The 71,339-nt window shown below is 45.4% G+C and overlaps 1 protein-coding gene across 1 annotated transcript; it reads left to right on the forward strand.

The window, feature by feature from the left end:
• Nucleotides 1-3,947: 3,947 nt before the first annotated feature.
• LOC130544270 (transport and Golgi organization protein 1 homolog) lies at nucleotides 3,948-49,220 on the forward strand. Its single transcript, XM_057315285.1, has 14 exons — nucleotides 3,948-4,273; nucleotides 36,061-36,192; nucleotides 40,508-40,529; nucleotides 42,253-42,341; nucleotides 42,575-42,652; nucleotides 42,993-43,103; nucleotides 43,693-43,756; nucleotides 43,925-44,063; nucleotides 46,084-46,185; nucleotides 46,857-46,917; nucleotides 47,022-47,057; nucleotides 47,137-47,204; nucleotides 47,328-47,422; nucleotides 48,361-49,220. Exons 1-14 carry the CDS (start codon nucleotides 4,226-4,228, stop codon nucleotides 48,489-48,491), a joined length of 1,176 nt encoding a protein of 391 aa, XP_057171268.1. The 5' UTR covers nucleotides 3,948-4,225; the 3' UTR covers nucleotides 48,492-49,220.
• Nucleotides 49,221-71,339: the final 22,119 nt, after the last annotated feature.

Raw genomic sequence — 71,339 nt, forward strand, 5'->3', positions numbered from 1 at the left:
TTGTTGTTCCTGGAGGGATGAAACACCTCTCACTTCATGTGCAGTGTGTTGAGTTTGAGCTGACATTTTATTAGTTACGTAAACCAGTGAAGCAGGGCTGTGGTCCCTTGATTCATCATTATGGTTGGGGTCTGCCCCATCCTCTGCAACCTGTGGATACTTGGGGGAAGCCCTCTTGTCGGCTCAGGGAGGTGAGAATGAGAGACAGTGGCAGATGCTGGAGGCAGGTGTGGAGGTTTTGTGGGAATGTGGCTCAGTCACTTCCTATGGGCTCGTCCTCTTTCTTTTCTGTGGCGTGGGTCAGAGATAGACGCTGGTGCGTCCCCCATGAGGAATAGCGGTCCTGCGTGCAGGCGTCTCATGTCGTGGGGGAGTGAATGTTGCTGAGGACGTGATCACTTTCTCCAAGTTGCTCAGGAGATCCATTTGATGGACTTCATCTTTCACTCCTACTCAGGTGGTTGGCAGGTCCCTTTGCGGTGAAGGAGAGCCTCTCTTCTCCGAGAGCTCGGCACAGCAGGTGTGCGCACGGATGTTGTACAGAGACCATATCCTGCGCTCTGGAAGGAATGAGGTCTATTCTTAACGTTAGGAATTTAGGGTGTCTGAGAGAAGGGAGGGACACGTTCATTAAACCACACAGACGTTGTGTTCCTTATAAGGGAAGCACCAGCGATGTATCTGAAGGACAGGAGAGGGAGCCGTGGGTCACACAGAAACAGGAGACTGTGGATGAGAAGCAGGATGGAGGTGCTCAGGGGAGTGGATGGTCTCTCTCAGGTAGAGCGGAGGCCATTCCTGGCAGGCCAGCAGCTTAAGCAGTGAGTGTGAAGGCAGAGTGAGGTCCACACCGAGTTGCTGCGTGTGTCTGTCACACAGTGTGAATAATGCAGTTATTTGGGTGAAAATGTCATTGTTGGCATAAAGCTGTTCATTCATAATCTATAAAGGTTATTGTTTCCCTAAATTTTTGAAAGTTCTGAACTGTGTGAAAGAATGCCGTGGAGATGTGGGAAATTTAACTTGGTTCTTTGGGGATTCTTGTCTGCCTCAGTTTGTGTGCCCCCGTGTGAGAAAGTGAAGACAGGACTGAGATCAGAGAGCTGCTGCCTTGGCTTCAGCCTGAGTGAGGCTCTTAGTGGGGAATTCGGGGTTGACCAGGAGCCGCCCTAGCTCGAGCCCTGTCACCACCCTCTGCATCTGAGTCCCCTCCCTGCCTGTAGCTTTGCATCTCCCAGAACTTCTGCCACAGTATCCTGCGGATTTGCCTGTGTTGCTGATGTCTCAGCCCGAATGCCAGCTCTCCGTGGGGCCTACTCAGAACCTCAGCTTTGTTTTCTTTGAAACCGGGAGCATATTGGTTTCTGAGGTCATTAGAGGCACAGGAGTTGAAGTACATAAAGAATCTGCAGGGGCCCCTGGGTGGCTCAGGCGGTTAAACATTGGACTCTTGATTTCCGCTGAGGCTGTGATCTCAAGGTTCTGAGATTGAGTCCCAGGTCGGGTTTGACGCTGAGTGTGGAGACCCTTAGGGTTTCTCTCTCTCCCTCTCCTTTTCCGCCTTCCCTGTTCGCTCACAAGTTTACCCTTTCTCTGTCTTTGTTTTTTTCTCTCTGTTTCAAAAAAAAAAAAAAAAAGAATGTGCCAAATATCTGGGATTTTGGCCACTCACCCTACTCACTGTTTAAAAAAATAGCTCCATGCAGATGATCATCAAAAGGTGTTCATTTAAGACCTTGAAATTTCACTTGGAGTAGAACATCTCAGCCCAGATAGCAGCGATCCTCATTTCAACAACAAAGAAATGACCTCCTTTTTTTCTATTAAATTTCAGGTCCTAGCCAAGAAGGAAATAAAAGATACTTTTGAGAATGGGTACATTCAGACATTGATGTCTGAGATGTGAAGACAATTATTTTCTATTACATATAGACTCACAGAGGCAGCCACACACTCAGGTGTTCATCCAAGGCCTCAGATATACTATAGGAGGCAAATTGCATATGGCAGAACATAAGATCCCATTGAAATAATCCAAAATCTGTTTGACTTACAGGACAGTCAGTTTGAAGTTTGAAGATCTCCCTGAGCGGTAACAACCAGGCTATGCAGAGTATATATGTTGTAAAGGTGTCAGATGAGCCTAATGGTCTGAATGCCTTCCCTGCCCATCCTGTCCCCTGTGCTCTGTCTCTCCTCGTATCCCCCCAATAAACCTTTCACGGTTCTGTCTGTGTGTCAGCGTCTGCCTTCACGAGGACCTACAGTCATTCCCTCCAAGAGCACAGTGTGAATCCTGTACACACAGAAACAAACTGGCAGCAGTGGTGGTGATGGAGGATAGTAGCAAGATTACCCTTTGTGGCATCTTTACTGCAAGGGGCCCAAGCAGTCCTTCTGGGCAGGTGGACACACCCTGTATTTAGATCTGTTGGTGGTTGTATTAACTCTGGTGATAGATACCCTTGAGTACATGGTGTCTGCTTGTTTTGGGGGTGTGTGGTGATCAGCAGGATAGGTGTCTGTCCCCAGGCAGTGGTCTGTTGTGATGGTGAGGAATGTATGAAGGGTCAGTAGTGGCCCCGGGAGACCGGTGAGGAGGCCCTGCATTAATCCAGGTTTTGTGCACTGGTTTCACCTCACCAGCTGCCTCGCAACAGCGGGTGGGCTCTGAGGGTCGCTGATGGTGGCAGTGTTCTTGGTAAGACCCCTGATGCCCCATAATCCTCCACAGTTTCCATGTTGAGGGATGGGCAGGGAAGAGGCCAGTGACAGGAGACCCATTCCTCTCTCACCACGCAGGAGTTGGGTGTATGTGTCTGTTGCTTCTTAGGTCCTTTACTCCAGTCCATTCTGCACCAGAGCTCCTGGATCGTGCAAAGCCCTCCTTCTCTCCAGGTTGTGGAAGCAGACATCCTCCAGCAGCCTTGGGGTCATGGCTGGGCCAAGGTGTCAAGGTCTGTCTGTCCACATTCTGCCCTGGAGAGGCGGGTAACTGCCCTGCTACAGCCAAGGTCAGCCTGAGCAGCCTTTGTAAATGGGATTGTCATGCCCTGTGCGCAGGGCCAGGGCCGAATGATGGCAGGAGAGAGGGGGAGACAGGAGAGGTGGTCCTCTGTGGTGGTCCTGGACAGGGCTGCACAGAGCAGAAGGCCTGAGGGCCTGGGGAGAGATAGAGAAAGAGACTGTCAGGGAGAGGGACACTGAGTGGGTGGTGGGGGGATTGGGCAAATCCTGGAAAGTGAGAGGAACCAAGAGAGGGAGAGGGGGTAGAGAAAAGCAGAGACAAAGAGGAGTTGGAAGGATGAAAAGCAGTTGCTGGTCTAGGTGTGTGGAGGTGGACCATGGACCAGGGGGGAGGAGGTCTAGGTAGCTACTCTGAGCGTTGGGACTGGAGAAGGCGGGAATCCAGGGCGTCAGATTTCCCTGAGCCCAAACCTCCGACCTCTCTGGGGCAGAGCTGTGCAGAGGACGTTTCCCTTGGGAAGATGGGGACCCCTCCTTTTGCATTGTGGGGCCGAACCCTAGGATCTATCATGGAGAGAGATGGCTTGGGTGGAACAGAGCACCCTCTGTCCCTCCATCTGAGGGGTCATGACTTTGAGCATTGCAGGGATTCCCAGGGAGGCCAGCAGAGGGCGCGCGCGCACCTCCAACAGGAAGGGGGCGGTTTCTCTGCGTGCGCAGCCACGGCCAGCAGAGGGCGCGCCGTTTCCTTTTCTGACCCAAGGCGCCTCAGAGCAGGAAGGGCTCTGGAAGGCCCCCAGGGATCCGGCCCCTCTCTGGCTGCAGGGAATAGAGCGCCAAAGCTGCCATTTCAGTAGGTTCGGCCCCCACCCTGGGAAGACCCTGGGGCCTTTGCAGCAACTTGTCGCCTCCCGAGGTAGAGGAAGAAGCTGCCTTGTTGGCTGAGTGCTGAGGGGGCGGCTCTGGGCGGCTTCCCAGGACATGCTGGTAAGTGAGTAGCACAGTCGCTTGCATTTTGAGGGCTGTTCCCCTGGTTCAGTCCTCATTTTCCCTGCGGGTATTTGAACAGACCTGTTTTACTCAGGGATCCGTGGCTTGAGGGGTCCTGCGACACCACATCAGAGATGCTGTGGTTGGCTTGTTACAGATGCAGGCTTGTTTCTGGGGAGAAATCCTGAGCCAAATTCAGAGGAACGGGAGCCGCTTTCAGTGGGGACTTGAATGCACTAACTGCTGACTCTCAGGACTTCCTAAAAGAATGAGCTGGGGTCCCACTTCCCTAATTCTGCTGGAACCTGAGACCCAGGTAGAAACACAAACTGCCCTCCATTTTGTAACCTTAAAGGTAGAAACTCTGAGGGATTTATCAGCCGAAGTTGGTTTTGTTTGGGAAGGAAGAAGAATAGAATGTAGGACAAAGAAGCAGTGACTAACCCTTAGGCACATTGGGGAGCATCAGAGAGGCTCACTGTTTTCAGGCGAAAAGGGGGCAGTTTAGAAGGCTGTTAGGAACCAAAAGTCCATTGGAGGCATCTGGTAGTTCAAATCATTGTGGCTTCTCATGGTTGAGTCCTGTTGGGAGGTGGGGGCTGGGGGGAGGGGATGGAGAGATGAGAATAGAGTTCCTGTAGCTGGAATAGTGGAGTATTCACGTGCGAGGTCAAGTCCATGTCTTCCTGTTGGGTCCCCAGTTTATTCAGAGTGATAGTGTGTCCGAGCTCCCCCTGCCAAAACCTCCTGACTGTTTTGTGGCATTTCCCGTTACGACTTTTCACATTTCCCCGTTCTGATCAAGATTTGCCTTGAGGAGCAAAATAAGTCCGTCAAAGACAGATACTATATGATTTTAGTCATTTGTGGAATTTATGAAATAAAACAAATGAGCAGCGAGAAGAAAAAAGAGGCAAACCAAGAAAACAGCCTTTTTACTATAGAGAACAACCTGTTGGTAATCAGAGGGGAGATGTTTGGGGGGATGGGTTCAATAGGTGATAGGGATTAAGTCATGCATTTGTGATGAGCACCAGGTGTTGCCTACAAGTGTTGAATCACTAGATTGCACACCTGAAATGAATATAACTGTGAGGTAATTGTAATTTAAAAAACTTTAAAAAAGTTTCCATGGAAGAATTTTTTTTAAAGATTTTATTTGTGCGTGTGTGTATGAGAGAGAGAGAGAGAGAGAGAATCAGGCAGAGGGAGAAAGAGGCTCCCCGCTGGGCAAGGAGCCCAGTGTGGGACTCAGTCCTAGGATACTGGGATCATGACTCACTGGATCATGAGCCAAAGGCAGATGCTTAACCGACTGAGCCACCCAGGTGTCCCTGGAAGAATTTCTGATCAGCAGTCAAGTTCTTTGTATTTAGTGGTTTTGTGTTTCAGTGCCAGCAAGGTCTTTTTCTGGTGGCGTGTCTCATGTTGGAGGAAATGTGCATCACAGTTGTAAACTACTCAAGTGACACTTGAAGAACTGGGAAGGTTAGAAGGGAGAAACTCTCATGTACTTCCTGTGTGAAGTCTGTATCTGCTCGAGATTGAGACCAGTGAGCCAGCATCACCTCACTGGGGACACTGTTTCTACAAAGGATTGACAGACAGCAAGTACAGAATCAAAAGCAAGATGACAATTCCAAACCATGTGTTGGTTCTAACCCAGGACCCTAGGTTTGAAAGGAGCCAACTGAAAATATTTATTGGCAGTTGTTTACCTGAAGGAAGACAGGTTTCTCCCTATGAAGGCAAACCCGGAGTCACGTGTGCCTCCTGGAAGTGTCTTCCTCAAGTGTCTGGGAGCAAAATAGTGAAATACTGCGAGAATGCACTAAATGAAATCACTGAGTACATCTGGGAATACAGATACACTGGGGAACATGAAGCATTAGAGAACTTGTTGCAAGAATAGGAATACTTCCGGGACATTTCAAAACAGTATTGTTATCTCAAAAGAGCTGTTTAAAACTCCATGTGTTATCAGTAATGGTCTGTTATGTTATAAATTCAGAAACCATGCATTTGGATTAGAATCCGGATGTTCAAACTATGTAATTATATAAGTATAGCACCATTTATTTATTCTGCTTTTGGTGAATAATTGTTTCCAGTTTTTTGTTATTCTGAACAATGCTGCAACGGACATTCTCACACGTTTCCTGGTGTGTAGGTTCAAGATTTTCAATAGGGCATATACATTTTCTAGTATTGGAATTTCTGGTTTGTAAGAATGAACGTGTAGAGTTTTGCAAGATAATGCAGAGTATCTTTCAAAATAGTTGTACCAATTGTTCTTGTCCCAGTACTGCATAGAATTCCTATCTTCACCAATAACTGGTCTTGCCAAGCTTAATTTTTTGGCAACCTGATGAATGTAAAAGGGTTACTCTTTGTGGCCTTAAGGTGAATTTTTATGATTATTATTGAGGTTGAACATTTTTCATGTTTTTATTCACCACTAGGATTTTTTTCTTCCATAAAATTCTAGTTTTGCCATTGGGCTATTTGCTTTTCTCTTTTTGTTATGTAGGAATTAGCTTTTCAAATATTCTGGATATTGATCTGTGGTTGGTTGTGCGTGTTATGAATAAAACATTCTTTGTTATCAGTTTTTGAATTCAGATAGCTGAGTTAAAATAATGAAGACTACCTAGATTTCAGAATCTGTTTGGTTCCTGATTTTCATATAAAAGTTAGCTGGAGTTTGAATGATAAAGTATAATTCAAAGATTTCATTCAAATATTCTTGTTTCCTGGGACGCCTGTATCTTTTTCTGGTTTCTAATTTAATTTTTCTCTAAGGTATCTTTTTGTTAGCAAAAGTTCTTTTCCTTTTTTTTTTAAGATTTTATTTATTTATTTGACAGAGAAAGAGAGAGCCCGTGAGAGAGGGAACACAAGCAGACGGAGTGGGAGAGGAAGAGGCAGGCTCCCAGCAGAGCAGGGAGCCTGATGCAGGGCTGGATGTGGGGCTGCATCCCAGGACTCTGGGATCACGCCCTGAGCTGAAGGCAGACGCTCAACGACTGAGACACCCAGGCATCCCAGCAAAAATTCTTAATTTTAACGTTGTCATGCTTACCAATTTTCTTTCTGAAGAATGTTTTTTGCCTTGGTGAAGAAGTATTTTCTTATCCTGGGATCATAAAGATATCTTTCTATATATTCTTCTGCAAGTTTAACCAGTTTTATCTTTCATTTTGAAGTCGGTAAATCCATTGGAAATTAGATTTTGTGTATGGCAGGAGATAGAGATCTACCATGTGGATGACCAGTTGTCCTGACATCATGTATTTCATACACCATTCCCCAGTGATCTGTAGTGCCCCCTGTGTCATGGATGAAGTTCTCATACATTTGTGATTCTGGTCTGGGTGCACTAGTGGTAGTCATTAGTCTCCCAGCATGAATAACACCCTATCCTAAATCTTATAGCTTCATAATAATTCTTGATATCTGGTGGGGCAGTTCTCCTTTCCTTATTCCTTTTTTTCCCCCCTAAAGATTTTATTTACTTATTTTTGTGCACATGGGAGGGGGTGCAGAGGGAGAAGCAGACTCCCGCCGAGCAGGGAACCCGATGTGGGACTGGATCCCAGGACCTGGGATCATGACCTGAGCCGAAGGCAGATGCTTAACCGAATGAGGCCACCCAGGCGCCCTCCCCTTTCCTTTTTCTTCAGAAGCATCTTGGCTGTCTATGGGTCTTTGCTCTTCCGTATCAAGTTTAGAATTAGCCTGTCATATTTCTTGCAAACTCATATTGGGATATTAATTGCTGCTGCATAAAATATACAAGGCAATTGGAAAAGTATTGACATTTTTTTATGATTTTGAATTTCTCTGTCTATAAACACGGCATGGTTTTTTTTTTTATTTGTCTTTAATGTTTTTAATAAATTAAAAATTCTGTTTCTTTAAAGAAACCAAACAAAAACAAAACAAAAACAAACAAAAGGAATCAGGGTGCAGTTAATAGTTTAGGTAAAAGAAAGACTTTTGAATTCTGAAACTTCTAAAACTCTAGAAATGCTCACAAGATAAAAATGAGGCTATTTCTGGAAAGGTCATACTCCAAAGAGGTTTCCTCCTTTTGCAAGAGACTGGGAAATGCAGAAAAAGGCATGTTCTTTGCACAAAAGAGGTAGGAGGAGCAACAGTGAGAAAAGGAATGCAGGCCTGGTCCGGACATGTGGGGGAAAGCTGTCTCCCCAGATGTTTTCTCTTTCAATTTGGGAAGTATTTATGTTCTCGTGACCAGATGGTGTCCAGGTCCAGTCAGGGTCTGGTGCCTTCTTTAAATGTGTCCCGTGGACCCAAGAGCCCATTCCCTGGGATTTGGCAGCACAAGGTTTGGTTAGCAGTATCCGATAAGGTCCTCTCAAGGGAGGTTGAAGAGAATCTCTGTGGAAGTGTCTTTCCCAAGAGAAAGAATCCCCAGCTTGCAGGGTGTGATGGTCAAGATAATTATCCCCTGGGAGTGGACACTGAAAAGATTGCTCTGCTACAACAGTGTTCATTTTGATAGAAGCAACTAGATCTTTGCATTATTGAAATATATCCCCTTTTCTCAACTCCAGGTCAAAAGGGGGCAGAGGTCAAATGCATGGATATCCAGTGACTATCTCCAAGGTTGGGAGTCAGAGCTCCAAAGGGGATGGCCTTGAGATTTAGAAGAAGTATTGGCAATGCCTTTGGCCCAGGTCATTGGAAAGTCTCTGCAGATTTTGCCAATTGGGTCCCCAGTGTTGCCATTATGGTGTTGGACCAGTTGTGAGGTTAGGGGATAGTAATGTACAATGAAAGTATTGTAAAACCGGCCAAAGATCACAAACTCAGTGAAATGCCTGCACGGTAGAATGGGTTTTCTGGTCATTGTGGTGTTCAAGAGAGCTTTTCCCGGAGAGAGAATTTTTTCTAACAGGATTTTAGCCACAGAAGAGTCATTGGCCTTTCTACAAGGGAAAGCTTTGGTCCAGTGAGATAACATAGGCACATTGACTAACACAAACTTATTTCCATGAGATGAGAAAGTTGCATGAAATCCAGTTGCCAAATCTCAAATGGTTCATTGAGCAGTCTAAAATGCCCAGGGGAGGTATGGATTTGTTTTCCAGGATCGTATTTTGGACAAGTGGGACAAGCAAGGTTGGCACTTTCTGCAGTCTTCTTAGCATTTCCCCACCAATACTGGTTCATCAACCCTATCAGTTTGTCAGTAGACCAATGGTTTAATATTTGTACAGTTGTCAGGAGTGGGAATTTTAGAATTTTGGAGATGGCCATATTGTTATTTGATCCAAACCAGAATTCTCTCTTTTTATCAACTAGTCATCAGATTCCCAACATTGTTTCTCCTTGTCTGGGCCCTGTTGTTGGCCATGTCTGCTCAATTTTTCCCAATTGTCAGTTGGTAGGACATCCCTTCAGAACATGACAGAGGTCTGGCTCTCGGTGTCCTTTTGAGCAGCTTTTTTTGGGCAGAACTATAAGCCAGGTGGTTTCCTTTGGCCTCCAGAAAGTCAAGTGCAGAATATCCCTGGGACCTTAATAATAGCTAGATCTGCAGGCAAAAGCATGGCATCTGATGAATTTTAGACCTAGCAGCCATTTTTAATCTCATCCCCATTGTAAGGAAGGAAACCTCGTTTCTTCCATAATATTCCAAAACCATGAGCTAGCTATCCAAAGCATATACCGAGTATCACCTTACATGTTTGCAGTGCTGCCCTCGGCTACAATAGAAGCTGCCTTAAGGACACAGAACTCATCCTGCTGGGCTGAAGTAGCCAGAGGGAAAGGTGCTGCCTCAGTGTCCTCAAAGGGAGTTGTGGTAGCTTAGCTGGCGAGATATTTATCATTTTCCTCCTCTAAGTAAGAACCATCAGGAAAGCATGAAAAGTGTGCTTTGGTTAGAGCAATTTGCTGAAAATTGTCACAGGGAGTCAACAGGTGACCTGTCGGTGTGAAGTGGCTGTGGGGGGGTTTCATCTGTGAAGGAGGGGAGAAGGGTGGCTGGGTTGAGGCTTTTGGAACCAGAAAGAGTTATGTGAGGAGTGGTACCAGGAGGATTTCATAGGAGGTGAGGTGACTGTCTGGAAAATGTTGAGTGTGAGGAGAGTTCAGAAGGGCTTCTACTACATGGGGTGCAGCGATGGTTAAAGGGGATGGTGTGATGAATTCTTCAGTGGCCTTATCCCAGAGGGCAGTGGCAGGAATGGCTCTGAGGCAGGCGGGTATCCCCCAGCCATAGCATCTACCTGTTGACTCTTATACCTTGTGGGATGATGGTGGTCCTTGTGTTTTGGGGTGAGCACTGCAAGGACATTCCCTTCCGTATCAGAGAGATGAAAAAGGGAAGTTGGTCATTAGGAGTTCCAAGGGCAGGGGCTAATGGTAGACTTTTGTTTAAAGTTTCAAAGCGGTGTCATCCCCCTCTTTCTGAATAATTGTGTTAGGTTTCTCATGTTTTAGTAAAATGTACAGCAGCTGAGCCTTAAAAGAGAAGTTTGGAATCCACTGTTGACAGTAGCTGGCCAGTCCAGGAAAGCCTGGTCATTGGTGCTTAGTTTTAGGTTGTGGGAAATTGAGGATGCCTTGAGTCTACCTGGATCCAGGTACTGTCCTTGTTCTGAGATCAGGTGACCTAAATACCTAAGCTGAGTTTGAGCAAACTGCAGTTTTTCTTTGGAGACTGCATGACCCTTTTAAGGCCAAAAGTTTTCCCAGGTGGATGCTGTCTTCCTGTGAAGAGGTGTGAGGAGGGGAGCAGAGATGCCAATCATCTACATATTGTAACAAAGGAGAGCCCACAGCACACTCACTATCATGTGGTGGGCAAAATGGGTGAAGGGGAGAGGGAGATATAGGCCTCCAGTAATGAAATGAGTAAGTCATGGGAATAAAAAGCAGAGCATAAGGAATACAGTCAATGATGGTTCGTAGTGATGTAATGGGATAGACGGTAGCTGTACTTGTGGTGAATATAGCCTAATGTATAAAGTTATAGAATCACTAAGTTGTACACCTGAAACTAATGTAATATTGTGTGTCAACTGTAGTCAAAAAAAAAAAAAAAAGTTGGGGGGCGCCTGGGTGGCACAGTGGTTAAGCAACTGCCTTTGGCTCAGGGCGTGATCCCGGTGTTATGGGATCGAGCCCCACATCAGGCTCCTCCGCTATGAGCCTGCTTCTTCCTCTCCCACTCCCCCTGCTTGTGTTCCCTCTCTCGCTGGCTGTCTCTATCTCTGTCAAATAAATAAATAAAACCTTTAAAAAAAAAAGTTGGAAATGTGGGATCTATTTAGATCCTCAGGAGATTTAACTTCAAAGGGGCAGGTTTCAAGAGGTTTAGGAGAGGAGGAAGCAGAGAGAGCTTCAGAGGAAAAGGAAGGTTTGGTAAAAGGAAAAGAGGGAGAGAGGCCTTAGCAAAGTATTAACATCAAGGCAGTTGAGTCCCTAGAGGAATGTCACTCTGCCTGTTTCAAGGACTTGGGCTCTAGGAAGTAAGGAAATTTAACAATTTTTCTTCTGTCTTTGTTTCCCACATCAGATAAGAGTGTGGGAGCAGAGGAGATGAGAGGGTGCAGAGATAACAGAGGGAGATGGTGCTGGAGGTGGGGCCTGAGGTGTGGCCTGAGCACAATGTGGTTGCCTCCCCTCCTTAGACAAAGAAAGTGGGGGAGGAGAAGAAGAGGACTCAGAAGCCCTGTTTTGTCTCTTTAATTGTATGCTTGCATCATTTATTTAATTTTTTAAAATTATTTATTTGACAGAGACAGAGCACAGGCAGGGAGAGTGGCAGGCAGAGGGAGAGGGAGAAGCAGGCTCCCCACTGAGCAGGGAGACTGATGGGGAACTCAGCTCAGGACCCTGGGATGAAGACCTGAGCAGAAGGCAGACTCTCACTTGACTGAGCCACCCCGTCGCCCCCTCATTTAGTTTACAAATTGTATTTGGAGAGATGCAATTTTCGATTCTTGTTAGCATTTGGCAGCTTCCAAATACCTATTGTAATCGGTATCCTGTTTTGTCAATTTTAGAACCATGGCAGTCCATTCAGGTGTGAGAAAATTAAGGTTGGGATGATCAAAAGTTCCTCATCATGGCCATTGAAGTTGTCAATTATTTCAGGTTAGGTCAGTCCATTTATTTAAAAATATGCCTCCAGAGGGACCATAATTTGTTTTTTTTTTTTCTCATATTGCCCCCTTATTTTATTTTATTTTGTTTTATTTATTTTTTATTTTTTTTAATGATTTTTTATTATATTATGTTAGTCACCATAAGTACATCCCCGGTTTCCGATGTAAAGTTCGATGATTCGTTAGTTGCTTATAACCCCCAGTGCAACATGCAATATGTGCCCTCCTTACTACCCATCACCGGTCTATCCCATTCCCCCACCACCCTCCCCTGTGAGGCCCTCAGTTTGTTTCTCATAGTCCATAGTCTCTCATGTTTCATTCCCCCTTGTGATTACCCCCCTTTCTTTATCCCTTTCTTCCCCTAGCGATCATCCTAGTTCTTATGTTCCACAGATGAGAGAAATCATATGATAATTGTCTTTCTCTGCTTGACTTATTTCACTTAGCATTATCTGCTCCAGTGCCGTCCATGTTGCAGCAAATGTTGAGAACTCGTTCTTTCTGATAGCGGAGTAATATTCCATTGTATATATGGACCACAACTTCTTAATCCAGTCATCTGTTGAAGGGCATCTCGGCTCCTTCCACGATTTAGCTATTGTGGACAATGCTGCTATGAACATTGGGGTGCATATGGCCCTTCTCTTCACTACATCTGTATCTTTGTGGTAAACACCCAGTAGTGCAATGGCTGGATCATAGGGTAGCTCAATTTTGAACTTTTTAAGGGACCTCCACACTGTTTTCGGGAGTGGCTGTACCAACTTGCATTCCCACCAACAATGTAGGAGGGATCCCCTTTCTCCACATCCTCTCCAACAATTGTTGTTTCTTGCCTTGTCTATTTTTGCCATTCTAACTGGCGTAAGGTGGTATCTCAGTGTGGTTTTGATTTGAATTTCCCTGATGGCTAAGGATTTTGAACATTTTTTCGTGTGTCTGTTAGCCATTTGTATGTCATCATTGGAAAAGTGTCTGTTCGTATCTTCTGCCCATTTTTTTATTTATTTGTTTCTCGTGTATTGAGTTTGAGAAGTTCTTTGTAGATCTTGGATACCAGTCTTTTATCTGTAGCATCATTTGCAGATATCTTCTCCCATTCCGTGGGCTGCCTCTTAGATTTTTTTGACTGTTTCCTTGGCTGTGCAGAAGCTTTTTATCTTGATGAAGTCCCATAAGTTCATTTTATCTTTTGTTTCTCCTGCCTTTGGAGATGTGTCATGAAAAAGTTTGCTTTGGCCGATGTCATAGAGGCTGCTGCCTATGTTCTCCTCTAGAATTCTGATGGATTCCTGTCTCACATCAAGGTCTTTTATCCACTTGGAGTTTATGTTTGTGTATGGTGTGAGAGATTGGTCAAGTTTCATTCTTTTGTATGTAGCTGTCCAATTTTCCCAGCACCATTTATTGAAGAGACTGTCTTTTTTCCACTGGATGTTTTTTCCTGCTATATCAAAGATTAGTTGCCCAAAGAGCCGAGGGTCCATTTCTGGGTTCTCTATTCTGTTCCATTGGTCTATGTGTCTGTTTTTGTGCCAGTACCATGCTGTCTTTGAATTCACAGCTTTGTAGTACCGCTCGAAATCCGGTATTGTGATGCCCCCAATTTGTTTTTCCTTTTCAGCAGTTCCTTGGAGATTTGGGGCCTTTTCTGGTTCCATACAAATTTAAAGACTATTTTTAAACATAAAACCATCCAGTGTCCCCATGGGTGAAATGCCCTAAAGCATTTTGATGACTGGGATCCCATTTCTTATAAAAGAATTTCAAGGCCATCCTGTTTCCAGAAGGAATCATACCAAAGGCCAGCCCAGTTTCAGAGAGAACAGTTCAGTCCCAAACAGACCAGAGACTGAAGGCTAGTGCAGTTCCAACAGGCACAGTCCCAAAGGGAAGAGTGCAGTTGCAAAGGGGAATAGGACCAAAGCCTACACAATTGCAACTGACAGAGTTCCCACTGGAAGGGTCTGCTTTTAAAAGGACTCAGATTGAGGGCTAGCCCAATTCCATTAGGAGCAGTCCCATTCCAGACAGGAATTAGACTAAAGACTGCACAGATCCTTCAGGAAGAATCTGAATCAGACCTGAAGGCCAAACAAGTACACTCAGGGGTGATTAAAAAAAAAAAAAAAAAAAAAAAGACCATCAATAGATCCCAGGTAAAGCTTGGAGAGCTCAGACACAGGGTATGAAGCTTGAAATCTAGGAGAAAACTTGGCCTCAAAACCCCAGGTCAGAGGCACCTGGGTGTCAGTGAGTTAAGTGTCTGACTTGATTTCAGCTCAGGTCTTGATCTTAGGGTCCTGGGATTGAGCCCTGGGTTGGGCTTCCCCACTCAGCATGGAATCTGCAGGTGCGCGCTCTCTCTCTCTCTCTCTGTCTCTCTCTCCTCCCCCTCCTTCTACCTGTCCACTGGCTTTTGCTTTCTGTCTCAAAGAAAATAAATCTTAAAAAAAAAAATTATCAGGAACACTTCTAAATATGGAGAAGATTGTACTAAGCAGAGTTTTTGAATCTGTTTTGGAAGAAAAAACATGTTATTTTTTTAATTTTTAATTTTTATTTTATTATTTTATTATACTATTTTTTTTAAAAGATTTTATTTATTCATTTGACAGAGAGAGAGACAGCCAGCGAGAGAGGGAACACAAGCAGGGCGAGTGGGAGAGGAAGAAGCAGGCTCATAGCGGAGGAGCCTGATGTGGGGCTCGATCCCATAACGCCGGGATCATGCCCTGAGCCGAAGGCAGATGCGCAATGACTGAGCCACCCTGGCGCCCCTATGATAATATTTTTTTATTATGTTAGTCACCATACAGTACATCCCTGGTTTTTAGATGTAAAGCTCGATGATTCATTAGTTGCATATAACACCCAAAAATGGTGCTTGCATCCACCAATTCATACATTTCCAATTTATTCACTTTTCTCTTTTGTTTATTTTCTAATTCACATATATTCATATATCTTCCTGTTTGTTTGTTTTTTTTTTTAAGATTTTGTTTATTCCTTAGGGAGAGAGAGTGTGAGCAGGAGGGAGAGGCAGAGGGAGAAACAGAGTCCCCATTGAGCTGGGAGCCCAATGCAGGACTCCATCCAGGACCCTGAGAGCATGAACGGAGCCAAAAGCAGATGCTTAACTGACTGAGCCACCCAGGCACCCCTGTATCTTCCTAAGTTGTACATTCATAACACATACTGTCATGCCTCCTTCCTGTGACTTGTAAGACAAGAAGATAGGCCTTCTAAGGAGAATGCAGCTTTGTATAACTTCAGGATTTGTTGTTGTAGGTTATTACTAACTTTTTCCACACAGGTGAAAATATCTTCCCACATTGACTAGTCATTTAAAAAAGGAATGTATCTGTATCAGTGTGATGTCATTTCATCATAGTGTATTTCATTTGATATTTTAACTATGTAGTAAATATAGGTATATTTTAGACATAAGACTCCCCCCCCCATTTCATTTAATTTGAAAAGAGGTATATATCCTATGTGTGCAATTTTAAGGTTTGCACATTTGAAATCATAAATGGAGACCTTTTGCGTATGAAATTAAGGTAATTTGCTGAATAAGATGCAAGGGGGCATAATCATTTGGGGGGAAGAAATAATGGCTTATACTGCACAGACCTGCTATAGTTACTCAATTATATATCTGGATAGGGGCAATAATAGGACAATACCCCCATTTTTTTTTTCCAATTTATGAATGATTTCAGAAACTAAATGTGTCACATTTTCATTCCAAGATAAAGAAATCAACAAATCTGTTGTGCCATTATTCTTTAAATTTTTTTTATTCATGTATAAGTAAGTGTTATATTAGTGTCAGGTGTGCAATATGATTCTACCACTGTATACATGACTCTGTGCTCATCACCATCAGTGTCCTCGTAATCCCCTTCATCTTTTTCACCCATCCCCCCACCCACCTCTCCTCTGTCAACCATCAGTTTGTTCTCTGTATTTAAGAGTCTGTTTGGATTCATCTTTTTTCTTTGTTTATTAAATTCCAGATATGAGTGAAATCACATGGTATTTGTCTCTCTCTGACTTCTTTCGCTTGGCATTATATCTTCTAGATCCATCCATGTTGTTGCAAATGGCAAGATCTCAACTTCTTTTTAATATCTGAGTAATGTTTTATTGAATATATACTACATCTTCTATATCCACTAATGTATGGACGGACACTTGGGTTGCCTCCGTATCTTGGCTGTGGTAATAATGCCTCAGTTAATGTAGGGGTGCATCTCTCTTCTCAAATTAGTGTTTTCATTTACCTTGGGTAAATGCCCACTGTGGAATTACTGGATTGTATGGTATTTAGAAATTTTGTGAGGAACCCACATCTTGTTTTCCGTAGTGGCTGTATCAGTTTGCATTCCCACCAGCAGTGCATGAGGGTACCTTTTCCTCCAATCCTCAACAACACTTGTTATTTCTTGTGTTTTTTCTTCTACCCCTTATGATGTGTGTGAGATGATATCTTATTCTGATTTGAATTTCCCCCATGATTAGTGAAAGTAAGCATCTTTTCAGGTGTCTGTTGACCATCTGTATTTCTTTAGAGAGAAATGTCTATTCATGTCCTCTGCTTATTTTTAATTGGATACTTTGGGGTTTTTTTGGTGTGGCATTGTATAAGTTCTATATGTATTTTGGATATTAACTTCTTATTAGACACATCATTTGCAAACATCTCGCATTCAGTATATTGCCTTTGTGTTTTGTTGGTAGCTTCCTTCACTGAGCAAAAGTTAATATTTTGTTGTAATCCCAGTTAATTAATTTTGCTTTTGTGTCCCTTGCCAGAGGAGACCTAGCTTAGAAAATTGTTCCCATAGCTGATGTCAAAAAAATTACTGCATGTATTCTTTTAGGAATTTTATGGTTTCAGGTCTCACATGTGGGTCTTTAATCTATTTTGAGTCTATTTTTGTGGGTGGTGTAAGGAAGTGGTTGGTTTCATTGTTTTGTGGGTGGGCGTCCAGTTTTTCCAGCACCATTTGTTGAAGAGACAAGTCTTTTCCCCATTGTGTATTCTGGTCTCCTTTGTCATGGATGAATTGACCATATAAAGATGGGGTTATTTCTGGACTGTCCTATTCCATTGATCTGTGTATTCATTTTTGTGCCAGGTCATATTGTTTTGATTATTACAGAGTTATAGTATGTCTTGAAATCTGGAATTGTGATACCTCCAGTTTTGTTCTTTTTCAAGATTGTTTTGGTCATTCAGGGTCTTTGTGTTCTGTACAAATTTTAAGATTCTTTATTCTGGTTGAGTGAAAAACTGCTGTTGGTATTTTGATAGGGATTGCATTAAATCTGTGGGTTCCCTCAGGTGGCAGGGACATTTTAATATTGGTTCTCCCAATTGATGAACATGGAATTTGCTCATGGATTTGCTTCTGTCATCTTCAGTTTCTTTCGCCAGTGTTGGATAGCTTTCAGAGTACAGGCATTTCACCTCCTTGGTTCAGTTGATTGCTAGGTATTTTAAACTTTATGGTGCAACTGTCAACAGGACTGTTTTCTTAATTTTGGTTTCTACAACTTCATTAGGAGCATATACAAATGCAACATATATAAATTTTGTATCCTGAAGCTTTACTGAATTTATTGATTGCTTCTAGGAGTTTTTTTGGTAGAGTCTTTAGGGTTTTCTCTGTATAGTCTCATGTCATAGTCTCATGTCATCTACAGATAGGGGAAAATTTTGTTTTTTTCATTACCAATATGAGTGCCTTTTATTTCTTCTTGTCTGATCGCTGTGTCTAGGACTCAGTAATATGTCGAGTAAATGTGGTGAGAGTGGACATGTTTGTCTTGCTCCTGAACCTAGAGTGAAAGCTCTCAGTTTTTCAGCACTGAGGGTGATGTTAGCCATGGGTTTTTCATAGCTGACCTTTATTCTGTTGAGGTATGTTTCCTCTATTCCTACTTCGTTGAGCATTTTAATAATGAATAGATGTTGTCCTCGTTAAATGATTTTTCTTCATCTATTGACATGATCATATAGTTGTTTTTCTGTCTCTTGTTACTATGATCTGTCGCCTTGATTTGTGCATATTGACCCACCCTCGCATCCCTGGAAGAAATCCCACTTGACCGGGGGGAATGGTTTTTGTTTTTTAATGCCCTGTTGGATTCAGTTTGCTAAAATTTTGTTGGGAATTTTTGCATCTAGTTTCATCAGAGATACTGGCCTTTAGTTTCCTTATTTTGTAGTGTGTTTATCTGGTTTGAGCATCAGGGTCATGCTGGCCTCATAGAATGAATTTGGAAGCTTATCCTTCTCTTCTGTATTTTAGAATAGTTTGAGAAGAATAGGTATTAAATGTTCCTTAATTATTTGGTGGAATTCAGTTGTGAAACCATCCAGTCCTCATCTTTTGGATCAGAGGTTTTTGATTACTGATTCAATTTCATTGCTAGTAATTGGTCTGTTCCAATTTTCTGTTCTTCATTCCATTTTAGAAGCTTATATGTTTCTAGCAATTGATCAATTTCTTGTAGGTTGTCTTATTTGTTGGCAGATAAGTGTTCATAATGTTCTCTTATGATCCTATGTGTTCTTGTGATGTTGGTTGTTAATTCACCTCTTACATTTTTGATTTTATTTATTTTTGTCCTCTCCTTTTTTTAAAAACATATATTTAAATTCATTTAATTAACATAGACGGTATCATTGGTTTCAGACTTACAGGTCTGTCATTCATCAGTCTTATATTAACATCCAGTGCTCATTACATCACATGCCCTACTCAATGTCCATGACCCAATTACCCCATCCCTCCACCCCCCCTCCCCTCCAGCAAACCTCAGTCAGCTTCCTATGATTAAGAGTCTCTTACGGTTTGTTGCCCTCTCTAGTTTTGTCTTCTTTTAACCTCTTTCCTCTCTCCCCCTATGATCCTCTCTTTTGTTTCTTAAATTCCAAATACTAGTGAGATCATATGATAATTGTCTTTCTCTGATTGACTTTTTTTGCTCAGCATAATACCCTCTTTCAATCCACATCACTGTAAATGGCAAGATTTCACTTTTGATGGCTGCATAATATTCCATCTTAGCTATCTATCTATCTATGTATCTATCCATCTATATATATCACGTCTTCTTTATCCATTCAATATGTGTCGATGGACATCTGGGCTCCTTTCATAGATAGTCTTTGTGGACATTGCTGGTATAAACACTGGTGCCCCTTCAGATCAGTACATTTGTATCTATGGGGTAAATACCCAGTAGTGCGATGGCTGAGTCATAGGGTAGCTCTATTTTCAATTTTTTGTGGAACCTCGGTACTGTTTTCCAGAGTGGCTGCACCAGCTTGCATTCCCACCAACAGTGGAAGAGAGCTCCCCTTTCTCCACATCCTTGCCAACATCTGTCGTGTCCTGACTTGTTAATTTTAACCATTCTGACTGGTGTAAGGTGGTATCACATTGTGGTTTTGATTTGTATTTCCCTGATGCCAAGTGATGTGGAGCATTTTTTCATGTGTCTGTTGGCCGTTTGGATGTCTTCTTTGGAGAAATGTCTGTTCATGTCTTCTGCCCGTTTCTTGAGTGGATTACTTGTTCTTTGGGTGTTGAGTTTGATAAGTTCTTTACAGATTGTGAATACTAGCCCTTTATCTGATATGTCATTTGCAAATATCTTCTCCTATTCTGTTGGTTGTCTTTTGGTTTTGTCAACTGTTTCATTTGCTGTGCAAAAGCTTTTTATCTTGATGCAGTCCCAATAGTTCATTTTTGCCTTTGCATCCCTTGCCTTTGGAAATGTGTCTAGCAAGAAGTTGCTGTGGCCGTGGTCACAGAGGTTACTGCCTGTGTCCTCCTCTAGGATTTTGATGGTTTCCTATCTCACATTTAGGTCTTTTATCCAGTTTTAGAATGGTATAAGGAAATGGTCCACTTTCTTTCTTTTCTGCCTGTGGCTGTCCAATTTTCTCAATACCATTTGCTGAAAAGACTATCTTTTTTCCATTGGATATTCTTTCCTGCTTTGTCAAAGTTTAGTTGACCATATTGCTGAGGGTCCATTTCTGGGCTCTCTATTCTGTTCCATTGATTTATGTGTCTGTTTTTCTGCCAGTACCATACTGTCTCGTTGACTACAGCTTTATAAGACAGCTTGAAGTCCGGAATTGTGATGCCACCAGCTTTGGTTTTCTTTTACAACATTCTTTTGGCTATTTGGGGTCTTTTCTGGTTCCATACAATTTTTAGGATTATTTCTTCTAGCTCTGTGAAAAAAGTTGATGGTATTTGATAGGGATTGCATTGAATGTAGAGATTGCTCTAGGTAGCATAAACATTTTAATAATATATGTTCTTCCAATCCATGATCATGGAACGTTTTCCCTTGTGTGTGTGTGTGTGTGTGTGTGTGTGTGTGTGTGTGTGTGTCTTTCTCAATTTCTTTCATGAGTGTTCTGTAGTTTTCGGAGGATAGATCCTTTGCCTCTTCGTTTAGGTTATTCCTAGGTATCTTATGGTTTGGGTTCAATTGTATATGGCTTTGACTCCTTAATTTCTCTTTCTTCTGTGTCATTGTTAGTGTATAGAAATGCAATTGATTTCTGTGCTTGATTTAAACGTGCCACTTTGCCGAGTTCCAGTATGAGTTCTGGCAATTTGGGGGTGGAGTCTTTTGGTTATCAGCATCATGTCGTTTGTGAAGAGTGAGTTTGACTTTTTCTTTGCCAATGCCTTTTATTTCCTTTTGCTGTATGATTGCTGAGGCTAGGGCTTCTAGCGCTATGTTGAACAGCATTGGTGATAGTGGACGTCCCTGCCATGTTCCTGACCTTAGGGGACAAGCTCTCAGTTTTTACCCATGCAGAATGAATGGGCTTTTCCTAGGTGGCTTTTATGATATTGAGGTATGTTTTGTCTATCCCTACACTGTGAAGAGTTTTAATCAAGAAAGGATGCTGTACCTGTCAAATGCTTTTTCTGTATCTATTGAGAGGGTCATGTGGTTCTTGTCCTTTCTTTTATTAATGTTGTGTACCCCATTGATTGGTTTGTGCTGGTTGAGCCACCCTTGCAGCCCAGGAATAAATCCCACTTGGTCATGGTGAATAATCCTTTTAATGGACTGCTGGATCGTATTGGCTAGTATTTTGGTGAGAATTTTTGCGTCCATGTTCATCAGGGATATTGGTATGTAATTTTCCTTCTTGGTGAGGTCTTTATCTGGTTTTGGGATCAAGCTAATGCTGGCCTTGTAGAAAGACCTTGGAAGAAGACTTTAGTTCTTTAAATGTTTGGTAGAATTCCCCTGGGAAGCCATCTGGTCTGTGCTCTTATTTGTTGGGAGATTTGTGATTACTGCTTCAATTTCCTTGCTGGTTATGGGTCTGTTCAGGTTTTCTTTTTCTTCTTAGTTCAGTTTTGGTAGTTCAGACATCTCTAGGGATGCTTCCATTTCTTCCAGGTTGCCTAATTTGTTGGCATGTAGTTGCACATAATATGTTCTTATAATTGTTTGTATTTCTTTGGTGTTGATTGTGGCTCTCCTCTTTCATTCATGATTTTCTTTATTTGGGTCCTTTCTCTTTTGGTAAGTCTGGGCAGAGGTTTATCAATCTTACTAATTCTTTCAAAAGAACCGGCTTCTTCTTTCATTGATCTGTTCTACTGTTCTTTTGGTTTCTATTTCCTTGATTTCTGCCTTAATCCTTATTATTTCTCTTCTCCTGCTGGGTTTAGGCTTTATTTGCTGTTCTTTCTTCAGTGCCTTTAGGTGTCAGGTTAGGTTGCATTTTGAGACCTTTCTTGTTCTTTGAGAAAGGCTTGTAGTGCTATATGCTTCCCTCTTAGGCCTGCCTTTGCTGCTTCTCAAAGGTCTTCAATAGTTGTATTTTCATTTTCATTTGTTTCCATGAATTTTTAAAATTCTTGTTTAATTTCCTGGTTAACCCATTCATTCTTTAGCACGATGCTCTTTAGCCTCCATGTATTTGAATTCTTTCCAACTTTCCTCTTGTGATTGAGTTCCAGTTTCAAAGCATTGTGGTCCCACAATATGCAGGGAATGATCCCAGTCTTTTGGTACCAGTAGAGAAATGATTTGTGACCCAGTATGTGATCTTTTCTGGAGAATGTTCCATGTGCACATGAGAAGAATGTGTATTCTGTTGCTTTAGTTTGGAATGTTCTGAATATATCTGTGAAGTCCGTCTGGTCCAGTGTGTCATTCAATGTCCTTGTTTCCTTGTTGATCTTCTGCTTAGATGATCTGTACATGGCAGTGAGTGGGGTGTTAAATTCCCCTACTATTATTGTATTATTGTCCATGTGTTTCTTTGATTTTGTTATTAATTGGCTTATATAATCGGCTGCTCCCCTGTTCAGGGCATAAATATTTACAATTGTTAGATCTTGTTGAATGGACCCTTTAATTATGGTATAGTGTCCTTCCTCATCCCTTATCACAGCCTTGATTTGAAATCTATTTGTCTGATATAAGGATTGCCACCCCAGCTTTCTTTTGATGTCCATTAGCATGATAAATGGTTTTCCACCCCCTCACTTTGAATCTGGAGGTGTCTTTGGGTCTGAAATGAGTCTCTTGCAGACAGCATATGGATGGGTCTTGCTTTTTTCTCCAATCTGATACCCTTTGTCTTTTGATTGGGACATTTAGCCCGTTTACATTCAGAGTAATTATTGAACGATATGAATTTAGTGCCATTGTATTATCTGTAAAGTCACTGTTTCTGCCTCATTTATCCTAGCACTTAGAACCTCCATTTTCTATTGCATCTCATTAATAGCCTTTTTGATTTCGAGTTGGTTAGATTTTAGTTCTTTTATTTCTCCAGAAAGGGATTCTGTAGTGTCTTCTATGCTTTTTTCAAGCCCAGCTAGTTATCTCTATTGAACTCTACTTCCAACATCTGACTTACGTCCATACTGATTAGGGACCTGGCAATCAGCACTGCCTCTTGTTCTCTTTTTTGAGGTGAGTTTTTCCATCTTGTCATTTGGTGCAGTGAAGAATAGATGAGTGAGAGAACAAAATACTAAAACGGCAACAACGACCCCAAAGAAATATACACCGAACGATACTCTGGATCCTGTGTGTATTTTGGTCTGTTTGTTAGAAAACTAGATCCCAAAATCGTAAAGAAAGAAAAACTTACATATGTACCAAAATAAAATTGAATACAATGGAAAGATAGAATGTAACCGTACAAATGGAAATTAAAAGACAAAAACCAAAGTGGAAAAAAAGGGAAAATAAAAGAATATACACTGATAGGTGAACAGAACACTATATCCTGAGTGTATTTTGGTCAGTTTGTTAGAAGAAACTACATCTCAAAATTGTAAAGAAAAGCATATTTATATATACAAAAATTAAACAGATTGAAAAGATAGAATGTATCTGTAAAGATGAAAATTTAAAGAGACTTTAAGAAAACAAAACGAATAAACAAAAAAAAAAAAAAAGAAGAAGAAGAAGAAGAAGAGGGGGAAAAAAGAGAATATGATCAGACAGGTGAAGAGAACTGAACCATACACTAGATTCTGGTTGTATTTTGGTCTGTTAGAGGAAACTGCATCCCAAAATTGTAAAGAAAAAAACTTGAGTATTTACAAAAACAAAATTAAATACAGTGAAAGGATAGAATGTAACTGTACAAATGAAAATTTAAAAAGATTTTTAAGAAAGAGTTGATGAAATAAGAAATGGGTTGAAAAATGAAAGAGAAAAAAAATTAAAATTGAAAGACTCGAGATTCCTGGGGAAACAACCATGAATTCTATATACTATATTCCCCTAGTGCTGAAGTTTTGCAGTTCTCAATGATTGGTATACTCGGTCTTGAATGGATATTCTTGGAGATCTTGGGGAGGGGCCTGTTGCCTTGATTCTCAGGTATTTTTGTCAGGGCTGAATTGTAGCGCCCTTGCCAGGGTCCCGGCTAAGTAATCTGGTCTAGTTTGCTCTATGTGGCTTTTGTTCCCTGAAGGGTTTCTGCCCAGCTTTAGCGGATGTGAGAATGAAAATGGGGGCCTCCCAAACTCCAGTCCCGGATCCGGGAACTCGGGGACCCACCCCTGAGTGCTTCCTCAGGGAAAAGCAGTCAATCATTCCTATCTCCCTGGTCTCCGCCCGCTCTCTGTGCTCACCCAGCCTGTGACTGAGCATCTGTATCTCAAGCCTGGATGCCACTGGTGTCTCTAAACCCTGCAGACTCCTGCAGTGCACACCCTGAGCTGTTCCTCCCTGGGGAGGAATGGGGGATTCTGCTGGTTCTGCCATTTGCTGGGCCCCTGCTCAGAGAGCGGTTGCCTGGCCATTCTGCAGTTCATGGTATATGGCATCCCTGAGCTAAGAGCCCACTCCTGGGCTCACTGATTCCAGGTGGCTCCCTGCTCCGATGCCTGCGAGCTCTGCCACACTCAGGCACCCCTGTTATTTCTGTGACCCCGGGGATCCCGAGACCACACTAACCCACCTAGGATTCTGCCCTGTTTTGCCACCTGGGCACCTTTCAGGCAGGGACATCCCTCACTGGAGCAGACTTCTAAAAGCTCTGATTTTGTGCTACATTTCTCTACCACTTTCTTGTAGCCAACTAACAGAGGTTCCCTCCCCCTGCAGTTTATCTTTCCGCATATCACCTCAGATTCACTTCACACCTCCTACGTTGGAGAAGGTGGTCACTTGTTCTATTTGGAGAGTTGCAGCTATTCTTTTATTCCATCTTGTGTTGCGTTCACAGATGTTCCAATGGTTTGATAGCTATCTAGCTGAATTCCAGGAACCGTATGAAATTAAGGTCTTCTGTTCCTCCTCCATCTTGGATTCTCTCCAGGAATACATTTTAAATCGCAACCCAATATGTTTATAGATACATAACAAAGAAGAGTTAATAGAATAATATTTATTCTAGCCTGCAATACGTTATGATGGACTTTATTCTACTTCATTTGTCTTTGATGCCATTTGCAACCTATGAAAATGCCCAACAATAGAGAAATGATTAAATTATTCATGGTATTTAATATTATATAACTTAAAAACATGATGCAGGTAGTTATTTGTAACATGGAAAGAACACAGTATCTTGTTGAGAGGAAAAGGGCTGTGAATGAATGTAAATATTATGCTATTTGTTGAAAAACAAAGTTTGAAAGGATACACGGGCCAAAAATTTAACATGTCCTTCTTTCGTAATAATACGTTCCTGTGCTTTCTGAATGTCTACCTTCGAAACATAAAGGCATGCAGCTAATATTTATTGAACATTTACTATGTGTGCCAGGCACTGGACTCAAAGCTTTACATGTATTACTGTTTCATTTCAGCCCCTCCAAACCTGAGATGGTATAACCGTCTATTTTGCAGAGTGGAAATGGAGGCTCAAAGACTCACAGTAAACTGCCTGAGGTTGGAGTGAAGAAAAGGGCAGATCTGGAGCTCAAAGCCATGTGTATCTGACAACAGAGTTCATGCTTTGCATGTTAGGCTGTGCTGCCTGATAGAGAGTAGACCGGAGGGTGCCTGCCAGTTAGCATGGGCCAGATGTTACTGTGTGTAACTAGTAGCCCTGTGTCTTAGCGGCTTCTAACGAGGGAAGTATCTTTCTTGCTCCTGCCAGACACCCACATGGTCTTCCTGGGACCAGGATAAAAGCAGACCCACCGTAGGTAACTGCCAGGTGCTATATGAGATGGACAGAGGGGATGCCAGACTCAGTTGTCCCAAGTGTTCTGTTTGAGGTGGCACCCCTCACTCCCACTCACATCTCACTGGCCAGAGCACGTCACAGGGATGCATCTAACTTCCAGGGTCAGATGACACCCTGACATGCTTGGTGGAGCCTACTGGGGCCACCACATGGTGCCACCCCTTCTAGGGGACTGTGCAGGGGCAGAGGAGGTGCATGGGGCATTGGTAGGAAATGACAGCTGGACTAAGTCAGGATGAGTTTGCTTTATCCTTGACCAGGTGGAATTTGTCTCAGAACCGCCCAAAACCATCACTGGCAAGATTAAAAGGAGTGACCTTTGGAAAAAGGAGTTCAGTCAGATGTAATCAGCAAAACCCTCAGAAACCACTGTGTCATCTTTGCCAAATCCCTGGCTGCCTCAGTTTCCCCACTATGGAGAGTGTGAGGGGGGGAGTGTTGGACGTTGATTTGTAAGAGCACCACATTTCAGCATTTTTGTTCTTTTAAATTAATGTCAGTTACTCTCCTGCTTCCAAGTCCCCGAGTGAGCGCTCAGAATGTGGCTGGGGTAATAAACGGATATCAGCATCCAAGGGGACTTGTGTTGTGCTTTTATTCTGTGAATGAACCAGTGCTAAATGCTGTCCTTCCATGATTCTCCCCAAGCCCCAGCAGAGAGGCCTCTCGGGCCAGATTCTCCTCCTGGTTCCAGGGGCCCTGGGTGACTCCTTTTGTCTATTCAACAACCAGGACACAGAGATCTGGGGAGGGACCCTTCCTTGGCCCCAGGTGTCCACCTCTGCCTGGCTTGCCCATGCCCTGCTAGAGGGTGAGGTCAAGGCCAGAGCTAGTGAGGTGGCTGGGGAAGGGGAAGGGGCCGAGGGCAGCCCAGCCTGGTGAGTCCACTTGGCTGCCAGACCATTCTTCACTGCTCCATCCAGCCTCCCATGGATCTGCTCCCTTTGCTGCCTCTGAATGCTGCTGCTGCTGCTGTTGCTTCCAGATGCCAGCCTTTATCAGCACAGGTGTGGGAGGGATCTGCCCTGTGGGGACCCAGGAATCCTGTAAGACTCCTCCAGTCCTTTCCAGGGGTGCCCAATCCCCCATTCCTTCCAAGGTAAGCCCAGGAGCTGCATTTCTCAGCCCTCCCTAGGGGACCCCACTCACTCACCCTTCCCAGGGCCCAGGAATCCCTCAGCCTCGCCAGGGGCCCATAACTCTGTCCACTCTTCATGACCTCCTCCTGCCATCTGGAGCCTGAGAGATGATGTGTGCAAAGCACACGACTTAGCACAGGCCTGACACAGGAGGGACCTGTGGTTGTCACCAGTGCAACACTGGTGTGACATAACAGCTGACGTGAGGCACCAGATCTGGGAGACACTTGCCCCATGGAGACGATGATACTGATGTCCAAAGGTGCTCAGCATGTGTCTTTCACTTGGCCTCCGCACAGTTACGGACACAGGCGTGGACACTCGCAGTTCACTGAAGGAAACCAGCCCAGGGTCACACAGCTGGTAAGCAGCACAGCTGGATCTCAAACTCTCGGCTCCCGGCCCTGTCTCCAGGGGCCACGAAGGGCTTTGTGGATGGGAGGCTGACACTGGCTTTGGGGACACTTTTCACCTCCATGAGTGATCTCACCTGTTTGATGCCCCCAAACTCTGTTCACTGCTTCTTCTTTCCCTGCTCCCTGTTCCAGTTATAATCAGGTGACCCTGGCCATCCTTCATGGAATTCCCTAGTCCCCCTTATAGCCTGGGCCTCTCTCTGTTCACTTTTGGGCTAGTCTGACTCCACCCCTTCTGTAGCTGGTCTCTCCTTCTATAACCAGGACAGCCCAACTCTGGGGCTCTTGAGGTGGGCAGCGGCATCTAAACAGAATTTAATACTAATGTTTTGTGATCCTTCTTTTGTTTTTGTTCGCTTGTTTTTTTATCGTTTCTCTATATTTATGTTAAAGATACTGTTTTCCTAGTTTAGCAGAGCTAGAATGGTTCCTATTTACAAGAAATTTGCAAAATAATGAAGTGGTGGTTTGTAGAGCACTGATTTTCAGCTGCCTTGGGCCTGAATGAGTTGGGGAAACATTGTGTTAGTCCTAGAGAGAAACAGTTTAGGAAGTGCTGCTCAGGACAGGGCCCAGGAGAGATGATCACAGGGGTTCATCGAGTAACCTGGGCCCCTGGATCTCCCAGGAGAGAAGCTGGTGAACGTTTTCTCTTAAAATGCTCTCATTCCTGGAGGTCCCAGGAGATCCCATGAGAGTCAGCTTGGATTGATTCCCTGTGTGGTTCATAACGTAAAGCCCAAGCTAATGGGTAGGAGGGTCATAGAGATAAGTGACAGATCTACCGCTGTTTGCAGTATTAAAATGTCTTGGTCAATTAGGGATGATTTTGAGACCGTACAATCTTCTCACACCAATATTCCAGGAATTTCTGGCCAGAAGACGTATTTGATTATAATTTTATGATGCTCATTTCACTGAGTTCCAACATCGCTCTTTTTCTTTGGGATTTCTTTACTCTTATTTACAGAGTTACTTCTCAAATTCTAAACATACGGGAATTTCTAGTTAGCTTTTTATAGTGATTTCTAGCCCATTTTATTACCAAAATGTACTCTGTGTGATTTCACTCCCTGGAAACATTGAAATTTCCCCTGTGGACAAAATAAATCGGGTGCATTTTTGTAACTGCACCCTGTGTGCCTACAGTTAATGTGTCCTCCACAGTGGTATAAGGATGTGGACAGATATGTGGAGATAGCTGTGGGATTCAGATGGTTTGCTTTCAGGACCTACATCTTATGGATGTTCAATCTGCACTGAGTTGCTGAGAGGGGGCTGAAACCTCCCACCCTGCTTGAGTATTTGATTGTTGTTGCAGTTCTATCCTCCTTTGTTTTTTATGTTGTTCAGCCAATGGCCCTAGGACGGGAGTTGGGAAAGGAAGGAGAGAGCGCCCAGAAGAAGGAAATACATAGCCATCCAAGCCTCACTCAAAAGAATAGAAAAATCTAAAATGCAGTTTTTATATTCTCACCTCCAGAAGCTGGAACAGCAACAGAGGGACGGGCCTAATCCACGCATGAGGAAACAGTTGACCAAGATTAGAGCAGAAATCAATGAATTAGAAACCAGGAGTACAGTGGAGCAGATCAACAGAACTAGAAGCTGGTTCTTTGAGAGAATCAATAAAATTGACAAACCGCTGGCAAGACTTATCCAAAAGAATAGAGAAAGGATCCAAATTAATAAAATTATGAATGAAAAAGGAGAGTTCACAACCAACACCAATGAAATTGGAAGGATTATTAGAAACATTTATCAACAGCTCTATGCCAATAAATTAAGCAATCTGGAAGAGATGGAGGCCTTCCTGGAAACCTATAAACTACCAAGACTGAAACAGGAAGAAATTGATTTTTTAAACAGGCCAATTAATTATGAAGAGATTGAGTCAGTGCTAAACAACCTTCCAAATAACAAAACTCCAGGCCCGGACGGTTTTCCTGGGGAATTCTACCAAACATTCAAAGAAGGAATAATACCTATTCTCCTAAAGCTATTTCAAAAAATAGAAACAGAAGGAAAGCTACCAGACTCATTCTATGAGGCCAATATTACCTTGATCCCCAAACCAGGCAAAGACCCCATCAAAAAGGAGAATTACAGACCGATTTCCCTAATGAATATGGATGCCAAAATCCTCAACAAGATCCTGGCTAATAGAATCCAACAGTACATTAAAAGGATTATCCATGATGACCAGGTGGGATTCCTACCTGGGATGCAAGCGTGGTTCAACATTTGCAAATCGATCAACGTGATACATCATATCAACAAGAAAAGACTCAGGAACCATATGAGCCTCTCAATTGATGCAGAAAAAGCATTTGACAAAATACAGCATCCTTTCCTGATTAAAACCCTTCAGAGTGTAGGGATAGAGGGTACATTCCTCAATCTCATAAAAACCATCTATGAAAAGCCTACAGCAAATATCATTCTCAATGGGGAAAAGCTGGAAGCCTTTCCCTGAAGATGAGGAACACGACAAGGATGCCCACTCTCGCCACTATTATTCAACATAGTACTAGAAGTCCTTGCAACAGCAATCAGACAACAAAAAGGGATAAAAGGTATCCAAATTGGCAAGGAAGAAGTCAAAATGTCTCTCTTCGCAGATGACATGATACTCTATATGGAAAACCCAAAAGAATCCACTCCCAAACCACTAGAAGTTATAGAGCAATTCAGTAATGTGGCGGGATACAAAATCAATGCTCAGAAATCAGTTGCATTTCTATACACAAATACTGAGACTGAAGAAAGAGAAATTAGGGAATCCATCCCATTTACAATAGCACCAAAAACCATACGTTACGTTGGAATTAACTTAACCAGAGACGTAAAGGGCCTATATTCTAGAAACTATAAGTCACTCTTGAAAGACATTGAGGAAGACACAAAAAGATGGAAAACTATTCCATGCTCATGGATCAGAAGAATTAACCTAGTTAAAATGTCCATGCTACCCAGAGCAATCTACACTTTCATTGCTATCCCGCTCAAAACACTGATGACATTTTTCAAAGAACTGGAACAAATAGTCCTTAAATTTGTATGGAACCAGAAAAGGCCCCGGATCGCCAAGGAACTGTTGAAAAGGAAAAACAAAGCTGGGGGCATCACATTGCTGGATTTTGAGCTGTTCTACAAACCTATGATCACAAAGACAGCATGGTACTGGCACAAAAACAGACACATAGACCAATGGAACAGAGTAGAGACTCCAGAAATGGACCCTCGACTCTTTGGGCAACTAATCTTTGATATAGCAGGAAAAAACATCCAGTGGAAAAAAGACAGTCTCTTCAATAAATGGTGCTGGGAAAATTGGACAGCTACATGCAAAAGAATGAAACTTGACCAATCTCTCACACCATACACAAAAATAAACTCCAAATGGATGAAAGACCTCGATGTGAGACAGGAATCCATCAAAATCCTAGAGGAGAACATAGGCAGCAACCTCTACGACATCGGCCAAAGCAACCTTTTTCATGACACATCTCCAAAGGCAAGAGAAACAAAAGATAAAATGAACTTGTGGGACTTCATCAAGATAAAAAGCTTCTGCACAGCCAAGGAAACAGTCAAAAAAACTAAGAGGCAGCCCACGGAATGGGAGAATATATTTGCAAATGATGCTACAGATAAAAGACTGGTATCCAAGATCTACAAAGAAGTTCTCAAACTGAATACATGAGAAACAAATCATAAAATGGGCAGAAGATAGGAACAGACACTTTTTCAATGAAGACATACAAATGGCTAACAGACACATGAAAAAATGTTCAAAATCATTAGCCATCAGGGAAACTCAAATCAAAACCACACTGAGATACCACCTTATGCCAGTTAGAATGGCAAAAATAACAAGGCGAGAAACAACAATTGGTGGAGAGGATGTGGAGAAAGGGGAAACCTCCTACATTGTTGGTAGGAACGCAAGTTGGTACAGCCACTCTGGAAAACAGTGTGGAAGTCCCTTAAAAAGTTAAAAATTGAGGTACCCTATGACCCAGCCATTGCACTACTGGGTATTTACCCCAAAGATGCAGACGTAGTGAAGAGAAGGGCCATATGCACCCCAATGTTCATAGCAGAATTGTCCACAATAGCTAAATCGTGGAAGGAACCGAGATGCCCTTCAACAGATGACTGGATTAAGAAGTTGTGGTCCATATATACAATGGAATATTACTCCGCTATCAGAAAGAACGAGTTCTCAACACTTACTGCAACATGGACGGCACTGCAGGAGACAATGCTAAGTGAAATAAGTCAAGCAGAGAAAGACAATTATCATATGATTGCTCTCATCTATGGAACATAAGAACTAGGATGATCGCTGAGGGAAGAAAGGTATAAAGAATGGGGGGTAATCAGAAGGGGGAATGAAGCATGAGAGACTATGGACTCTGAGAAACAAACTGAGGGCCTCAGAGGGGAGGGGGTGGGGGAATTGGATAGACTGGTGATGGGTAGTAAGGAGGGCGCGTATAGCATGGTGCACTGGGTGTTATACGCAACTAATGAATTATCAAACTTTACATCAGAAACCAGGGATGTACTGTATGGTGACTAACATAATATAATTAAAAAACATTAAAATTAAATAAATAAATACATAAATAAAAAATAGAAAAAAAGAGGGAACAGGGACCTGGGTTGGGAGGGAGCAGAAACAAGAAGGTCTGCCAACGTTCCAGAGAAGACCTGTCGTTGGGATGGTGTGTGGTGAGACGACAGTTGGGAAGGGGATACTTACAAACGAGGTCACACGGGGTGTCCATTATGATGTACCAGGGGCAAAGGCAGCTGATTGGTCGAGAGAAAGTATACAGCCTCTGTGTTGCTAAGGATACCTTCAGTCAGGTTAAGGCTTGGAAGAAGGTGGATCCTCCTCCAATCGTTTAACCTGCTACTGTATCCTGCTGACCTAGTGATTTACTAACCTGCTGACCTACTAACCTTTCTGAACCCTCCTGCCTCCCCTTGAGTACTTGATCTGACCCTGACACTGTCCCAGACCTCCTCTTGTCCTGACAAACGCCTTCCCCAATCCTACCCTCTATTTCCACCTTACCCCCATCCCTATTTACCACCCTATCCCCTCCCACCACTCCCTACCCCACCCACCCCCACTCCCACACCACCCCCGATCTCCACCTCCTCCCTGGTGCCCCAGCACCCCTTGAAAGCGCCAGGAGATGAAGATGCAGAGGCTGCTCTTCTGGCTTCTCTTGCTCCAATGTCCCAGTTACCCAAACCCAAATGTGAGTAAACATGGCACTTCAGTGGTGTCTTCCTTCTTTTCTTTTTTTTAAGATTTGATTTATTTGAGAGAGAGAAAGGGCACAGGTGCAGAGGGAAGGGCAGAGGGTGAGGGACAGAGAGAATCCCAAGCCAGCTGTGTGGTGAGCCCAGAGCCTAAAGAGGGGCTCAATCTCAGGACCATGAGATCACGACTTGATCCAAACCAAGACTTTGTCACTTAACTGACTGAGCCACCCAGGTGCCCCAAAGCTGCTGGTAGTGTCTTCCTTCCTAGTGGGTTCTTTGACACGGTGGTTAAATAACAGCTTTTTCCTGGGGTTCTTGATGGGAACTTCAGAAGACCTTCACATTTCCCTGAAGACCGAGCACCACAGGGCAGGTTTCTCGGTCAGCCTGAAGGGGTTGTGGCCACAACTGTCCACACCAAGTTCTACACCCTGTCTGCGCTGCTTGGTCCAAAAACCACAGTGCTGGCAGGATGGAAACCTGAAAATACTAGGTTTATGGTGTCAAGAAGGAAGGATTTGTGAAGATACGAAAAGCCATTGAGCTCTTTGTCTTAAAGAGGGGGCTTAGATGATATGTACATTATATCTCATTAAAATTGTCCTTAAAAATGTCAGGAACTCGAATTTAATAGGAACTATGGGTATTAGACTGGCTTCTGGAAGCCCGGTGAAGCTGCTGCTTCAAGCCTTGTAAGTTTAGGGTCCATCTTATGTGTAGTTTGTTTTCCTATCAGCACATTGTTGATATTTGTGGAGTTTGGCAGCCCTGGGAACAAAGATATCTCAAGCATTGGTGTTGGGACTAGAGTGTTAAAAAGTGAAATGTCCTGGGCGCCTGAGTAGCGCAGTCGTTAAAGCATCTGCCTTCGGCTCAGGGCGTGATCCCGGCGTACCGGAATCGAGTCCCACATCGGGCTCCTCCGCTATGAGCCTGCTTCTTCCTCTCCCATTCCCCCTGCTGTGTTCCCTCTCTCACTGGCTGTCTCTCTGTCACTCTGTCACATAAATAAATAAAATCTTTAAAAAAAAAAAAGTGAAATGTCCTTTGTGCTCCATGCTTCCTGGTTTGTTGACTTTTAACAAGTTCTGAGTCAGCCCTTTCCTTCTGGTCTTGGAGGCTGTCCCCAGGGACTCTGTGTCCCACCAGGTCCATGGGAGCCCTGAGACGCCCAGCAGACACTAAGTGACCTTATTCTGCTGAGACATTTGTCATGGGAAAATCACTAGGAGTGGTGGGATCAGGAAGTGAATGAGTTGTCGTCCTTTCTTAGGCCAAGTATGTACAGAGTGTTGATTTCCCCAAAGTAAAAAGGTCCTGAACGTCCTTAGGATTGTCCAAATATAAAGAAATACCTGGTTTCCAGTGTGAATATTTCATTTTGTCATTAAAAAGTAAAACCTGTACCCTCAGGAGAGAAAGAAAGAAAGAGACAGACAGGGAACACCCCTAGAAATAAGTAGACTTCTTTAGATCGGCTTGCACCAGATTCTTACAGAGAGATCTGGAAAGTGTCAGTAGTCAGGAAGGATCCTTATATTGAGGCAGAATCATTCCACACAAATACCTCCAGTCAAAATAGACTCTGTTCTGTTTCTTTTGAGTCTTCAAAGGAGGACATTTCTTGGTAGTCTTGATTGGAATTATTCCCCTCTACCCAGTCATCATCTCAACTGCATCAGTTCAGCTTTCTCACCCTGCCTCATCTCTGGGCTCTTGCATAAACTAACTGGTCTTGCATTTCCCACCTCCACCTGCTCATGGCCACTGTCTCTGAAAACCTAGTGTTATTGGCCCCATTGGATGTCATCCAGTTAAGAGTCAGCTGCTGGTCAGCATCCAGACAGCTGCCAGATGTACCGAGTGCCCACGACTGGGGGTGTTTTACATTCATGACAAGATGGCCTCTGTCTTGTGTGCAATTGATCCCCGTGATCAACCATAGTGCTGACAGCTACTGCTGTCTTTCAGACAGTGGCTATTCAAAGACAGTGTATGTTTCCACCAGCACACATTTTCCTGACCTCAGCAGTGAGGGCTAAAGATGGAAATGTTATAGATTTCAGGGCTACTTTCTAGAGAGTTGTGTTTGCACAAAATTCAAGCTTGGTGTGAGTTAGTACAAATTGCATCGTGAACGTCTTTTCTCCTGAAATACTTATAACTCTAGTTTTTGTAAAATGAGATGTGTTCTTTATTTTGGGGTCCATCTCTAGGAATTTAGTATTCTTTTAGAATTCAGGGGCCTCTGGATGGTTCATGCAGTTAAACGTCTACCTTAGGCTTGGGTCATGATCCCAGGGTCCTGGGATTGAGCCCTGTCCGGCTTCCTGCTCAGAGGCAGTCGGCTTCCTCCTTTCCCTCTGCCCCTCCCCCAGCTCATGCTCTCTCTCTTTCAAATAAATAAATGCAATCTTTTATTTTAATGTTTTCTCTCTTTAAAAAGTTAAATTTTATAATTGCTACTGACTGATTTAGTTACAATACTAAGAAATAGGAACATGGATTCCTTTCATTGGCTTTTTGGAGATAGGTGTTCGAGTAACTAAAACCTCACAGATATCCTCAAAATATACAAGATCACCTGATGATGCAAATCTTTATGTACTTCAGAAATCTGATGTTTTGGACTGTGATTCAGAAGCAAAGTGAGCATTGAAAGAAAACATCAATGTTTTCAGAAACCAAACAATAACTATAATTTATTTTTGTTGGAATAACAATCCCATGTTATATTAATGAGTTAATGAGAAACCTCCTGTCTGTCTCACTTATGTCCTTATCTGAACATCTGTCCATATAACATTCTCATTTTTATCTCTAGTACATGTTTTATTCTTGCTTTCTCTTGTTTTTCCATACATGTTGGGTGTATTTTTTGAAATGTTCCAAAGGAGTTTATCCAGGTCCTTCATGGATGTACAATAGAAGTCACTGACTTCTTACCTACTCTAAGTTTACATTTACTTGCATTGTCTATTTTATTTTGACTTATAAATTCTTAAGTTCTATTAGCTATAGAAAAAATATCTGCAATGTGCTTGTAGGGAAAATAAAATCTCTTAAGATTTGCCTATTAGATTTTTCCTGCAGCTTCCATGTTGTATGATCACAACATCTTTTTAAAGAATACAGTTTGTTGATATTTGACATAGGTAAGCAGCAATGAAACCATCACCAAGTAAGAGAGCAAACACACTCATCAGTCCCCAAAGTTGGCCCCTGCTCCTTTGTAATCCCTCTGTGCTCCTTCTCCTCCAGGAGGAGGCAGTTGAGAGGTGTGCTTACTTCCTGGAGGCTGGTGGGGAGTCTGTGAAGTTGATTCCTTGTGACATATACATTGTGAATGTCGTTGAGATTCTTCATTATCTCAAATGTTATTTCAGCTTGTCCACGTTGTGCCTGACCGTTTCATTCTCGGCCTTGATGGGGCTGGAGTTCTGTGGAACTTTGCCATTCTTACTGGCTATTTGGGCATTTGTGCCTTTCTCATTTACATCTGGAGAACCGTCCTCGCTGTAAGTATACCAAAGTACCTGATATACTTTTATTCATAAATAAGCAGAAAATTTTATAGTCACTGGACATTTTTATATCCATTCAGCACTAAAAATTTCCCTCTAATAATGTCAATTTTGATTATCACCTAGATTGAAATAGTTTTAAATTTCTTTTTTTTGGAACATTACACAGTATTTTATTTTCTTTAATTTTTTTTTTATTATGTTAGTCACCATACAGTACATCCCTGGTTTTTGATGTAAAGTTCGATGATTCATTAGTTGCGTATAACACCCAGCGCACCATGCAAAACATGCCCTCCTTACTACCCATCACCAGCCTATCCCATTCCCCCACTCCCCTACCCTCTGAAGCCCTCAGTTTGTTTCTCAGAGTCCATAGTCTCTCATGCTTCATTCCCCCTTCCGATTACCCCCCCTTTCTTTATCCCTTTCTTCCCCTAGCGATCATCCTAGTTCTTATGTTCCATAGATGAGAGAAACCATATGATAATTGTCTTTCTCTGCTTGACTTATTTCACTTAGCATTATCTCCTCCAGTGCCGTCCATGTTGCAGCAAATGTTGAGAATTCGTTCTTTCTGATAGCGGAGTAATATTCCATTGTATATGTGGACCACAACTTCTTAATCCAGTCATCTGTTGAAGGGCATCTCGATTCCTTCCACGATTTGGCTATCGTGGACAATGCTGCTATGAGCATTGGGGTTCATATGGCCCTTCTCTTCACTATGTTTGTATCTTTGGGGTAAATACTCAGTAGTGCAATGGCTGGATCATAGGGTAGTTCAATTTTTAACTTCTTAAGGGACCTCCACACTGTTTTCCAGAGTGGCTGTACCAACTTGCATTCCCACCAACAATGTAGGAGGGATCCCCTTTCTGCACATCTTCTCCAGCAATTGTTGTCTCTTGCCTTGTCAGTTTTTGCCATTGTAACTGGCGTAGGGTGGTATCTTAGTGTGGTTTTGATTTGAGTTTCCCTGATGGCTAATGATTTTGAACATTTTTTCGTGTGTCTGTTAGCCATTTGTATGTCCTCACTGGAAAAGTGTCTGTTCATATCTTCGGCCCATTTTATGATTTGTTTACTTGTTTCCCGCCTATTGAGTTTGAGAAGTTCTTTGCAGATCTTGGATACCAGTCTTTTATCTGTAGTATCCTTTGCAAATATATTCTCCCATTCTGTGGGCTGCCTCTTAGTTTTTTTGACTGTTTCCTTGGCTGTGCCGAAGCTTTTTATCTTGATGAAGTCCCACAAGTTCATTTTATCTTTTGTTTCTCTTGCCTTTGGAGATGTGTCATGAAAAAGGTTGCTTTGGCCAAAATAGTTTTAAATTTCTATTGAGGTGCCTTCTTGATCCATACGTGTGTTTTTCTTTATGTTCAAGCATAATTAGCAAACGGTGTAATATTAGTTTCAGGTGTACAACATGATTCAACAATCCTATACATTTCTTAGTGCTCATCACAATAAGTGTACTCTCAATCCCCTTCACCTCTTTCACCCTTCCCTCCTCTTACCCTCCAACCCATGTGTTCTTCAGAAGTGTGTTGTTTAATCTCCATTGTTTGGTCATTCTCCAGCTATCTTTCTGTTCTTGATGTCTAGTCTGAGTCATTTGTGGCCTGAGAACATACTTCCTGTGATTTCTATTCCTTTGGTTGTTCAGATGTATCTTATGGCCCCAAATATGGCCTCTCTCAGTGACTTTTCCATGGGAGATTGTGAAGAATGTCTGTACTTCTGTTGTTGAATGAAGTATTCTGCAGATGTTAATGGATGCCGTGGATTGGTGATGCTGTTCAGTTCACCTGTGTTCTCATGGAACTTCTGTATCTGCTGGATCTGTCAATGACCAATAAGAGGATTTTGAATTCTCCAGCAGTAGGAGTGGATTCATCTATTCCCACCAGCAATATTTTCAGTTTCTGCCTCATGTACTTTGACTCTCTGTTGTTAATGCACGCACATTAGAAATTGTTATGTCTTTTTGGAGAATTGACCCCTTTACCATTGAAGTAATGACTGTCACTACCCCTGACAGTTTTCCTTACCCTGTAGTGTGTTTTGAAGGATCATTTCAATGGCCGGGTTTCTAGTTTGATGTTTCTTTTAACACTGTAAACATTTTGTCCTTCTTGATGGCATGGTTTCTGAGAAGTGTGATGTAGTTCTTATCCTTGTTCCTCTTGGGTAAGGTGTTATTGCTCCCCTCCACCTCCTTCAGACACCTAGCCCAACCCCTGCTCCAGATTTCCAGAATTGTTTCTTTGTCTTTAATGATCTGTAGCTGAATAGTCTAGATCAGGCATTGTTAGTGTTTTTTGTTTGTTAGTTGTTTGTGTGTTTGTTTTGGTATTTATCTGGCTTTCGATGTTTTGAGCTTCCTGGATCTGTGATTTGGTGACTATATTAATTTTGGAAAATCCTCAGTCATTGCTTCAAATATCTCTCCCTTCTCTCCTGTAGGAATAGGTATTCCTATAATTTGTGTGTTACATGTTTTGTATTTGTCCCACTAGTCTTGGATTTTCTGTGCCGTCTTTGTAATTTTTGTCTTTGTGTTCTCTTTTGGAATTTTCTACTGGAATTTCTTTAGGCTCAATGATTCTTTCCTCTGGTATGTTGAGTCTGTTAAGGAACCCATCAAAGGCATTCTTGATTTCTGCTATGGTGTTGTTGTCTAGAATTACATTAAAATCTTAGAGTTTCATCTCTCTGTGTACATTCACCATCTCTTCTTCCTATTGTCCATTTTATTCTGAGATCCAGTATCATACATGGAAGGGACTTGTAATTCCTAGCCTGCTTAATCCCATCATCTCTGCCATGGGAAGTGTGTTTCTAGTGCTTGCTGTTGTGGTTTTTACCTGTAGTGTGCCCTGTAAGGTTGTGTTGAAAGGTAGGTATTGTGTCCTAGTAAAGAAACTTAGATAAGTGGACTTTAGGGTGATGTTTTCTACTTAACTGGCTAGGGGTTAGACTGAGTTTACTCCCAGGTGAGACAGGGAGGAGAGAGCACTGGAGTTGAGTATTTGCCCTCAGCTCTATTGCTTAGTCTTTGGGAAACCCCCAATTAGGCTCTGGTGACATATTTCACTTGAGGGCAGACCTTTCTGAGAAGAACAGAAAACTTTTGAGTTTATTTCTAAATGGGAATTTTCTCCCTGTCCCGGCCAATGGAGAAAGCTTCCCTTCAGAAAGAAAACAAAAATATTAAGTATTTGGTGTGCCCCATCCATCTTTTCACTTTTCCCGCCAGTGGGGCTGGGTGACAAGGGCCACGGAAGCTCAGAGGTTCCTAAGCAGCACGTGAAATTAATGGAATAGCCATGATTTTCTGTTTGCCCTCCACTGATGCACATTCCCCAACAACATTATCATGACTGGCTTGTTGATAGTGTGCTGATATTCCAATATCCTGGCAAGATTTGGGGGCTGGCCTCAGCCTCTCATCATCCTGTAAAACTTTTGAACGGGGAAATATGTTAATGGTGTCAAAATGGGGTCTTGCCTAGATTTTATTGAGCTATAATTTATCTGGGTGACTCGATTCTGGGGAGCCTGGTTCCCCTTTTTCGAAACATCAGCTGTCATTTCTGTTGTTGCTCATGCTTCATCACTCGCCACGTGCCACTCTTTTTCTCGTCGATAGCTTTCATTTCTTTTTGATGACCCTCCATTTGTAGTAGTCTGGGAAAATTCATAACACCTTGTGTGCTGTAACTGCATGTGAATTCAGCAAATAGCCAAGTCTTTGTAAGATTTCAGAAAGGCTTTCTAGAGAAGGCAAGAAGCATATCTTTCTCAGAGTTTTTGCTTGTTCGCCTTCCTCCCTACCGGCCTGCCTTCCTTTCTTTCTTCCTTCCTTCCATTTTATATCTTTCAGGATTGAACAATAATCCCAGGTTCTAAACTTCAGTGTGGATATTGGTTACAAAACAGTTAGGGAAACGATGAATTAATGATTATTTTTTAAATGTCCACCCGATCCCTTGTCAAAATTGAATAGGGTGAACGTTCATTTAATAGAATGTGAATAGATTTTGAGGTAAAACGTAAGTTATACACCTTTGTGCTCTTTATCAAAAATGAATTGTGAACTATGATGACTCAGAGAAAGTCATAGATGAGTTTCATAGTTAGAAATGCTAATTTTGTCTTCTTTCTAATCCTGTGAATTCATTCTGCTAAGTAAAATGATTACTGTAACTTCTTTCGATTACTATTTCAGTATTTATCTGAACTGTAGATTCTTTCTAGTAATATGTTTTGACATCAAACTTAATTTTGTTTCTTCCACTCTTAGATTGCCCCTCGACAATATGAAGGTAAGATTTCTGGCTTTAGTTTTCTTTGTAATAAATTCTCAGTACCGGTGTTTGATGTGGGTGTAATTTGACTAGGGATAAATGTGGTGACTTCTGATGTCTAATTGACTTGTTAAGTCTTGAAAATCTTTCTCTTCTCCATGTGGAGTCTAAGTGATAATGTGGAGGGTGTTGCCATCTCTTAGGAGACCAGGAGGAGGAACACCTCATGGGAGGAGGGAGAACAAAAAGGGTGTAATTTTGCAGAGAGAAGTTTAGGAGGCAAGTGAGGATAGGAGCCTGAGGTCTGGAGTGGGTACTTTGCCATGACCTGGCTCTTGGTGAAATGTGACGATGAGAAAACACTCTGAGTCTATCAAGCAGGCTACACTTGGAGAAGAAGACAGGTATTGCCAGGCAGAGTGTGTGTCACAAGAGAGGTTTAAAGCATGCTTTTGAGTTTGAAGTGGAGGGAGCCTTTCCTGCCAGGGGAGAAGGAGTGGAAAGGAACGTGTGCCAGGGGTGGTAATGTATTGTGTCCGGGCCTCATGGATTGTGGTGATTCCATGGTGCTGTCTGACGGCCGAGGTGGCTGCCTGGCCCTTAGCAAACCCTCGAATGCTGGTGTTTGTCCCTGTGAGTGCAGCAGTGGTGGTGGTGAGAAGAGAGATCTCGGGGCACGAGAGCACTCACATTGGGCCAATAGAAGAGAATCTGCACTTGAGGTAAGATGAGAGACTTATTATTTTTTGAAAGATTTGGTTTATTCACTTGACAGAGAGAGAGCACAAGCAGGCAGAGTGGAAGGCAGAGGGAGAGGGCGAAGCAGGCTCCCAGTTGAGCAGAGAGCTGGATGTGGGACTGGATCCCAGGGCCCCGGGATCATGACCTGAGCTGAAGGCAGTCACTTAACCAACTGAGGCACCCAGGTGCCCCAAGATGAGAGAATTAAGTGCCTGTTAGAGGAGTCTGTGTTCTAGAGCTTACAGGTGTTATCCACTTGTGATAGGGAGCTTCATGAGGGTTGTTTTCCCTTAAGGATGGAGGGTGGCATTCTCAAGTTGGGCTGAGAAAACCTTGTGTTCCAGGGAGTGTGAGTTACCAGGCACTCCAGAGACTCTGTGTAACATGGAGAGTGTACCCAAGTGTGTTTGATTCCAAAGATCTGGTCCTCCAGAGCCCCCAGCCTGGGGTTCCTGAAAGGCAATCTGTGAGCAGCAGGAAGTCATGGAAGGCCTTTGAGTAGCCACTCAGTTGACATTTTGAGCTTTCCTTGTGTGGAATTCCAAGTAGGACCTGGAAGTAGACGTGGCGCTGAGCAGGAGCAAAGGATGGTTTTGTTCATTTTGGGTTGTTTGCAGGGACCTACTTACGTACCTTAATCATTGGAGGAGAGAGATGTTAGTTGAAAGGATGCTTGATTTTTCTGTTACATCTCTGGTGATGACATAAGTATTTGCAGTGATTGAATTTTCCAAGAATGATGCTTACAGATGGGAGAAAAATAGAAGACATTTGATTGTGTTTCTCTATTTCTGAAAACATTTTAAGTAGGAATCTCCCTGAAATAGGTTGTCTTAGGTTTCAAATGCTGCTAAACCTTGCTTTTTCAGGCACAATGGGAATGCTATCAAGTTAGTTACACCCAAGTGTCCAAGAATGTGTCTCTGGGGCTATTACAGTGGGATTATTCGATGTCACTGGTTTTGCTAATTATCTTAGAAATTCTTTTTTCTCCTTTTAGTTACTTTACAACAAATAGCTGAAAAGATCCATCGGCTTAAAAATGAAAACAGGGAACTTGCTAAAGAAATATCCATTTGGGAGGAGAAGGTATCAGTGCCCTTTCAAATATTTTTTGTGATTTCATTTTGGTTACTTCCCCCTCTGGTAGTTCATCCTATTGACCTATTTCACGTGACCCACAAATGATCGCGATTCAAGAGAAGCTTCACAAGTGTAGAGCACTGCCTCTCTATCCGAGAAAGGAGTCACACAGCGTTAGATAGCTTTGCCTAACACTCTGCTATTTTTGAATTCTGATTCCCTTTTCGTATATTTTATAGATCAGGGAAAGAAAGAAACATCGCGCAGAAATGAAGAGAGAACATCAGTTTGTCTCTGACAAAATTCTTAAATTGAAGGTAAGGATCCCTTCTTTGCCTGAATTGTGTTCTAACAACAGAAATAAAAGTAATGAATTATTATTATTATTATTATTATTATTATTATTATTATTATTATTATTTTAAAGATTGATTTGCGAGAGAGAAAGAGCGAGTGGAGGGGGGCAGAGGGAGAGAGAGAATCCCAAGGAGACTCCATGCTGAGTGTGTAGGCTGACGCAGGGGTCAGTCCCATGACTCTGAGGTGGGGACTGGAGCCAAAATGAAAGCAGGAGTTGGACCTACTGCGACACCCAGATGCCACCCACGTGCCCTAAGTGATGAATTATTATTACTCATTCAATATGTTTTGTTGAAGGAGAACATCGGAAAGGTTGAACGGGTTAATGCAAATTTAAGTGTCACCCTTCATTTCAAGCGGACTATGTTGCAAGCTATGAGAGAGAAGAATGTCAAGAATGAGGACATGGTAAGAGTTGGCTGTTGAGATTTACCTTAACGTGGCTCGGGAGGCTTTTGGTCATTGGGTGAGGGGAGGGCAGCGTATTCGCTTGCTGTTTACCACAGTAGAGAGTGGGCATCTGGGAACTGAAACTCCTACCGAACAGTGAGCTGGAATTTCACTTAGGACCATCACGATGAGGTCTGCTATTTCAAGGACTAGGAAGTATGGTTTATTTCACAGCTAGGTAATTATCACATCGTTCAGCCCTGCCCTCCAAGATATGCAGAAAATCCCACAAGATACTTGAGTTATGAAGGGTGATAGCCAGCCAAATTGTATAGTCCCTTCCTCTCAATGCTGAAGAGAGAATTTTCAATGTTAATAGGGGAAGATATGTACATATATAATTTATGTATATAATTAGGTATATGTGTTTGTGTGTGTTTGTGTATATGTGTGTATACAAAAGTGTGGGTCTCCTTACTTTCTCCTTGTTCTATTTATGCCTCAAGGGCTTTCTTTGTTGCACTGCATGATCCCGTTCTGTTAGGTGCACTCACATTGTTCTGTGATCATGATTTCTTGAATGTCTTTCCTCATATCCGTCTTCAAGGCCCAAGATGCATTGGAGGATGAAGAGCAGGGAGCCTTGGAGTCCAAAAAACGTGTACTGAAGGGTATGTTATTTTTAGGGAAAGAAATCCCCAGATGCTGGCAATGAGTTTGCACTGGGAAGGCAAAGAATGCCTTCCTGCCTTCAAGGTCTTGCCCTTCTCCTTTCCCCAACAAAACCAAATTCTCAGGTCCCATGCCCACTCATACAAAAGAAAACTCATCCTTTACAGAAAGCAAAAAGGTCCTGGAACAGAAGTGCAACGCCCTGAGTTCTTTGAAAGCAGCTAAGGAAGTGGAATTGAAGCTGCTAAGGAAGAAATTGGGTATCGTGATGGATTTCTCTGAACGAAGAAAAGTGGCTGCCGAAGAGTAAGCTATTCCTGTGTTAATCGTCACAAACACTGTTGTATGAATTTATGTGGCAGCCAGGCTAGATAGTTGTAGTTCGTTGGGAATTGGATCTAGAGTATTTTTGCCAAATGCATTCTGTAGAAGTACCTGCCCTTCCTACCTTGATCTGTGCAACCTGCATTTTTGTTTCTGTTCCAACTGCTTGTCACACGTTGTGGTGTGATTCACTGGGGCAGAAGAGGGAAGGTACCAGCACTAATCAGCTTGATACCTGGATCCCCTCTGGGTCCATCTACATTGTCCTTTTGGTTTCAGTCTCATCACATGTTCTCATCAGCCCTGAATTCAGTCAGTTTCTTGTTCAGTACCAGACTTGGGTCAAGAATGTGTAGAGAAAAATGGAATTCTCTTGCTGCAGAAACAATGGGAATTTCTTTGTGGAAAGTGGGTTGGGGCTCCAGCAATACTGGATCCCTTCATCCAGTGTACAACCAAAATCGTTCACTGTGGCCCAATCCTAAGAAGGCCAGGGTATTTCCTGTCCACCTGATTTTGTAGGTGTAACTCTCCTGCGTCCCAAGCAAAGCCTGCAGTTTCACTAGGGGCTCACCTTTGCTGGCTGACCCTGAACAGCACTTGTTTCCTTCTAAGGCTGTGCTCATAAAGTCGTTCAGTTTCTTTGCAGTTCACTTGCCTGTTCCAGAACTCATTGATGAGCCCTGGGGAGCTTGGCTCCCACTGCCAGGTTGGCTTTCTCCTGGGCTTCCTTCTTCTGCATCTGGTTCTCCTGTTTCTTCATGCGCTCCTTAGAAGTTGGGTGCATTCACTCACGAGTTTCCACTTTTGTACAGTACTTCCTCTATTTTCCTCAGGAGGAGAAAGTTCTCAGGACCTTAGAGTCCCTCATTCATGCTGAAAAGCAAAACTGTTCCCCCTCTTCCCTGGAGACTCAGCTTTGTGCTAATCCTTCCCACACCGGGGGTGGGGGCCGCTCTGTCTCACTGGCATCTTGGTTCTGTTCATTGGTAAGTTCTTTCTGGGGCAGGTACAGTGTCCTGACCACCTTTCTCTCTTCAACACCTCACAGCTGAACCACTACATTACAGCCACTCCACAGAGCATGTGCTGAAGGATTGCCTGAGAGACCAGAAGCAAATGCATGAGTCCTTCTCTGTCTAGAGCTTTTGTCTCAGTTTCTAAGAGTCTTTTTGCATGTGATTCTTGAGTAAATCAAGAATCACATTGAAACCCTTTAAATCAACACCATGAACAAAAGAGTCTGAGGGCGACACAGGAAACCAGCCTTTCTAAGCATCGCTCTTTGCTGCTTTCACTATCAGTGGACTCTGTTAAAGTAGGTTGACTCCATGCAGTTGATAGTTGTCCATCTGACATCTGTTGCCTGGAGATAACACCCTGACTGTGTGACAGTTCACATCATTTTATACTTCAGGACATACTGTCAGCACTAAGATTGGCCTTTTCCTCCACCAGGATCTTTGAAGGAGGAAGCAGGGGTTGTACTTCTAAACCCTAGAGATGTCTGGGAGTGAGTTACCATGCTGATGAAGCCGTACTCTGGAAGGCTTCCTTTTGGGCTGTCCGTGTCGGGCACAGCCTTGGTCTGAGGATCGGGGCTCCCCATGGAGGTGTAGGACTAATGATGGTCTCCTGCTTCATCCAAATAGTTTTCAGGCCTAGTTTCTCACTTTGAACTGAAATGAGCCTTCACCATCTCAGAGAAAGAAAGACCTATTCTGAGAGGGCACAAAGTGCAGTGTTATTTGGTGACTTGGTGATGAATGAATTGAAGTAGAGAAGTACAAAGACAGCTCTGATTGCAGGGGACGTGGCAGGAGCCAGAATCTGATTTTTCTTTAGCCCTAAATGGGGCCTTCAGTTCATTTCCCTGATGGTGTTCACAGTCTGTGCATTTATGGAAGCCATTCAAATCTAGGCCGCAAGTGTGCTGGGAGGAAAAACGGCAGAAATTCTGGACCTTGGCTACTGGTCTATGTATATACCTTTCCCATTTTAGGAAGCTGGAAAAGACACTTTATGAACTGGAGGCAACAAAGAATCAGCTGTCAGATGCCGAGGAAAATCTGAAAGTAACCAAAGAAGAAATAGACAAGTACAAGTGAGTTCAGACACCATACTAGCGGCTCCTGAAATCCTTGTTTACTTTGTATTTTTCACCTTTGTACAATGTCTAGACTCAACAAGTAATATAAACAAAAATTCAGGGGACATATCCAGAAAGAATTAACAGACCCAAAGAGATAAGTTTTAGAAAGAGCAAAACAACCATGTTAGTAAACATGTCCTGATAACCAGCGCTGGCCTGACTCTGTGGAAACTTGTTCCACGCCAGAGTCCCTGGTTGTGGTGTCAATGGTGGTCATCTTGAGGAAAGCAGTTTGTCGTAGGATGAATCCTACCCATAAACACGGTAGTGCCATCTGATGGCGCTGGTCTTTGCAACCCTGGCAAACGTGGCGAGGATAGAAGTTAAAGGAGAATAGAGCTTCATGACGAAAGATACTTGTCATGTGATAAATTAGGGAAAGATTGAAAACGGGTAAGGAAATTATATCAACTCTGAACCCTGCATGTGTGGAGAAATGAGTAAGGAAAGGATGTGACAATAGCTTTGATCCTGCTGTCCACGTATAGTCATGTGGAAGTGTTTCCTGTGTCAGGATCAATTGGATGAGGGGACAGATAACTGGAGGACGGCCACATGGGCCGATGATTTAAAATCACACCCAATATTGGGCTTTATCTGACGAAAGCAATTGTACCTGACAGACAACAGATCGGAAAGATGCAAGACCAGCTGCAGGAGGCAGAGCTCACCTTTGAACGCAAGGTAACCTGAGCTGTGCCCCAACAGGCCCCTTAGCGCCTCCTGCAGGGGACGGAAGTGGCCCTTAGATCCCTGAACATGCGCTTTTGGTGTGTTGGCTTTTTCAGATCGCAGTTCATGAAAAGAATGCTGTAGGGAATTGGGTAAGTGTTTTCTTTTCCCTGCTCTCCATTTGGGGCACAGTCTGGCACAACTGAAGATGGGTGGGTTTTTCTCCCGCAGATCAAGGCTCGGGTTTGGGAGCGGAAGATACAGCAGCAGAGAAGGGAGAACGCCTACATGATACACAGGTGTGCGAGTCTGATGTGCCTTTTTACGGGTGTTTTGAGGGGTGACAACTACACTGTTTGGTGTCCAGTAGAGGACGTGGTGATGTAATTCTTATAGATGTCTGCTCTTTCTCTGTATTCAAGACTGCGCATGATGAAAGGACAGATGCTGCCTGAGGGATGCATGAGGCAGGAAGCGATGCTGGGAAGACCTGAGATGTGGAGCCCTCCACGGAGAGGTAGGGAGCGCGCTGTGAAACAGGGCAGCCTGACTTCTGCTGGGAAAGCACACGGTGTCCTTCCCATTCCTGTGGGTGGTCATTGTGTGTCCTGGAGAGAATCACAAGCAGTACCTACGGACAGCAGGTTGTCTGAAGGGGTGACAGGTGGGTGTTTTCCTCAGATTCCCCCAGGCAGCAGGGCACCTGTCCCTGTGACAGGCGGAGCTCACGCCCGTCCCATCATTGCAGAACCTCCCCTGCCCCCCACCACCGCCCAACTGAAGAGATGGGCCTGGAGGAGTCATGAGCCCCAGCTTCCTTCCCACCTTGACTCAGTGGTAAAGAGTTTTTGAGAAAAGAAAAAGACTATTTGAAAAAAAGTCATTTATTTACTCTTTATGGAGGTTCCTTTATTTTGGTTTTCTTTGCAATCTGCAGTACTGCATTTATCAGTGAGATGTGTGCATTTTACTCCTGTAATGTTATCAGTATGATGTCACAGCTTTACTTCTCAATCTCCTATTGTTTCTTTGCTCCCGACTATACGATCAGTCTACTCCATTTCTTCTGTTAAATATTTCCATAATAGTCAGTCACACATGCTAGGCCTCATCTGTAGACTGAAAGATTGAACCATGAGCCTGTGGCTTGAGGAAGAATGCATGCTGTTCATTTTGAGGGTTTATTCATTCGTAGTTGGTTTCCCCGGAGCAGTCTACTGCTGTTTCTTTAGCTATGAAAGCACCTGAAGCAGATGGAGGACGGTGGTCCCTTCCTCGAGGGGGAGGGGCAGGTGTCCCCCTTGTCATCAGGGGTCAGCAGAGACATGAGGGAAATGCTCTGTGTCTAGGAAGGGACCCGAAAGAGGGAGAAGGTGGGACGTGGTGGGGGAGGGTTTGGAGGGTTGGGTTGAATTCTGCACAATTACAGTCTGAATAAACTTCCATGCATTCTAGGGCATTGGTCTGATGCTGAAGCTGATGGGGCACCCATGAGGAACAACGGCACTGAGCCTAATAGACACCCTGGGATGTACAAGGTAACTACCGTGGCCTTTTCCACTTTTTCCAGAAACTTCCGATTTTGAGCAACACCGTGTCCTGGCCTTGTGTCTGTTGGGTGGGTCGTCCAGTTTGTCTGTGGCGTCGTTCACCTCTCAAAATACAAGCGGCTCACCCAGGGGCTGACAGGCTTCTCCGTTACAAATCATCATCTTTGGGGGCCTCTCCCAAAGCCACAGGTGGTTACAGGTGAAGGATGGCAGAACACTGTGTGTGTGTCTGTGTGTGTGTGTGTGTGTGTGTGTGTGTGTGTGAAGGATGGCAGAACACTGTGTGTGTGTCTGTGTGTGTGTGTGTGTGTGTGTGTGTGTGTGTGTGTACCCCTGCTCACCCATAGCGCACAACGGGGAAATAACTCAAGGAACATGACAGCTCACTGCACACTGAAGTCTCTGGGCTGCCTGACTCCCATCGGGGTAGGTTTAGGTGCGATAGGTATTGTGTTCGTATTGCAGTTAGATAATTAACCTGTGACAAGGTCTGTGGTCATCCTCACGACTGGAAACCAGGGGAAGCTCTCCGTCGACTTTTTATTATCTGCTATGCGGTTTGGAATGTGCTTAGATAGGCCATGTTTCGTAAGTCATCCCTGTTTTACTTCTGCTGGTAAACGTGCTATACAGAATCCCTCTCCTTGTACCCTTTCCACAACTATTTTGCATGATCAAAGCTGTTAGTGTCGTGTCGCAAAACACACTGTGACACACACTTTCTGAAGGGGGGATGTTAGCGATTATCTGCATGACCGGTGCCCCACAAGCCCTTCGGTTGGGCTTCTAGGAGCAGGTCGTTTGGTCCTAAGTCACAGTGAGAGCAGGTTTCTTCTCTCATCACACGTTCTCGAGTTTTCCATCGGAAAGCATATACAGTTTTGTGGATTCTCTAACTTATGCTTCCCATCTGAATTTCCTATTGGACAAAATTACTCTGGAACTCAGTGTGCTGAAATGTCCGAGTGACTGTGTTTTAAGATAAGCACAGCTGCTGAGTTATAGAAGGGTTATTGGTATCACGTTCCTTTTGGAAAACACTTTTCCAATTCCCCTGTCAGATCACAGGCCCCTAATTCCTCAAGTGTGTTTGTGGCCATGGCCAGAAACTGCAGAGAGCAGAAGACCCTTGTGTCAGGAAGTGAGGCAGCGTGGGGACAGTCAGGGGCTTGCAGGCAAAGGATTCACCTCGAGTGGCTCGGATTCCTGAGAAGAAAGGGCAGTTTCATCACATTCTCTCTCTTGTTAACAAACCAAAATATTCTGTGTGGTTGAGGAGGAAAGATGAAGTGTTGTCCAGGATCCCGATGCCTCCGTGTCTGGAGTGTCCTGCCTTCACTAGTTTGCCATGCTCCTTTTTCATCTTTGAAGATGCTACTTCTTGCTAGTGACCATTGGCAGACATGGTTAGTGATGTTTGGTGACAGTAGGTTATTCCTGTAATATCCATTCCCCTCTCCCCCCTTGTTATAGTTGGCAGCAGTGGGGAGGGGTCAAGTGCTCTAGCACGGATGCGGCTCTGCTGGAACGTGGTATCGGAGAAGGAGGCAGATGCTGAGAGCTCTTTCTTTGGGTTTCATCTCTTGGTGTTACAACTTCTGTCTGTCTCACCAAACTATTTTCCTGTCTGTCTGCAGGTGGGTCCAGATGTGAGAGGGTTTCCTCGGCCCACCTGCATGCCCTGCCCTATGGACCAAACTTTACCAGGCTTCATTGGCTGTGGGCCACCTCAGGCTCCTCCACCTTGGTCGACATGCGGGCCTCCCCTGCCCCTCGTTCCGCCACCCTGTGGTAAGATGATCTGGATTGCATGATGTGAGTTGTAGCGCGTATTCATCGTGTGACTACATGTGTCGGTGGAGAAGATGTAGAGGAGGTACCACGAGGCTTTGCAATGCAAGGATCAACCTGAGTGAGGACACAGGAACATTCCTCAACTTTCTGTGGACATCCATTTCGTGGACTGTCTCGTTTCACCATACAGAACTGGGCAGCAGGGGTCTGCCATTGAGAAGAAGTGTGACATTGTGCAATAGACAGACATAAAAGCATTGCCCAGGTGCCCTGCACAGACATGATGTTTTGGGCTCTGGGCTTAATGGAGCACAGTCTTTACATCACTTGCATGTGTGGAGGCCCCAGTTGTCCAGCGTTATTGATTAGTTCTGAAATCATCTCCACTGTGCGGAGTGGTCATATCCCCAAAGGTGAGGGACTGGTCTCTCCTTTGTCCACAGAGGTCAGCGGAGACCTGTGAGAAACGCTCTGCATCTGGAAGGGACCTGAGAGTGGGAGAGTAGAACAGGCTGGGGCAGGTGTAGAGCTTTGGCTTGAATCTTGCGTGGCCAACACCCGTCTGAATCCACCTCTGTCTCTTCTAGGGCCTCGGTCCAATTCAGAAACCTGTGGCGCTCAAGGGGACAAAGGTGGCACCGTGCCCAAGAAGGACCCAGAGAAGGACAAGGTAAATACGGTGGCTGTTTCCAGTTGTAACCATTTCTGGAATCCTGTTCCTGTCTGGGCAGCACCGTGTCCTGGCCTTGTGTCTGTTGGGTGGGTCATCCAGTTTGTCTGTGGCGTCGTTCACCTCTCAAATACAAGCAGTTCACGCAGGGGCTGACAGGCTTCTCCGTTACAAATCATCATCTTTGGGGGCCTCTCCCAAAGCCACAGGTGGTTAGCGGTGAAGGATGGCAGAACACTCACTGTGTGTGTGTCTTGTGTGTGTTTGTGTGTGTGTGTGTGTGTGTGTGTGTTTGTGTACCCCTGCTCACCCATAGCGCACGTGGGGGAAATAACTCAAGGAAGCTGACAGCTCACTGCACACTGAAGTCTCTGGGCTGCCTGATTCCCACTGGGGTATGTACAGGTGCGATACCTATTGTGTTCGTATTGCGGTTAGATGATTAACCTGTGACAAGGTCTGTGGTCATCCTCACGACTGGAAACTAGGGGAAGCTCTCCGTGCATTTTTTATTATCTGCTTTGCAGTTTGGAATGTGCTTAGATAGGCCATGTTTCGTAAGTCATCCCTGTTTTACTTCTGCTGGTAAACGTGCTATACAGAATCCCTCTCCTTGTACCCTTTCCACAACTATTTTGCATGATCAGAGCTGTTAGTGTCGTGTCGCCAAACACACTGTGACACACACTTTTGAAGGGGGGATGTTTGCGATTATCTGCATGACCGGTGCCCCACAAGCCCTTCGGTTGGGCTTCTAGGAGCAGGTCGTTTGGTCCGAAGTCACAGTGAGAGCAGGTTTCTTCTCTCATCACACGTTCTCGAGTTTTCCATCGGAAAGCATATACAGTTTTGTGGATTCTCTAACTTATGCTTCCCATCTTAATTTCCTATTGGACAAAATTACTCTGGAACTCAGTGTGCTGAAATGTCCGAGTGACTGTGTTTTAAGATAAGCACAGCTGCTGAGTTATAGAAGGGTTATTGGTATCACGTTCCTTTTGGAAAACACTTTTCCAATTCCCCTGTCAGATCACAGGCCCCTAATTCCTCAAGTGTGTTTGTGGCCATGGCCAGAAACTGCAGAGAGCAGAAGACCCTTGTGTCAGGAAGTGAGGCAGCGTGGGGACAGTCAGGGGCTTGCAGGCAAAGGATTCACCTCGAGTGGCTAGGATTCCTGAGAAGAAAGGGCAGTTTCATCACATTCTCTCTCTTGCTAACAAACCAAAATATTCTGTGTGGTTGAGGAGGAAAGATGAAGTGTTGTCCAGGATCCCGATGCCTCCGTGTCTGGAGTGTCCTGCCTTCACTAGTTTGCCATGCTCCTTTTTCATCTTTGAAGATGCTACTTCTTGCTAGTGACCATTGGCAGACATGGGTAGTGATGTTTGGTGACAGTAGGTTATTCCTGTAATATCCATTCCCCTCTCCCCCCTTGTTATAGTTGGCAGCAGTGGGGAGGGGTCAAGTTCTCTAGCACGGATGCGGCTCTGCTGGAACGTGGTATTGGAGAAGGAGGCAGATGCTGAGAGCTCTTTCTCTGGGTTTCATCTCTTGGTGTTACAACTTCTGTCTGTCTCACCAAACTATTTTCCTGTCTGTCTGCAGGTGGGTCCGGATGTGAGAGGGTTTCCTCGGCCCACCTGCATGCCCTGCCCTATGGACCAAACTTTACCAGGCTTCATTGGCTGTGGGCCACCTCAGCCTCCTCCACCTTGGTCGACATGCGGGCCTCCCCTGCCCCTCGTTCCGCCACCATGTGGTAAGATGATCTGGATTGCATGATGTGAGTTGTAGCGCGTATTCATCGTGTGACTACATGTGTCGGTGGAGAAGATGTAGAGGAGGTACCACGAGGCTTTGCAATGCAAGGATCAACCTGAGTGAGGACACAGGAACATTCCTCAACTTTCTGTGGACATCCATTTCGTGGACTGTCTCGTTTGACCATACAGAACTGGGCAGCAGGGGTCTGCCATTGAGAAGAAGTGTGACATTGTGCAATAGACAGACATAAAAGCATTGCCCAGGTGCCCTGCACAGACATGATGTTTTGGGCTCTGGGTTTAATGGAGCACAGTCTTTACATCACCTGCATGTGTGGAGGCCCCAGTTGTCCAGCGTTATTGATTAGTTCTGAAATCATCTCCACTGTGCGGAGTGGTCATATCCCCAAGGGTGAGGGACTGGTCTCTCCTTTGTCCACAGAGGTCAGCGGAGACCTGTGAGAAACGCTCTGCATCTGGAAGGGACCTGAGAGTGGGAGAGTAGAACAGGCTGGGGCAGGTGTAGAGCTTTGGCTTGAATCTTGCGTGGCCAACACCCGTCTGAATCCACCTCTGTCTCTTCTAGGGCCTCGGTCCAATTCAGAAACCTGTGGCGCTCAAGGGGACAAAGGTGGTACCGTGCCCAAGAAGGACCCAGAGAAGGACAAGGTAAATACGGTGGCTGTTTCCAGTTGTAACCATTTCTGGAATCCTGTTCCTGTCTGGGCAGCACCGTGTCCTGGCCTTGTGTCTGTTGGGTGGGTCATCCAGTTTGTCTGTGGCGTCGTTCACCTCTCAAATACAAGCAGTTCACGCAGGGGCTGACAGGCTTCTCCGTTACAAATCATCATCTTTGGGGGCCTCTCCCAAAGCCACAGGTGGTTAGCGGTGAAGGATGGCAGAACACTCACTGTGTGTGTGTCTTGTGTGTGTTTGTGTGTGTGTGTGTGTGCGTGTTTGTGTACCCCTGCTCACCCATAGCGCACATGGGGGAAATAACTCAAGGAAGGTGACAGCTCACTGCACACTGAAGTCTCTGGGCTGCCTGATTCCCACTGGGGTATGTACAGGTGCGATACCTATTGTGTTCGTATTGCGGTTAGATGATTAACCTGTGACAAGGTCTGTGGTCATCCTCACGACTGGAAACTAGGGGAAGCTCTCCGTGCATTTTTTATTATCTGCTTTGCGGTTTGGAATGTGCTTAGATAGGCCATGTTTCGTAAGTCATCCCTGTTTTACTTCTGCTGGTAAACGTGCTATACAGAATCCCTCTCCTTGTACCCTTTCCACAACTATTTTGCATGATCAGAGCTGTTAGTGTCGTGTCGCCAAACACACTGTGACACACACTTTTGAAGGGGGGATGTTTGCGATTATCTGCATGACCGGTGCCCCACAAGCCCTTCGGTTGGGCTTCTAGGAGCAGGTCGTTTGGTCCGAAGTCACAGTGAGAGCAGGTTTCTTCTCTCATCACACGTTCTCGAGTTTTCCATCGGAAAGCATATACAGTTTTGTGGATTCTCTAACTTATGCTTCCCATCTTAATTTCCTATTGGACAAAATTACTCTGGAACTCAGTGTGCTGAAATGTCCGAGTGACTGTGTTTTAAGATAAGCACAGCTGCTGAGTTATAGAAGGGTTATTGGTATCACGTTCCTTTTGGAAAACACTTTTCCAATTCCCCTGTCAGATCACAGGCCCCTAATTCCTCAAGTGTGTTTGTGGCCATGGCCAGAAACTGCAGAGAGCAGAAGACCCTTGTGTCAGGAAGTGAGGCAGCGTGGGGACAGTCAGGGGCTTGCAGGCAAAGGATTCACCTCGAGTGGCTCGGATTCCTGAGAAGAAAGGGCAGTTTCATCACATTCTCTCTCTTGCTAACAAACCAAAATATTCTGTGTGGTTGAGGAGGAAAGATGAAGTGTTGTCCAGGATCCCGATGCCTCCGTGTCTGGAGTGTCCTGCCTTCACTAGTTTGCCATGCTCCTTTTTCATCTTTGAAGATGCTACTTCTTGCTAGTGACCATTGGCAGACATGGGTAGTGATGTTTGGTGACAGTAGGTTATTCCTGTAATATCCATTCCCCTCTCCCCCCTTGTTATAGTTGGCAGCAGTGGGGAGGGGTCAAGTTCTCTAGCACGGATGCGGCTCTGCTGGAACGTGGTATTGGAGAAGGAGGCAGATGCTGAGAGCTCTTTCTCTGGGTTTCATCTCTTGGTGTTACAACTTCTGTCTGTCTCACCAAACTATTTTCCTGTCTGTCTGCAGGTGGGTCCGGATGTGAGAGGGTTTCCTCGGCCCACCTGCATGCCCTGCCCTATGGACCAAACTTTACCAGGCTTCATTGGCTGTGGGCCACCTCAGCCTCCTCCACCTTGGTCGACATGCGGGCCTCCCCTGCCCCTCGTTCCGCCACCATGTGGTAAGATGATCTGGATTGCATGATGTGAGTTGTAGCGCGTATTCATCGTGTGACTACATGTGTCGGTGGAGAAGATGTAGAGGAGGTACCACGAGGCTTTGCAATGCAAGGATCAACCTGAGTGAGGACACAGGAACATTCCTCAACTTTCTGTGGACATCCATTTCGTGGACTGTCTCGTTTGACCATACAGAACTGGGCAGCAGGGGTCTGCCATTGAGAAGAAGTGTGACATTGTGCAATAGACAGACATAAAAGCATTGCCCAGGTGCCCTGCACAGACATGATGTTTTGGGCTCTGGGTTTAATGGAGCACAGTCTTTACATCACCTGCATGTGTGGAGGCCCCAGTTGTCCAGCGTTATTGATTAGTTCTGAAATCATCTCCACTGTGCGGAGTGGTCATATCCCCAAGGGTGAGGGACTGGTCTCTCCTTTGTCCACAGAGGTCAGCGGAGACCTGTGAGAAACGCTCTGCATCTGGAAGGGACCTGAGAGTGGGAGAGTAGAACAGGCTGGGGCAGGTGTAGAGCTTTGGCTTGAATCTTGCGTGGCCAACACCCGTCTGAATCCACCTCTGTCTCTTCTAGGGCCTCGGTCCAATTCAGAAACCTGTGGCGCTCAAGGGGACAAAGGTGGCACCGTGCCCAAGAAGGACCCAGAGAAGGACAAGGTAAATACGGTGGCTGTTTCCAGTTGTAACCATTTCTGGAATCCTGTTCCTGTCTGGGCAGCACCGTGTCCTGGCCTTGTGTCTGTTGGGTGGGTCATCCAGTTTGTCTGTGGCGTCGTTCACCTCTCAAATACAAGCAGTTCACGCAGGGGCTGACAGGCTTCTCCGTTACAAATCATCATCTTTGGGGGCCTCTCCCAAAGCCACAGGTGGTTAGCGGTGAAGGATGGCAGAACACTCACTGTGTGTGTGTCTTGTGTGTGTTTGTGTGTGTGTGTGTGTGTGTGTGTGTGTGTTTGTGTACCCCTGCTCACCCATAGCGCACGTGGGGGAAATAACTCAAGGAAGCTGACAGCTCACTGCACACTGAAGTCTCTGGGCTGCCTGATTCCCACTGGGGTATGTACAGGTGCGATACCTATTGTGTTCGTATTGCGGTTAGATGATTAACCTGTGACAAGGTCTGTGGTCATCCTCACAACTGGAAACTAGGGGAAGCTCTCCGTGCATTTTTTATTATCTGCTTTGCGGTTTGGAATGTGCTTAGATAGGCCATGTTTCGTAAGTCATCCCTGTTTTACTTCTGCTGGTAAACGTGCTATACAGAATCCCTCTCCTTGTACCCTTTCCACAACTATTTTGCATGATCAGAGCTGTTAGTGTCGTGTCGCCAAACACACTGTGACACACACTTTTGAAGGGGGGATGTTTGCGATTATCTGCATGACCGGTGCCCCACAAGCCCTTCGGTTGGGCTTCTAGGAGCAGGTCGTTTGGTCCGAAGTCACAGTGAGAGCAGGTTTCTTCTCTCATCACACGTTCTCGAGTTTTCCATCGGAAAGCATATACAGTTTTGTGGATTCTCTAACTTATGCTTCCCATCTTAATTTCCTATTGGACAAAATTACTCTGGAACTCAGTGTGCTGAAATGTCCGAGTGACTGTGTTTTAAGATAAGCACAGCTGCTGAGTTATAGAAGGGTTATTGGTATTACGTTCCTTTTGGAAAACACTTTTCCAATTCCCCTGTCAGATCACAGGCCCCTAATTCCTCAAGTGTGTTTGTGGCCATGGCCAGAAACTGCAGAGAGCAGAAGACCCTTGTGTCAGGAAGTGAGGCAGCGTGGGGACAGTCAGGGGCTTGCAGGCAAAGGATTCACCTCGAGTGGCTCGGATTCCTGAGAAGAAAGGGCAGTTTCATCACATTCTCTCTCTTGTTAACAAACCAAAATATTCTGTGTGGTTGAGGAGGAAAGATGAAGTGTTGTCCAGGATCCCGATGCCTCCGTGTCTGGAGTGTCCTGCCTTCACTAGTTTGCCATGCTCCTTTTTCATCTTTGAAGATGCTACTTCTTGCTAATGACCATTGGCAGACATGGTTAGTGATGTTTGGTGACAGTAGGTTATTCCTGTAATATCCATTCCCCTCTCCCCCCTTGTTATAGTTGGCAGCAGTGGGGAGGGGTCAAGTTCTCTAGCACGGATGCGGCTCTGCTGGAACGTGGTATTGGAGAAGGAGGCAGATGCTGAGAGCTCTTTCTCTGGGTTTCATCTCTTGGTGTTACAACTTCTGTCTGTCTCACCAAACTATTTTCCTGTCTGTCTGCAGGTGGGTCCGGATGTGAGAGGGTTTCCTCGGCCCACCTGCATGCCCTGCCCTATGGACCAAACTTTACCAGGCTTCATTGGCTGTGGGCCACCTCAGCCTCCTCCACCTTGGTCGACATGCGGGCCTCCCCTGCCCCTCGTTCCGCCACCATGTGGTAAGATGATCTGGATTGCATGATGTGAGTTGTAGCGCGTATTCATCGTGTGACTACATGTGTCGGTGGAGAAGATGTAGAGGAGGTACCACGAGGCTTTGCAATGCAAGGATCAACCTGAGTGAGGACACAGGAACATTCCTCAACTTTCTGTGGACATCCATTTCGTGGACTGTCTCGTTTCACCATACAGAACTGGGCAGCAGGGGTCTGCCATTGAGAAGAAGTGTGACATTGTGCAATAGACAGACATAAAAGCATTGCCCAGGCGCCCTGCACAGACATGATGTTTTGGGCTCTGGGCTTAATGGAGCACAGTCTTTACATCACCTGCATGTGTGGAGGCCCCAGTTGTCCAGCGTTATTGATTAGTTCTGAAATCATCTCCACTGTGCGGAGTGGTCATATCCCCAAGGGTGAGGGACTGGTCTCTCCTTTGTCCACAGAGGTCAGCGGAGACCTGTGAGAAACGCTCTGCATCTGGAAGGGACCTGAGAGTGGGAGAGTAGAACAGGCTGGGGCAGGTGTAGAGCTTTGGCTTGAATCTTGCGTGGCCAACACCCGTCTGAATCCACCTCTGTCTCTTCTAGGGCCTCGGTCCAATTCAGAAACCTGTGGCGCTCAAGGGGACAAAGGTGGCACCGTGCCCAAGAAGGACCCAGAGAAGGACAAGGTAAATACGGTGGCTGTTTCCAGTTGTAACCATTTCTGGAATCCTGTTCCTGTCTGGGCAGCACCGTGTCCTGGCCTTGTGTCTGTTGGGTGGGTCATCCAGTTTGTCTGTGGCGTCGTTCACCTCTCAAATACAAGCAGTTCACGCAGGGGCTGACAGGCTTCTCCGTTACAAATCATCATCTTTGGGGGCCTCTCCCAAAGCCACAGGTGGTTAGCGGTGAAGGATGGCAGAACACTCACTGTGTGTGTGTCTTGTGTGTGTTTGTGTGTGTGTGTGTGTGTTTGTGTACCCCTGCTCACCCATAGCGCACGTGGGGGAAATAACTCAAGGAAGCTGACAGCTCACTGCACACTGAAGTCTCTGGGCTGCCTGATTCCCACTGGGGTATGTACAGGTGCGATACCTATTGTGTTCGTATTGCGGTTAGATGATTAACCTGTGACAAGGTCTGTGGTCATCCTCACGACTGGAAACTAGGGGAAGCTCTCCGTGCATTTTTTATTATCTGCTTTGCGGTTTGGAATGTGCTTAGATAGGCCATGTTTCGTAAGTCATCCCTGTTTTACTTCTGCTGGTAAACGTGCTATACAGAATCCCTCTCCTTGTACCCTTTCCACAACTATTTTGCATGATCAGAGCTGTTAGTGTCGTGTCGCCAAACACACTGTGACACACACTTTTGAAGGGGGGATGTTTGCGATTATCTGCATGACCGGTGCCCCACAAGCCCTTCGGTTGGGCTTCTAGGAGCAGGTCGTTTGGTCCGAAGTCACAGTGAGAGCAGGTTTCTTCTCTCATCACACGTTCTCGAGTTTTCCACCGGAAAGCATATACAGTTTTGTGGATTCTCTAACTTATGCTTCCCATCTGAATTTCCTATTGGACAAAATTACTCTGGAACTCAGTGTGCTGAAATGTCCGAGTGACTGTGTTTTAAGATAAGCACAGCTGCTGAGTTATAGAAGGGTTATTGGTATCACGTTCCTTTTGGAAAACACTTTTCCAATTCCCCTGTCAGATCACAGGCCCCTAATTCCTCAAGTGTGTTTGTGGCCATGGCCAGAAACTGCAGAGAGCAGAAGACCCTTGTGTCAGGAAGTGAGGCAGCGTGGGGACAGTCAGGGGCTTGCAGGCAAAGGATTCACCTCGAGTGGCTCGGATTCCTGAGAAGAAAGGGCAGTTTCATCACATTCTCTCTCTTGTTAACAAGCCAAAATATTCTGTGTGGTTGAGGAGGAAAGATGAAGTGTTGTCCAGGATCCCGATGCCTCCGTGTCTGGAGTGTCCTGCCTTCACTAGTTTGCCATGCTCCTTTTTCATCTTTGAAGATGCTACTTCTTGCTAGTGACCATTGGCAGACATGGTTAGTGATGTTTGGTGACACTAGGTTATTCCTGTAATATCCATTCCCCTCTCCCCCCTTGTTATAGTTGGCAGCAGTGGGGAGGGGTCAAGTTCTCTAGCACGGATGCGGCTCTGCTGGAACGTGGTATTGGAGAAGGAGGCAGATGCTGAGAGCTCTTTCTTTGGGTTTCATCTCTTGGTGTTACAACTTCTGTCTGTCTCACCAAACTATTTTCCTGTCTGTCTGCAGGTGGGTCCGGATGTGAGAGGGTTTCCTCGGCCCACCTGCATGCCCTGCCCTATGGACCAAACTTTACCAGGCTTCATTGGCTGTGGGCCACCTCAGCCTCCTCCACCTTGGTCGACATGCGGGCCTCCCCTGCCCCTCGTTCCGCCACCATGTGGTAAGATGATCTGGATTGCATGATGTGAGTTGTAGCGCGTATTCATCGTGTGACTACATGTGTCGGTGGAGAAGATGTAGAGGAGGTACCACGAGGCTTTGCAATGCAAGGATCAACCTGAGTGAGGACACAGGAACATTCCTCAACTTTCTGTGGACATCCATTTCGTGGACTGTCTCGTTTCACCATACAGAACTGGGCAGCAGGGGTCTGCCATTGAGAAGAAGTGTGACATTGTGCAATAGACAGACATAAAAGCATTGCCCAGGCGCCCTGCACAGACATGATGTTTTGGGCTCTGGGCTTAATGGAGCACAGTCTTTACATCACCTGCATGTGTGGAGGCCCCAGTTGTCCAGCGTTATTGATTAGTTCTGAAATCATCTCCACTGTGCGGAGTGGTCATATCCCCAAGGGTGAGGGACTGGTCTCTCCTTTGTCCACAGAGGTCAGCGGAGACCTGTGAGAAACGCTCTGCATCTGGAAGGGACCTGAGAGTGGGAGAGTAGAACAGGCTGGGGCAGGTGTAGAGCTTTGGCTTGAATCTTGCGTGGCCAACACCCGTCTGAATCCACCTCTGTCTCTTCTAGGGCCTCGGTCCAATTCAGAAACCTGTGGCGCTCAAGGGGACAAAGGTGGCACCGTGCCCAAGAAGGACCCAGAGAAGGACAAGGTAAATACGGTGGCTGTTTCCAGTTGTAACCATTTCTGGAATCCTGTTCCTGTCTGGGCAGCACCGTGTCCTGGCCTTGTGTCTGTTGGGTGGGTCATCCAGTTTGTCTGTGGCGTCGTTCACCTCTCAAATACAAGCAGTTCACGCAGGGGCTGACAGGCTTCTCCGTTACAAATCATCATCTTTGGGGGCCTCTCCCAAAGCCACAGGTGGTTAGCGGTGAAGGATGGCAGAACACTCACTGTGTGTGTGTCTTGTGTGTGTTTGTGTGTGTGTGTGTGTGTTTGTGTACCCCTGCTCACCCATAGCGCACGTGGGGGAAATAACTCAAGGAAGCTGACAGCTCACTGCACACTGAAGTCTCTGGGCTGCCTGATTCCCACTGGGGTATGTACAGGTGCGATACCTATTGTGTTCGTATTGCGGTTAGATGATTAACCTGTGACAAGGTCTGTGGTCATCCTCACGACTGGAAACTAGGGGAAGCTCTCCGTGCATTTTTTATTATCTGCTTTGCGGTTTGGAATGTGCTTAGATAGGCCATGTTTCGTAAGTCATCCCTGTTTTACTTCTGCTGGTAAACGTGCTATACAGAATTCCTCTCCTTGTACCCTTTCCACAACTATTTTGCATGATCAGAGCTGTTAGTGTCGTGTCGCCAAACACACTGTGACACACACTTTTGAAGGGGGGATGTTTGCGATTATCTGCATGACCGGTGCCCCACAAGCCCTTCGGTTGGGCTTCTAGGAGCAGGTCGTTTGGTCCGAAGTCACAGTGAGAGCAGGTTTCTTCTCTCATCACACGTTCTCGAGTTTTCCACCGGAAAGCATATACAGTTTTGTGGATTCTCTAACTTATGCTTCCCATCTGAATTTCCTATTGGACAAAATTACTCTGGAACTCAGTGTGCTGAAATGTCCGAGTGACTGTGTTTTAAGATAAGCACAGCTGCTGAGTTATAGAAGGGTTATTGGTATCACGTTCCTTTTGGAAAACACTTTTCCAATTCCCCTGTCAGATCACAGGCCCCTAATTCCTCAAGTGTGTTTGTGGCCATGGCCAGAAACTGCAGAGAGCAGAAGACCCTTGTGTCAGGAAGTGAGGCAGCGTGGGGACAGTCAGGGGCTTGCAGGCAAAGGATTCACCTCGAGTGGCTCGGATTCCTGAGAAGAAAGGGCAGTTTCATCACATTCTCTCTCTTGTTAACAAGCCAAAATATTCTGTGTGGTTGAGGAGGAAAGATGAAGTGTTGTCCAGGATCCCGATTCCTCCGTGTCTGGAGTGTCCTGCCTTCACTAGTTTGCCATGCTCTTTTTTCATCTTTGAAGATGCTACTTCTTGCTAGTGACCATTGGCAGACATGGTTAGTGATGTTTGGTGACAGTAGGTTATTCCTGTAATATCCATTCCCCTCTCCCCCCTTGTTATAGTTGGCAGCAGTGGGGAGGGGTCAAGTTCTCTAGCACGGATGCGGCTCTGCTGGAACGTGGTATTGGAGAAGGAGGCAGATGCTGAGAGCTCTTTCTCTGGGTTTCATCTCTTGGTGTTACAACTTCTGTCTGTCTCACCAAACTATTTTCCTGTCTGTCTGCAGGTGGGTCCGGATGTGAGAGGGTTTCCTCGGCCCACCTGCATGCCCTGCCCTATGGACCAAACTTTACCAGGCTTCATTGGCTGTGGGCCACCTCAGCCTCCTCCACCTTGGTCGACATGCGGGCCTCCCCTGCCCCTCGTTCCGCCACCATGTGGTAAGATGATCTGGATTGCATGATGTGAGTTGTAGCGCGTATTCATCGTGTGACTACATGTGTCGGTGGAGAAGATGTAGAGGAGGTACCATGAGGCTTTGCAATGCAAGGATCAACCTGAGTGAGGACACAGGAACATTCCTCAACTTTCTGTGGACATCCATTTCGTGGACTGTCTCGTTTCACCATACAGAACTGGGCAGCAGGGGTCTGCCATTGAGAAGAAGTGTGACATTGTGCAATAGACAGACATAAAAGCATTGCCCAGGTGCCCTGCACAGACATGATGTTTTGGGCTCTGGGTTTAATGGAGCACAGTCTTTACATCACCTGCATGTGTGGAGGCCCCAGTTGTCCAGCGTTATTGATTAGTTCTGAAATCATCTCCACTGTGCGGAGTGGTCATATCCCCAAGGGTGAGGGACTGGTCTCTCCTTTGTCCACAGAGGTCAGCGGAGACCTGTGAGAAACGCTCTGCATCTGGAAGGGACCTGAGAGTGGGAGAGTAGAACAGGCTGGGGCAGGTGTAGAGCTTTGGCTTGAATCTTGCGTGGCCAACACCCGTCTGAATCCACCTCTGTCTCTTCTAGGGCCTCGGTCCAATTCAGAAACCTGTGGCGCTCAAGGGGACAAAGGTGGCACCGTGCCCAAGAAGGACCCAGAGAAGGACAAGGTAAATACGGTGGCTGTTTCCAGTTGTAACCATTTCTGGAATCCTGTTGCTGTCTGGGCATCACCGTGTCCTGGCCTTGTGTCTGTTGGGTGGGTCATCCAGTTTGTCTGTGGCGTCGTTCACCTCTCAAATACAAGCAGTTCACGCAGGGGCTGACAGGCTTCTCCGTTACAAATCATCATCTTTGGGGGCCTCTCCCAAAGCCACAGGTGGTTAGCGGTGAAGGATGGCAGAACACTCACTGTGTGTGTGTCTTGTGTGTGTTTGTGTGTGTGTGTGTGTGTGTGTGTGTGTTTGTGTACCCGTGCTCACCCATAGCGCACGTGGGGGAAATAACTCAAGGAAGCTGACAGCTCACTGCACACTGAAGTCTCTGGGCTGCCTGATTCCCACTGGGGTATGTACAGGTGCGATACCTATTGTGTTCGTATTGCGGTTAGATGATTAACCTGTGACAAGGTCTGTGGTCATCCTCATGACTGGAAACTAGGGGAAGCTCTCCGTGCATTTTTTATTATCTGCTTTGCGGTTTGGAATGTGCTTTGATAGGCCATGTTTCGTAAGTCATCCCTGTTTTACTTCTGCTGGTAAACGTGCTATACAGAATCCCTCTCCTTGTACCCTTTCCACAACTATTTTGCATGATCAGAGCTGTTAGTGTCGTGTCGCCAAACACACTGTGACACACACTTTTGAAGGGGGGATGTTTGCGATTATCTGCATGACCGGTGCCCCACAAGCCCTTCGGTTGGGCTTCTAGGAGCAGGTCGTTTGGTCCGAAGTCACAGTGAGAGCAGGTTTCTTCTCTCATCACACGTTCTCGAGTTTTCCACCGGAAAGCATATACAGTTTTGTGGATTCTCTAACTTATGCTTCCCATCTGAATTTCCTATTGGACAAAATTACTCTGGAACTCAGTGTGCTGAAATGTCCGAGTGACTGTGTTTTAAGATAAGCACAGCTGCTGAGTTATAGAAGGGTTATTGGTATCACGTTCCTTTTGGAAAACACTTTTCCAATTCCCCTGTCAGATCACAGGCCCCTAATTCCTCAAGTGTGTTTGTGGCCATGGCCAGAAACTGCAGAGAGCAGAAGACCCTTGTGTCAGGAAGTGAGGCAGCGTGGGGACAGTCAGGGGCTTGCAGGCAAAGGATTCACCTCGAGTGGCTCGGATTCCTGAGAAGAAAGGGCAGTTTCATCACATTCTCTCTCTTGTTAACAAGCCAAAATATTCTGTGTGGTTGAGGAGGAAAGATGAAGTGTTGTCCAGGATCCCGATGCCTCCGTGTCTGGAGTGTCCTGCCTTCACTAGTTTGCCATGCTCCTTTTTCATCTTTGAAGATGCTACTTCTTGCTAGTGACCATTGGCAGACATGGTTAGTGATGTTTGGTGACAGTAGGTTATTCCTGTAATATCCATTCCCCTCTCCCCCCTTGTTATAGTTGGCAGCAGTGGGGAGGGGTCAAGTTCTCTAGCACGGATGCGGCTCTGCTGGAACGTGGTATTGGAGAAGGAGGCAGATGCTGAGAGCTCTTTCTCTGGGTTTCATCTCTTGGTGTTACAACTTCTGTCTGTCTCACCAAACTATTTTCCTGTCTGTCTGCAGGTGGGTCCGGATGTGAGAGGGTTTCCTCGGCCCACCTGCATGCCCTGCCCTATGGACCAAACTTTACCAGGCTTCATTGGCTGTGGGCCACCTCAGCCTCCTCCACCTTGGTCGACATGCGGGCCTCCCCTGCCCCTCGTTCCGCCACCATGTGGTAAGATGATCTGGATTGCATGATGTGAGTTGTAGCGCGTATTCATCGTGTGACTACATGTGTCGGTGGAGAAGATGTAGAGGAGGTACCACGAGGCTTTGCAATGCAAGGATCAACCTGAGTGAGGACACAGGAACATTCCTCAACTTTCTGTGGACATCCATTTCGTGGACTGTCTCGTTTCACCATACAGAACTGGGCAGCAGGGGTCTGCCATTGAGAAGAAGTGTGACATTGTGCAATAGACAGACATAAAAGCATTGCCCAGGCGCCCTGCACAGACATGATGTTTTGGGCTCTGGGCTTAATGGAGCACAGTCTTTACATCACCTGCATGTGTGGAGGCCCCAGTTGTCCAGCGTTATTGATTAGTTCTGAAATCATCTCCACTGTGCGGAGTGGTCATATCCCCAAGGGTGAGGGACTGGTCTCTCCTTTGTCCACAGAGGTCAGCGGAGACCTGTGAGAAACGCTCTGCATCTGGAAGGGACCTGAGAGTGGGAGAGTAGAACAGGCTGGGGCAGGTGTAGAGCTTTGGCTTGAATCTTGCGTGGCCAACACCCGTCTGAATCCACCTCTGTCTCTTCTAGGGCCTCGGTCCAATTCAGAAACCTGTGGCGCTCAAGGGGACAAAGGTGGCACCGTGCCCAAGAAGGACCCAGAGAAGGACAAGGTAAATACGGTGGCTGTTTCCAGTTGTAACCATTTCTGGAATCCTGTTCCTGTCTGGGCAGCACCGTGTCCTGGCCTTGTGTCTGTTGGGTGGGTCATCCAGTTTGTCTGTGGCGTCGTTCACCTCTCAAATACAAGCAGTTCACGCAGGGGCTGACAGGCTTCTCCGTTACAAATCATCATCTTTGGGGGCCTCTCCCAAAGCCACAGGTGGTTAGCGGTGAAGGATGGCAGAACACTCACTGTGTGTGTGTCTTGTGTGTGTTTGTGTGTGTGTGTGTGTGTGTGTGTTTGTGTACCCCTGCTCACCCATAGCGCACGTGGGGGAAATAACTCAAGGAAGCTGACAGCTCACTGCACACTGAAGTCTCTGGGCTGCCTGATTCCCACTGGGGTATGTACAGGTGCGATACCTATTGTGTTCGTATTGCGGTTAGATGATTAACCTGTGACAAGGTCTGTGGTCATCCTCACGACTGGAAACTAGGGGAAGCTCTCCATGCATTTTTTATTATCTGCTTTGCGGTTTGGAATGTGCTTAGATAGGCCATGTTTCGTAAGTCATCCCTGTTTTACTTCTGCTGGTAAACGTGCTATACAGAATCCCTCTCCTTGTACCCTTTCCACAACTATTTTGCATGATCAGAGCTGTTAGTGTCGTGTCGCCAAACACACTGTGACACACACTTTTGAAGGGGGGATGTTTGCGATTATCTGCATGACCGGTGCCCCACAAGCCCTTCGGTTGGGCTTCTAGGAGCAGGTCGTTTGGTCCGAAGTCACAGTGAGAGCAGGTTTCTTCTCTCATCACACGTTCTCGAGTTTTCCATCGGAAAGCATATACAGTTTTGTGGATTCTCTAACTTATGCTTCCCATCTTAATTTCCTATTGGACAAAATTACTCTGGAACTCAGTGTGCTGAAATGTCCGAGTGACTGTGTTTTAAGATAAGCACAGCTGCTGAGTTATAGAAGGGTTATTGGTATCACGTTCCTTTTGGAAAACACTTTTCCAATTCCCCTGTCAGATCACAGGCCCCTAATTCCTCAAGTGTGTTTGTGGCCATGGCCAGAAACTGCAGAGAGCAGAAGACCCTTGTGTCAGGAAGTGAGGCAGCGTGGGGACAGTCAGGGGCTTGCAGGCAAAGGATTCACCTCGAGTGGCTCGGATTCCTGAGAAGAAAGGGCAGTTTCATCACATTCTCTCTCTTGTTAACAAACCAAAATATTCTGTGTGGTTGAGGAGGAAAGATGAAGTGTTGTCCAGGATCCCGATGCCTCCGTGTCTGGAGTGTCCTGCCTTCACTAGTTTGCCATGCTCCTTTTTCATCTTTGAAGATGCTACTTCTTGCTAGTGACCATTGGCAGACATGGTTAGTGATGTTTGGTGACAGTAGGTTATTCCTGTAATATCCATTCCCCTCTCCCCCCTTGTTATAGTTGGCAGCAGTGGGGAGGGGTCAAGTTCTCTAGCACGGATGCGGCTCTGCTGGAACGTGGTATTGGAGAAGGAGGCAGATGCTGAGAGCTCTTTCTCTGGGTTTCATCTCTTGGTGTTACAACTTCTGTCTGTCTCACCAAACTATTTTCCTGTCTGTCTGCAGGTGGGTCCGGATGTGAGAGGGTTTCCTCGGCCCACCTGCATGCCCTGCCCTATGGACCAAACTTTACCAGGCTTCATTGGCTGTGGGCCACCTCAGCCTCCTCCACCTTGGTCGACATGCGGGCCTCCCCTGCCCCTCGTTCCGCCACCATGTGGTAAGATGATCTGGATTGCATGATGTGAGTTGTAGCGCGTATTCATCGTGTGACTACATGTGTCGGTGGAGAAGATGTAGAGGAGGTACCACGAGGCTTTGCAATGCAAGGATCAACCTGAGTGAGGACACAGGAACATTCCTCAACTTTCTGTGGACATCCATTTCGTGGACTGTCTCGTTTCACCATACAGAACTGGGCAGCAGGGGTCTGCCATTGAGAAGAAGTGTGACATTGTGCAATAGACAGACATAAAAGCATTGCCCAGGCGCCCTGCACAGACATGATGTTTTGGGCTCTGGGCTTAATGGAGCACAGTCTTTACATCACCTGCATGTGTGGAGGCCCCAGTTGTCCAGCGTTATTGATTAGTTCTGAAATCATCTCCACTGTGCGGAGTGGTCATATCCCCAAGGGTGAGGGACTGGTCTCTCCTTTGTCCACAGAGGTCAGCGGAGACCTGTGAGAAACGCTCTGCATCTGGAAGGGACCTGAGAGTGGGAGAGTAGAACAGGCTGGGGCAGGTGTAGAGCTTTGGCTTGAATCTTGCGTGGCCAACACCCGTCTGAATCCACCTCTGTCTCTTCTAGGGCCTCGGTCCAATTCAGAAACCTGTGGCGCTCAAGGGGACAAAGGTGGCACCGTGCCCAAGAAGGACCCAGAGAAGGACAAGGTAAATACGGTGGCTGTTTCCAGTTGTAACCATTTCTGGAATCCTGTTCCTGTCTGGGCAGCACCGTGTCCTGGCCTTGTGTCTGTTGGGTGGGTCATCCAGTTTGTCTGTGGCGTCGTTCACCTCTCAAATACAAGCAGTTCACGCAGGGGCTGACAGGCTTCTCCGTTACAAATCATCATCTTTGGGGGCCTCTCCCAAAGCCACAGGTGGTTAGCGGTGAAGGATGGCAGAACACTCACTGTGTGTGTGTCTTGTGTGTGTTTGTGTGTGTGTGTGTGTGTGTGTGTTTGTGTACCCCTGCTCACCCATAGCGCACGTGGGGGAAATAACTCAAGGAAGCTGACAGCTCACTGCACACTGAAGTCTCTGGGCTGCCTGATTCCCACTGGGGTATGTACAGGTGCGATACCTATTGTGTTCGTATTGCGGTTAGATGATTAACCTGTGACAAGGTCTGTGGTCATCCTCACGACTGGAAACTAGGGGAAGCTCTCCGTGCATTTTTTATTATCTGCTTTGCGGTTTGGAATGTGCTTAGATAGGCCATGTTTCGTAAGTCATCCCTGTTTTACTTCTGCTGGTAAACGTGCTATACAGAATCCCTCTCCTTGTACCCTTTCCACAACTATTTTGCATGATCAGAGCTGTTAGTGTCGTGTCGCCAAACACACTGTGACACACACTTTTGAAGGGGGGATGTTTGCGATGATCTGCATGACCGGTGCCCCACAAGCCCTTCGGTTGGGCTTCTAGGAGCAGGTCGTTTGCTCCGAAGTCACAGTGAGAGCAGGTTTCTTCTCTCATCACACGTTCTCGAGTTTTCCATCGGAAAGCATATACAGTTTTGTGGATTCTCTAACTTATGCTTCCCATCTGAATTTCCTATTGGACAAAATTACTCTGGAACTCAGTGTGCTGAAATGTCCGAGTGACTGTGTTTTAAGATAAGCACAGCTGCTGAGTTATAGAAGGGTTATTGGTATTACGTTCCTTTTGGAAAACACTTTTCCAATTCCCCTGTCAGATCACAGGCCCCTAATTCCTCAAGTTTGTTTGTGGCCATGGCCAGAAACTGCAGAGAGCAGAAGACCCTTGTGTCAGGAAGTGAGGCAGCGTGGGGACAGTCAGGGGCTTGCAGGCAAAGGATTCACCTCGAGTGGCTCGGATTCCTGAGAAGAAAGGGCAGTTTCATCACATTCTCTCTCTTGTTAACAAACCAAAATATTCTGTGTGGTTGAGGAGGAAAGATGAAGTGTTGTCCAGGATCCCGATGCCTCCGTGTCTGGAGTGTCCTGCCTTCACTAGTTTGCCATGCTCCTTTTTCATCTTTGAAGATGCTACTTCTTGCTAGTGACCATTGGCAGACATGGTTAGTGATGTTTGGTGACAGTAGGTTATTCCTGTAATATCCATTCCCCTCTCCCCCCTTGTTATAGTTGGCAGCAGTGGGGAGGGGTCAAGTTCTCTAGCACGGATGCGGCTCTGCTGGAACGTGGTATTGGAGAAGGAGGCAGATGCTGAGAGCTCTTTCTCTGGGTTTCATCTCTTGGTGTTACAACTTCTGTCTGTCTCACCAAACTATTTTCCTGTCTGTCTGCAGGTGGGTCCGGATGTGAGAGGGTTTCCTCGGCCCACCTGCATGCCCTGCCCTATGGACCAAACTTTACCAGGCTTCATTGGCTGTGGGCCACCTCAGCCTCCTCCACCTTGGTCGACATGCGGGCCTCCCCTGCCCCTCGTTCCGCCACCATGTGGTAAGATGATCTGGATTGCATGATGTGAGTTGTAGCGCGTATTCATCGTGTGACTACATGTGTCGGTGGAGAAGATGTAGAGGAGGTACCACGAGGCTTTGCAATGCAAGGATCAACCTGAGTGAGGACACAGGAACATTCCTCAACTTTCTGTGGACATCCATTTCGTGGACTGTCTCGTTTCACCATACAGAACTGGGCAGCAGGGGTCTGCCATTGAGAAGAAGTGTGACATTGTGCAATAGACAGACATAAAAGCATTGCCCAGGCGCCCTGCACAGACATGATGTTTTGGGCTCTGGGCTTAATGGAGCACAGTCTTTACATCACCTGCATGTGTGGAGGCCCCAGTTGTCCAGCGTTATTGATTAGTTCTGAAATCATCTCCACTGTGCGGAGTGGTCATATCCCCAAGGGTGAGGGACTGGTCTCTCCTTTGTCCACAGAGGTCAGCGGAGACCTGTGAGAAACGCTCTGCATCTGGAAGGGACCTGAGAGTGGGAGAGTAGAACAGGCTGGGGCAGGTGTAGAGCTTTGGCTTGAATCTTGCGTGGCCAACACCCGTCTGAATCCACCTCTGTCTCTTCTAGGGCCTCGGTCCAATTCAGAAACCTGTGGCGCTCAAGGGGACAAAGGTGGCACCGTGCCCAAGAAGGACCCAGAGAAGGACAAGGTAAATACGGTGGCTGTTTCCAGTTGTAACCATTTCTGGAATCCTGTTCCTGTCTGGGCAGCACCGTGTCCTGGCCTTGTGTCTGTTGGGTGGGTCATCCAGTTTGTCTGTGGCGTCGTTCACCTCTCAAATACAAGCAGTTCACGCAGGGGCTGACAGGCTTCTCCGTTACAAATCATCATCTTTGGGGGCCTCTCCCAAAGCCACAGGTGGTTAGCGGTGAAGGATGGCAGAACACTCACTGTGTGTGTGTCTTGTGTGTGTTTGTGTGTGTGTGTGTGTGTGTGTGTGTTTGTGTACCCCTGCTCACCCATAGCGCACGTGGGGGAAATAACTCAAGGAAGCTGACAGCTCACTGCACACTGAAGTCTCTGGGCTGCCTGATTCCCACTGGGGTATGTACAGGTGCGATACCTATTGTGTTCGTATTGCGGTTAGATGATTAACCTGTGACAAGGTCTGTGGTCATCCTCACGACTGGAAACTAGGGGAAGCTCTCCATGCATTTTTTATTATCTGCTTTGCGGTTTGGAATGTGCTTAGATAGGCCATGTTTCGTAAGTCATCCCTGTTTTACTTCTGCTGGTAAACGTGCTATACAGAATCCCTCTCCTTGTACCCTTTCCACAACTATTTTGCATGATCAGAGCTGTTAGTGTCGTGTCGCCAAACACACTGTGACACACACTTTTGAAGGGGGGATGTTTGCGATTATCTGCATGACCGGTGCCCCACAAGCCCTTCGGTTGGGCTTCTAGGAGCAGGTCGTTTGGTCCGAAGTCACAGTGAGAGCAGGTTTCTTCTCTCATCACACGTTCTCGAGTTTTCCATCGGAAAGCATATACAGTTTTGTGGATTCTCTAACTTATGCTTCCCATCTTAATTTCCTATTGGACAAAATTACTCTGGAACTCAGTGTGCTGAAATGTCCGAGTGACTGTGTTTTAAGATAAGCACAGCTGCTGAGTTATAGAAGGGTTAT

Source organism: Ursus arctos, unplaced genomic scaffold (assembly GCF_023065955.2).
Source record: "Ursus arctos isolate Adak ecotype North America unplaced genomic scaffold, UrsArc2.0 scaffold_2, whole genome shotgun sequence".
Taxonomy (NCBI): Eukaryota; Metazoa; Chordata; class Mammalia; order Carnivora; family Ursidae; genus Ursus; species Ursus arctos.

Coding starts and splice junctions, on each gene's coding strand:
- LOC130544270 (XM_057315285.1), top strand. CDS start 4,226: ATGAGCTGGGGTCCCACTTCCCTAATTCTGCTGGAACCTGAGACCCAG. Junction 36,193..40,507: donor TCTGGAGAACCGTCCTCGCT/GTAAGTATACCA, acceptor TTCCACTCTTAG/ATTGCCCCTCGACAATATGA. Junction 43,104..43,692: donor ATGTCAAGAATGAGGACATG/GTAAGAGTTGGC, acceptor TCCGTCTTCAAG/GCCCAAGATGCATTGGAGGA.